General features: G+C 39.2%; 1 protein-coding gene across 6 annotated transcripts; it reads right to left on the reverse strand.

Moving 5' to 3' along the window:
- Window positions 1–13048: 13048 nt before the first annotated feature.
- On the reverse strand, window positions 13049–48014 carry pisd (phosphatidylserine decarboxylase). 6 transcript variants are annotated; one of them, XM_052093107.1, is made up of 8 exons: window positions 47929–48014; window positions 47132–47190; window positions 43695–43849; window positions 22033–22269; window positions 21356–21494; window positions 18104–18253; window positions 17706–17866; window positions 13049–14425 (listed from the first exon to the last, which is right to left on the reverse strand). In XM_052093107.1, the coding sequence occupies exons 1-8, from the start codon at window positions 47985–47987 to the stop codon at window positions 14201–14203; spliced, it is 1185 nt and encodes a 394-aa protein (XP_051949067.1). In that variant the 5' UTR covers window positions 47988–48014; the 3' UTR covers window positions 13049–14200. The 6 variants fall into 6 exon arrangements, with proteins under 6 accessions (XP_051949067.1, XP_051949083.1, XP_051949074.1 ...); XM_052093123.1 differs by lacking the exon at window positions 47132–47190 and adding an exon at window positions 28313–28478 and having other exon boundaries at window positions 47929–47994; XM_052093114.1 differs by lacking the exon at window positions 47929–48014 and adding an exon at window positions 28313–28478 and having other exon boundaries at window positions 47132–47167.
- Between the last annotated feature and the right edge of the window lie 23141 nt (window positions 48015–71155).

A 71155-nucleotide genomic window follows, 5' to 3' on the forward strand; every position in this document is an offset into this window, starting at 1 on the left:
AATGGGGCTGATATGATCGTCCTTCTTGGTTCTAGTCAGCACTCTAGCTGCTGCATTTTGAACCAAATGAAGTTTATTTATGTAACCTGTAGGACATCCTCCCAGTAATGCATTAACAATAATCTAGTCTTGAGGTCATGAACAAATAAACTAGTTTTTCAGCATTAAAAACAGAGAGCATGTGTCATAACAAAACAGGCTGAATGGGCTGAGATAAGCTAAAATACGCCACTGCATTATGAAGAACGGACCACAAAACGGCAGAAGAAGCATATATAAGGAGAAAATAGGCTATAAAACTGATCCCTGTGGCACTCCATCCTTAACTTTGGCTTGAACTGACAACTCCTTATTAACACAGACAAGGTGGTAGCGGTCGGATAAATGCAACCTAAACCATGCTAATGCCTATCCACAAATTATTGCATAATTCTCAAGTCTATCTTTGTTTTATCTCTCTTTTATTTCTCTTTTTCTTTGGTCAGTTTAGAATTTCTAATGGTTCCACAAAGTTGCTAATATCCTCATCAGAAGATGAAGATGTAGAACTATAGAGATCAAGATATAATTCTTTAAAATCATAAAATATCAATGGGTGAGGTAAATATTTCACCACCAGCAGATTTCACTGAGGGAATGGTAGAAAAAGACTCTCTCTGTTTTATATATCTAGCCAGAGGTTTTCCTGCTTTGTACCCCAACTGAAAGTATGACTGTCTTGCCCTGAATAGCCAAAACTCCACCTTCTACGACAAAATAGTATTATATCTGTATTTCAATCGGGTCAATTCTTTGAGGCCATCAGATGACATTCGGTGCTTCAGCTCTGCATCGGCACATTTAATATTCCCTTCCAACTCCCAGAGTTCTTGTGCTTTGGATTTTTTTGGTGAATGAGGCATACTGTATGATCCTGTATGATCCAAACCCCAAACCAACCAAAAAGAAAAAAGAGAAACGTGTGCGACAGCGCCAGCTGCCATCTATCCCTCTAAACTAACAGTCCATGCACGCCTACGAGAGCCCCCGCAACAATTTTGCCATCAGATTGCTCAAGTCTGGTGTTTCTATACAAATGTTGTGAGACAGAATTACACAACAAAAGATAATCACTAAAACAAACTCCAGCCAGTAGGCGGAACCAGCACACAAACACAAAAAAAGACACTCAGTTCCTTCAGACAGTCAAGTGAATGTACAGTGAGTCAGTCAGTCCACTTAGCTGCAAAGTGAGCACCACAAAATAACTTACTCAAATGACTTTATGAAGGACATCACTTGCTGAGGACATGTGAATGTTTTACAGCCATCCTTAGCATCTATTCTCAATTTGGCCGGGAACATTAGTGCAAAAGTGTCCTTTTGTTGATTTAAGAGTTTCTTGCATTCCTTGAATTGATCACGTGTCTCTCTTGTCAAATTCGCAAAGTCTGGGAACAAGAAAATGCTGTGGTTCTTCCAAGAAAGCCATCCTTTATTCCTCGCCTCGCGTAACACGAGATCTTTATCGGATGATCTCAGAAATTTGACCAGAATTGATCGGGGCCTGTCTCCCTCAGCGGATTGCTGAGCCGGAACCCTGTGAGATTGCTCAATTTCCAACTTATGGCCTGTTATGTCGAGCAGACTCATAAAGAGCCCATCCAGGAACTTCACCAAATCCTGACCCTGTAGATCTGCTGACCGACTGAAGGAGATGGAGGCGTGTCTTTCATTCAGTTTGGCATGCGAGTCGATCGCGTTCAATGGTTGAGATGGGGTGAAAGGTATTCTCAAAACATGATCCCCAAATTATGAATGTGTACAAATGACTAAAGACAAACAGTAAAAATGACATGCAAGCCCAGCATTGGCAAAATTTAGGGAAACATGACCTGCCATTTGTGGTGAAAATGGCTATAGTGTTTAAATTCTATTTTTAAAGTGTCTTCTTACATTTGTACACATGAAAATTCCATTTGTCTTCTTTTGTTGTGCTTGTAATAACTAACTTCAGCATGAGCCAATAATATTAGAGAGCAGGCTGTGAAGGAGCATATCATTGGTTGGACCCACTGAACGAGTACACCCTTTAACTGAACTAGTCGGTCATTTCCTGTATGTCGTGAACAAACTGAATGTACTGGTAAACTTGTACGTGACTGACATGAATGAATCAGTCATCATAAAATATGGTCAGTGAACAAATTAGAATGATTCATTTTCAAGTCTATGAAATTATTCAAAATCACCACCACTAATTCTGAGTGGGGGAACCTGTTGGAAATCCTAACAGGAACAGGAGAGAGGTTTCGCTTTGCTGTGCGGGTATGCCGCTGAAACGACACCCAATTGCCCTGTTGCAGGGGTTCTACTGCTGTAACAACTTACTGCAGTTGTTTGTAGAATAGGTGTTGTGGTTCCTGAGCAGCGGGGGTTTGAGATTGATCCAGTAAGCCATGTAAAAAGCCCAGAGGTAAAAACGGATGTTGGCAGTGGCTTAAGTGTCCAAACACTTTTTGGGTCCACTGTACAAAGGAACATGTACAGTATATTTTAGGTGCTGTAACTGGTCACATTTAAAAAAATATATTTGTTAATTGACGTGGTGTGAGTTGCATGATAAATGCATTTTTAAAAGTACAAATATTCAGTTTAGTGTCCTTGTTAATATGACATGCATAAGCTGCATATCAAATAATTATACAAGATTAAAACAAATTGAGTACACTTCAATTACAACATATTCCAACTTTGTAAGAGCTTGTAATTCAATCTTATGTGATGGTTTAGAACCCTGGCATTTGATGACGTAAAGATAACATTTTTAGCAACATGTTTGTGGAACGGTTTCAATAGCAACAAAAGCAATAGATTTGAATTCTCTCTCTAGTTTACCTCCCTGTAACACCCTTTCTAAATTTGAGTACCAATGTCAGTTCTGTTAATGTTTAACAGGGAGAAACACTTTAGTTGAACCAGTGTTGTGGACATCAAGTGTACTCTGACAGGATGTAATGTTTGTATAAAGGATAACCATCTCGTTGCATAACAGTATCTATAGATTATTATTATTATTTTTTGAATACTAGCTTCAAAGGTGCTTGCTTTGGTTCTTCATTTGATGAAATAGCTATTTCTTTAAATCTTTTTGGGTAGTAGTATCATTCTATAATAATGAAGAATTCACTATAACATTTCTGAACTCATCCTCACCACCCTCCTCTCCTCTCCCCATCCAACACACACACACACACACACACACACACACACACACACACACACACACACACACACACACACACACACACACACGTTGTGGTTTCAGCTGTGCTTGAATGCCCAAGGCTGGGGTTGCACACCACCCGCCATGTTTAAACAAGACACACAGTGAGCTGATTAGCCACCTCCTCCTCTCCCCTCCAACCTGGCGCCCAGGTTTGTCTATCCTTCTTTCAGAAACAAAGAAGAACAGAATGCTCAGGAGGCAACAGTGTGCAGCTGTTTCAAGAACTTAAAGCAGATTCTCACTAAGAAATCACCATCAGGCCTCCAGCGGTAAGCATTTTGTCAATTTCAGGCTTACTGGTGCGTGACAAGTGATTTGTTTTGTTTGTCAAGGAACGATTCGGTCAAGAAACTTTTGAATTGAAGTGTGTAGAAATGTAATATAGGCAAAGGTTGGCTACTTTGAATGAGCTAAAATACATAGAATTTGTTTAACATTATTTGGTCACTCCATGTTTTACATAGTTTTGATGACTTTTATTCATTTTTTTAAAAACAGTAATAATTAAGTATGAAAAGGTTTGCTCAAACTTGGTAGTGTACGCTAAATAATTTTACTACTGAATGTTAAAGGAAAAGGAAAAAAATGAAATGTCTGTAATCGTGTACTGAGCTTCATGAGGTTCTAAACCCATTTTACTTTCTTTATTCCATTTAAAACAACAGATGAATGTTAAGCTAAATCCACACTAATATGTTTTCGTTTAAGTCATGTCAGAATGATCGTATTTATGCATTGAGCGCACATGAACGCAACAGAAATGTCGTAATTACGTGTGGGAAACTCTTTTTCTTTGAGCCTCCACGCCTCCAACTCGGAAAGTCGGGGGCGTGTCGATTTAAGAATCTTGGCGGAAGCTAATTATTATTGGTAATAATTCAGATTTACTTGGGGATTTTAACTGTGCAGTTTAGTTTGTGCATTTTTTATTTTCTTAATGATGAATAACAATAAAATATAAGACTTATAAGACTGGTTTATGCAGTGATAAGCTTTTGCAACAAAACAAAATTTCTTAGTGTGTGGCCGCACTAGACTGCTACATTTTAAAATAAATAAAGCATACATTATACACCTAATGTATGGCTTTGCTCTTCATTTTCATTTGCACTGGTGCTAAAAGAACTTCCTGCCATCACTAGTAAGTAAAAAAGAGAGGAAGAAATATGAAAAATGTAAAAATTGGAAAATGGGTCTGTTCTTTCGGACAAAAATTACTTGAACGCACATCACATCGTATTTACGGACCTAAATGCATTAATTTTGCTGCGTTGACACCTCTCATACATACTAGAACTTTGCTTTTCTCCACCGAAAACAGCATTTTAAAAACGTTCTCCATTGATGCTGGATAGAGACTGACAAGCTCAAAAAAGTGCAGCATTCATTTTTGGGTGAAATATATCTTTAAATTTGTGATTTGTGAAAAAAAATGTTTGTCTTGTCAAGCCATCTCTGTTTTGACATGCTTGAGACAGTGAAATTGTTTTTTTCTCCCCCCCTTAGGGATTTTCAAGAAATTCTTGTATTTTGGATCAGTAATGCTCTTTATTCAGTTTTAACTGACTGAAACAGGATCTGCTATCCAAAAACTAGAAGGGTGTTGATTTTTCATTCCTGATTTGCTTCTCCAGCCTAAGCTTCTTCACCATGAATATCACTCTTGAAAATCCATATGGTGACGTGACCATACCCCGTGCCAAGCTGCATGCTCAGGGTGACTCAAGCACCATTATCATGAACCCCATGGCCTTAGAGAGCACCTACAACAAAAACTCTTCCATGGACCCTTATAGCAACTTAAGAACAGCGGAGAATAACCCAGCAAATGTGCCAGTTTATGGAGAGACCACAAACGGCACCCAGTATCCTCCTCCTCACAACAGCCAGGGGGGATACAGGGTGAAGGAAGACGAAGAGCAGGTGGGACGTTGTTACGCCTGTTGCTGCCGGTGCCGAAGGAAGAAATGAGAAAAGAGTACCTTAAGGTGTAATGGATTATGGGTTTACAAAAGAGAGAGATGTGGAGTCAGAGAAGGAATCATAACTCTGTCCCCCAAAATTGCTTCTTTTGGAAGCCAAACTGCATACACTGCTAAAACGACTGGATTTCAGGGCTTTACATATGATCCAGGGATCAAACTTTGACGCTTGCCTAAGGATTGGACATGACCTCCTGTGACTACACTGAATCCTATCTTAAATATTTACATTTGGATTAGTATGTCAAACAATGCTTTTGTTACAAGTTACATTTGGCTGTAATTCTATTGTTAAATCACCAAAGCAGCCTTATCTTTGTGTGCCCGATCCAATAGCATTGATATTGTGTTCATGATTAAAAACACAATAAGGCAAAAGCATGCTTAGATACTCCCCCTTATGATCACAAATGAAAATTATGTGACTGTGGTGACATTGCAAAATGATAGTGTGTGGTTCATTACACGTAACGCGGCAGTTCCTAGATGAAATATCCTCTTTGTGGTGCTAAAAGTCAGTTAAACAGATGAGGTTTAGTAGTACCCTACCCTAAACCTAAAACCTCAACCTAATCGATAGAGTCAAAAAAGCAAAAGTGAGAGAAAAATCAATTGCTGTAGCAACCACATCATTTTGAGGTACTTCAATGACACGTTCGGCTCACTTGTTGACTACCCATGTCTTTTGCATCACAAATGCAATGCTCTATCAATTGAGCTACCACACAATTTGATGACATTCGAACAAGCTTTTATATGAAGTTTGGTAATGCAAATGTAAAATGTATCGCCTTAAATCAAGCGTACACTACACTAATTTCTGTATCCCTATTGTACGTTCATGCATTAGCTTTTTAAAATTTCTTATCGTACACTTATTTCCCAATGAATACACACGGAACCGGCGGAAAAACAGCCGTTACAGCTGCCATTAGTGTTTCCAAAACAGATCGCAAAAAGTAAACTTAAGATAACAAAATATATTCACAAACTCGCAGTTTATTCTCGATACATGCGGAAAAAAAATATAAAAGAACAGCTCTCGCCCATTTTCGTGCTTTATTGGCACCATTTGCTAAATAAAAACATCTGATAATAAAAAAACAGCAGGTAGGTGAGGTTTTATTTTATTTTATTATTATTATTGTCTCATTCTACCCAATACCTAATTGCTCTTCTCTTTCAACAAACATGAAAGAACAGCTCGTGACCATTTTGCTATTTGCAAAAGGAAACATTTAAGAAAAACAGTTAAAAATAGTTAGATTTTATTATATTCAAATATTTTTTTGTCTTCTGCTTCCTGATGTCTTGCCCTCATCTTGTACTCTCTCTATATTTCATTGGCTGTGGCTCATTGTCATCTCTCGCTTGTCGGGACAGCGCGCACACCTGACGAAAAGACGTCAAGATATCAGACAGTTTTGAAAACGTCTGCAACTCGTCTCGGCCTGTCCCAGTAGTGCGCACAAAACAAGACCTTTCGTCGTGAGATCAGAGACTTCTCGTCGCAGACTCAAAACATCAAAGGAGACGAGCTTAAGTCGTGTAATGTCCACTAGGCATTAAAAGTCATGCGTTAAAGAAAATGTGTTTAGATGTCATGAGATTATACTGTGTGAGAAACAGGGTGAAAAGTAAGCGTTTATGAACTGATAATCCGCCTTTTTACACTTGATTTATTTGAAAGTGAATAAAAGTAATTTTGATTGTAGCGCCTCTAGTGTTCATTTCGCCAGGAAACTGCCGCGATACGTACAACAAGCCAAGTAAATATCATTTTGCAATAAATAAATAAATTGTCAATTCCACATATTTGTTTCTCAAGCTCCTCTTCTGCTGGGAGTACAAAAATTACACTGTTATTTGAACTTCTTTTAATCAATCAATCAATCAATCAATCAATCAATCGATCAATCAATATTTGACTCAATCAAATCAAAATCTTGCTTTTGGTGAACTTCAGGATGTGTTTAGTGGCTGAAGATCTCTATGGATTACAATGACACTGCACTATCTGATTTTAATGCTCCACACTTGAGGTCAGCTCTCTTTATTAAACATTTTATCTGGACGAGCTCCACCAAGTTTCTGTTGATCAAAGTGATCAAGACTGTGAGCCACACCTGAACATGCCGTCAGACCCAAGAGAGCGAAACTAGCAGAAGAACCCACATTCTTTTGCAAAGTGATAAACAAAGGAACATTGTAAACACAAGCTATTCTGGTTGCTCTAAATTTACAGCTGGTACATAGTGGCCAGGATTTTTAAAGCTGCCAATGACTCAACTGATTTGGTCAATAAAGAGATAGCTCACCCCAAAAATGATGTTGTTTCAACCCTGTATGACTTTTTCCTTACAATTAAAGTGAATAGTGATTAAGCTGAACATTCAGCTAAATGTCTCCTTTTTAGTTCCTCAAAAGAAATAAAGTCATATGGGGTTGGAACAACATGAGGGTGAGTAAATGATGACAGAATTTTCATTTTGGATAAACTATCGCTTTAAAATTATAGAACACCTTGATAACACTAATATTATTTTATGATAAGCAATAAAAAGGTCTGATGAAGTAGTATGAAGTAGATATATTTAATAAAATGGGGCGTGTACAGTTTTCTGGCCCTGAGACTGTGAGCCAGACTGCTGTAAATATGACAATGATATGCCAGCCAAAATGTTTTGAATGTCTGTAAATGTTATGCATGAGTGATATGTTTCAAATATATATTTTTTGATCCATAAAGTAGTTTTTGTCTCTGTAAACAACTCTTCAACTTATTATACTAAAATTTGGTCTCCACCTAGTTTCCAACAAGGTGACTCAGTCAGACAAATTCCTTCTACCTGAGTAAAGGCAGACAGTCCAGTGATATATGCAGCTCAACCGGTTTGGGATGCAGGGCTTTATTAGGGCAAGGGCACAGCGGTAGATCACCGTAGTTCCTGGAACAACACAGAACAAGACACGTGGAGAACACCAGTAGGTTAAAGAAAAACTTGTGTAAAGAAACTTGTGTCACCCAGAAATTGCACATAACTTTAAATGCATTTACATTTACTGTTTATACCATCCAATATTCCCATAAAGTGCAAAATGCTCAGACTATATTCTCCTGGTGTCACTGTTTGTTTAGAATTAATTTAACGGTCTGTCAAGCATCAGGAGAGAGAACCATTAGACTTCATGGTAAAAATAACAACAGTAATAGTTAAAAAGTTAAAAACTCAACTAAAAATTCATGTAAATTGATATTGGTATATCTGATGAATCATATGATGATTGTCTTTCGATCTTTAGACAATAACCAGATATTATTTGTTGTTTGCTGATAGCAAACAGTATTCATGCTCTGTCCATCCACATACGTAGGCTGACCTGTAATCGTGGACATATCTACAGGGAGGGCAGCTGCCCAAGGACACGGGGTGAGGGGGTGCCAACAACACTCGACCAAAAGGAACCTTAAAAATGACTGTGGCCAGACGGATGGCAATAAACATCCCAGGGTCCCAAAGGAGAGCGCCCAGGTTCTTTGCACTGGGGGCCGTATGATCTGTCGTGGAATATCGCGATGAATCTCTCTAAGTTGTAAGAAAACTCTCGGAGTCTTGAGTTCCAGATGTCAAAATTGTAGTTTATTGAACACCAACAAACATGAGACCGGCCAGCTGTCCGTTCTGACTGTCTTAGTCCAAAACCTCCTCTTCTATACAGTTTGTTATCTGGCATTACCTCATTTCTGTGCCCCTTTGTTATTTTTGTAACCAATGGATACTATTTGCCACCATTATCTCACAGAGCCTTTTGATATCTTTTTACTGGTAGAAACTTGGCTTTAGTCTATCTTCAAGGTCCTTAGTCTCATTATTTTGTTACAGCTGGGTGCTCTTTGTGGCCTCTGCAGCATCAACACTTTTAGTAACCTCATATGCTCTCTCCTGGGTCACACAAAGGCCAGGAAACTCATATAAGTATTTTGATATATAAGAAACATACTAGAATATTGAAAAATATACTATAGATCCAAGTTACGCCACTGTCTGTAAAGCTAGGACTGCTACTCAGAAAAACGATTTACCATTGTAAGTTAGCTCACTGAAAAACGTGAAAATGCAGGTTGTCCGATTTACTAAAATATATTATTTGTGATCTCAACAAATTGTGTTTTTGATGTGGAGTAAAAATTTGAAATAGCATAAATCAGTAATGTGACATAAATATTAAACTGAAGAAATGAATTATGTTAGGCACACAAATAAAATCATTGAGACTAATGAAATGGGTTATTTAAAGGTACACTCATTAAAAAAAGTTTAACTCCTAAAGACATGAATTGTAATTTTGCAATATATGTAGAAACTCATGAGCACTCACATTCAAATGAAGGCTCCAGTTATATCAGTAACATTGTAAAAGCTGTTTTATTGTACATGGAGAGGTTCCACAAATGGGGGCGGCCATGTTTGAATCACATGACCAGCCGAATACTATTCGCTTAATCTCAGTAACCATCCTGTTATTTGACACTTTCACTCATTGATTAAAGTCATCCTGGCTGACTGTGAATACTACATTTCTACAAATGACATCTGAAACTGAAAACTGTTGATTTTAAAATATTCTGCATCCAAGACGCTAGGTGTCAGTGTAACTCCAAGATGACACAAAGACAAAACATACTGAGTGCCCCAAAACGTTATTCCATCATGCTGAAATTACATGAGCAAATTATGTTTAATGACAAAGAATTAACAAGCAAAACTAAGAGGAAAAGATATGTTGATGTAACTTAATCGAATCATATGGAACCGATGTGCATGATTAAATCGTGTAAATACAAAGCATTTTTTCAGTAGGCCAATTATTACTGTAAAATCATAATAAATTAAGGGATATCCTTCGAACAGTGTAAGAAGCCTTCAGTTGTATTTTTCAGGCTAAAATACAATGGGACGAACTCTACCCAAGTAAATGATAGCCATTGTTAGCTACACTTAGGCCAGATACTCTAGAATTATAACAGATTCAAATGAGATCTCCTTCAAACAGTGTGAGATGCCTTCAAAAGTTTTGTTGTTTCCTTCTTCATTTTCAGACTTTTCTTTTTTTAATGACAGTAGTGGCTAAAACCAAGTTGTCACAGTTGACGGTGGCGCTTACCTTTTTGAACTTTTACGCCACCTTTACGCGGATAAAGGGACAGACACAGAAATAAACTTGCAAACTATACCTGACTCCATGTGGGTAGGTGAAATTCTGACCGAAATAAGACGAATGGTTAATTTCTCAATTGATAGATGAAATGGTTGTTTAGTGCAGGCTGCCATTCCACCAGCAGGGGGAGTCCGCTTATTACAGTACAACTCGCACTGCTGAGAAACAAACTTTACCTGCAGATGGCACAAGTTTAGAAGTTAGAAAATTGGACTATCTATTGTCTGTGTTAAATAATAATAATAATAATAATAATAATAAAATGCAATATATGCACTGAAACACTAACAGCAAAACGTGTGTATGTGTAGTTGACATGACGGTAACAGCGGTTTACTGCAGTGCGGCATTTAAATTATTGAAGCCACATATTGGACAATTGAATTCAAACATGTTTCAATCATGTACATGAATTATGACAGATTACTTTACAAAACCCTATTTGCCAGCCCAGAAGGCCTGGGTCGTTGTTTAAAAAATAAGAACTTTGTCTTAGAAAATGTTGACTTTATTACATCTGTAAAGTAATTACTCAAATAATTTTCTGTTCTGTTATTACATGTGTAACTGTGCGAGACTGTTTTTACTTGTTTAGGTAACTCAAACGTTAATACCATTGCAGTACAGACTTGCATCACTGAATGAGAGCTAGGCCTGCCCACGTATGTGTTCGCACACATAAGTGGAGCTCAACAAAACAAGCATACTCTGTGCGTGGAAACTGTGTTTCCTTCAGTGAGCCATAGTAGTTGTCCAGCGTACGTAGTGAACCAAGCTTTGGCATATCAAACATACCGCCTTTGAACCAACACATGTGACGAAATATTTAGATGGACATTCTTGGTTAAAAATGTGACATTCAGAGTCAACGTTTCTCTTTGTTAAACTTCATCCCAGATTCCGTCATCACAGAGTCTGAGCAAGAGGTGAGCGAGAGTCAATTTGAGGCCTTTAGTCCAATCTAATTTACACAGCGCCCTCTGTTGGAATCGACTTAAAAAGCCGTACAGACTCTTTGTAATCATTCGCATCGAGGTTCATTAACATAGTGCTGCCTTTTATTGACTCTTTGGGGGTCGTTTTGTTTTCATTTGAGGACCGGATTGAGATGGTCCACGGGCCGGTTCCGCATTTTGCCCATGTCTGGTTTGTGGATAGTTTACAAATTACTGGGAAATAAAAAAAAAATTAAAATACATTTTTTAGGTTTAGGGACCATATAATTTAAATATTTTCAACCTTTGCCAGTGTAGAAGTAAAAAATATTCCATGTTGTGTCGCAATTAATATATGAGGTCATAAAACTGCGTGTATGACAATTAAAAAAATAAATGTTGTTCAAAACCTTGCACAACGATGAAGCTCATGTCCTTATTCACAAAAGCGCCATCTTTGATTTTAGGCGGAAGTGACAACGAGGCTGTGGGGGATAGACCTACAGTCACTTCAAAATTGTTTTTAATCGTTCTGCTGATGAAACATTGAAAATATAATTAAGAAGAAATCTCAGTAGACAAAAAAACTCCAGACTAACATGAGTTTTTGAAAATTAGATATATATGGACCCTTTTCACATGTCCATGTTCGTGAAGCGGAAGTCGTCATAGTTGGGTGAACGCAACTATGGTCGCTGCATGTTTTCAGTCCTACAAAGTTGGCATTGACATTTGGAGATTTTAACAGCATTGTCCATCAATGGTTACATTTAAACTCAAAGGTCACAAGTAGTTTTTCGAAGGTTATCTGCACAAATAAGAAGTTAAGGCGGTAAAAAATAATAATTATTGAGTGTTTGTGCAGTAAATCAGCAGGCACATGTATTAAAGGAACGATCTACAAATCGCTCACCATAAATTGCAAAGAAAAAAAAAAGGGCACAATACGTTAAGTCCCTCATTTTCATTTCAACCAAAAGTCAAAGATGGCGGTACTGTGAATAAAGTCTATGCCATGTACTACATAAAAAATTCCTAGACAGCATCTAAACTTTTTCCTGTTTAGTCATTGGAATGATCCTAAACACTTAAAAAAAAAAAGAACCCAGCACAACCCACAAAGTCTATTCCTCACAGCCTTGATTTAATTTCCCTCGAAAATAAATACGGTGGTCCATGGGTTGAGGAAAGGACTTTGTTCCTGATACAATCCTTTAAAAGCATGTGGACATTTTAATCAACATTCCACTGAGATTTTGCTCATTTTTAATCAGGTTTATGTAATGATGAATCACATTTCCTTTAAAAAGATGGTCAAATCTTTTCTGTTCTAAGAAGCTTAATGTACTAATCCATCACAAACTGAAAATATAAACATTCTAAAGTTCTATATTATTACGCTTGTTTTACCGTTAACAGTAAAGCAATCTGGCCAAATACTAAAGAAAAGTTAGAGGCTGTAAAATATTTAATGAACTGTAATGGTCATGGAAAATAATTGGTCAAAGGGAATGGAAACCTTGAAAAAAACAAACAAACATGGTATTACCATAGCACATTTACAAATTCCGTGGTAATACCATGTTACTTTTCCCTAGTTATAGTCAGAACAATACACAAAATAGTGAACAACATTTTAAATAATCTTCAAAATTTATTAGACATTTTTCTTGCGCTTTGAACTAGTTTGTAGTTAACCTCTATGTTAAATGAATTGAATTAATACATTTCACAAAACTCAGTGTTTGGTTGTCAACACATTCAAAGCAAATCTAACCCAGAGGCCCAAGCTTCTGGTACAACAGTCCTTTCCCTTATCTTCATATGTGTGGTGCAGATTGGGGGAGTTAGGAGTGTCTTTATTCCAGTATAGTCTGTTGAACTTTCCACATGCTTGTTAAACAAAACAAAGAAAACACCAAGAACGTAAACCATAAAATCACAAGAGAAATTTGATTCATATCAAAAGGGCAAAAAACATGTGTTAGTAAAAATATATCTTGCATTTTTGGCACTAATCAAATTGAGACAAAAACAGAGTAGAGCTTTCTCTACTAGCATAATACTTAACACAGATCTCAAAAACTAATCGCTAGACCAACAAGCAAAGGCATAATTAAAAATCAGAGAACAATGGCAGTGATAATTGTTTGACTTTCCCAGAACTCTCTCATTAGTAAGTAACTGTGGCAATGATTTTATTGTCAAAATCGCTTGCACCTTCATTAAGTGGTGCACAAAAGTTGAACAGAGAGAACTGTATTGAAGATAGAGACGAGAGTCTGGTAAAAAGTAAAGGAAGGATTGATAAAATAAAGAGCCATAATCTCTTGTACATTCCTTATTTTTACGAGTAGGAGGTATATCCCGATGCTTGTAGAGTCAGCTGTGGATATCCTCGACCATGTAAACCCCTCTACATTGACTCCAGCCAAAGGCAATATGGGCAAAAGAGAAAAACAAAATCATTTAACAAAATAGAAAAATAATTTAGAGCAAGCTGGATGGCATTCATGGTAAACAAATCTTTACAACTTAATGGTCTAAGCTTTGACTCAAAATTATGTTACAATAAAAAGGACAAAAGTGTATAAACCCCAAGAAAATGACTGGGAGAACCCAATGGCAATAATGCAACAGTGGTGGTTTGAGTGAGTACATATGAACACACATGTATCTCGGGTTAAACAGAGTACATCTCTGCAAATGTAAGTGTATTAGTTCTTGAAACCCTGAATGCATCTGCACACAGATTAGCGTGTCCAACCTCAAATTCCATTTCCCTCTCGACGCCATTACATTGTCCCGAGAGGTTCTCCAAAACGGATCTTCTGGCCTGCTTGCAAACTAAAGGTAAAGTTCTGTGGAGCTTCAAATAACAGTACAATAGTAGAGCCCAAGTTAAACTCGCCCAGGTGCTCTCCTTTCCTCATCGTCACGCCTTCTCGGTTGTTGTTCGTTACATAGCTGAAATCATTGTAAGAGCCTTTGTTGTAGCGAGGATTGTTGGTGTGTAGTTCCTAGAAAAGAAAACCAATTTAGTTAATGCTAATGTACAAAATCTGATTGTTTATCAGGTCTCATATAATCACTTTACTATGCCTACACTTTTGCAAAGTGAGTTTTACATGGCTTGTTGTACGTGTCGCAGCAGTTTCCTGGTGGAATAAACACTATATGTGCTAAAACAATTGTGTTCCTTTTCAAACAAATCACAAGTAAAAAGGCTGATTATCAGTTCACAAATATTTACTTGTCACCCTCAACTTCACACAAAGCTATCTTATGACATGAGCACTTTTACTATAGTGCATGACTACTAAAACAATACATTTTAACGATTGCAGTACATAACCTACTACATATACAAACATGTTCAAGAGCGATCAAATAGTGTGGTAGCTCTACTGATAGAGCATTGAACTTGCAAAGCAAAGGATCTCACATTCATTTTATGGCACTACTGGTCATGTTTAGGTTTAAGGTTAAGGGTAGGTAGGTTGGTTTAGTTCATTTAAAACTCGACAGATTTTTAACATTAAAATCCTTATCTGTTTGGGAGAAAATGTAACACGCATTTGGCACCACACAGTGGATGTTTCACCTTGGAACTGCTGCGATACGTGTTAGGACCCTGTTAGGGCTGTTATTAATTATGAATAAACTCCTAAAATGTTTGTAGTGAATGTATTACATCTGATTCTTTTAAAAAGGCGCATTCAGTAATATTTATGTTCATGCTCGCTGACATCTAGCAGCATAATTGCAGCATCACACTAAAATGGTTAGCAATGCCTTTGTAGAAATGTGCTATTTACGTCAGCCATCATGAATATAATCTGCAAGTAAAAGCGTCCAAATACAGGGGATTATTGAGAAAAAGAGAGTAATATTCCACTTGCCATGTTATCTTAAAATGGCGGTGGTCATGAATGTGCGCTCAGCTCACTCATCTCATGAGTGTACATAATGTTAAACATATTTTTTCAATACTATTTTTCCATTACTATTTCTTTGTTTAAGCGTTTAGCAATTAGCAAAACAAAAACACACAAGTCGACCAGTTGACCCACTGTGTAGTACTAACCAGAAAACAGAATAAAGCAGTTATAATGCCAAATTAATAAAAAAAAAATCAAATCTGGTAATTCGACAGGGAACCTCTTAAAAAAAAAACATTTCAAATCCAGAGGATTTAGTGAAAGTATGCAATTTAAGAAATTTTGTATTATCAGATCGTGACACAATGAGGTCACATCCTTCTACGCGCTAAGAGAGTTGCAAATGAAATGCCATTCTTATTAAGTTAAGTGAAAGCAATCAGGTGACCACTTATCAATCCACTCTTATGCACTCACCCATTAACCCACATTGTTACACAACCTGCTATTGTCCAGTGGCGTGTCAACACTGTTCCCCATCTCCCATTAGGAATGAGGCCAAATCCACTCTTGGCTCAATCTTCTGTTAATATCATAAAACCTCAAATGGTTTCACAGTGCATTTTCACAAAGGAAAAAAGCATCGTACAACATTGACAGTGATCCTGTGGCTTTTAAGCACGTAAATGGTTTTCGTAAAGATGGATGTTTATGTCCAAATGTATTAGCCAACATGTTGTATCATATTAACCAAAACCTTGCAGTTATGGCATGAAGATGAACAGAGGTTTGGAAGTTTGCAGGTGCTTTAAACGCTCCGCATATGGGCAATTCCAGGTTTATGGATGTGACAGTTTCAGTGAAAATGTGAAATTATTAAACTTCATATACACAGATCAGCCACAACAGTAAAACCACCTGCCTAATATTATGTAGGTCCTCCTCGTGCCGCCAAAACAGCGCCAACCTGCAACTCAGAATAGCATTCTGTAATGATATTCTTCTCATCATAATTGTACAGAGCAGTTATCTGAGTTACTGTAGACTTTGTTAGTTCAAACCATTCTGGCCATTCTCTGTTGACCTCTCTCATCGACAAGTGTTTCCATCCACAGAACTGATGCCCACTGGATGTTTTTTGTACTATTCTGAGAAAATTCTAGAGACTGTTGTGTGTGAAAATCCCAGGAGATCAACAGTTACAGAAATACTCAACCAGCCCATCTGGCACCAACAATCATGCCATGGTCCAAATCACTGAGATCACATTTTTTTACCCCATTCTGATGCTTGATGTGAACATTAACTGAAGCTCCTGACCTGTATCTACTGCACTGCTGCCACACGATTGACTGATTTGATAATCGCATGGATGATTGTTGGTGCCAGACGGGCTATTTTGAGTATTTCTGTAACTGCTGATCTCCTGGGATTTTCACACACACAACAGTCTCTAGAATTTACTCAGAATGGTGCCAAAAACAAAAAACATCCAATGAGCAGCAGTTCTGTGGATGTAAATACCTTATGGATGAGAGAGGTCAACAGAGAATGGCCAGACTGGTTCAAACTGACAATGTCTACAGTAACTCAGATAACCGCTCTGTACAATTTAGGTGAGAAGAATATCATTACAGAATGCTATTCTGAGATGCGGGTTGGCTATGCGGGTAGGACCTACATAATATTAGGCATGTGGTTTTAATAATGTGGTTGATCGGTTTATAATAAACTCATTGCCAGTATATCAAACTATTTTTATGTATAATAAAAATAGTTTTTTTATAGAAAAATAGTTTCTATATTTTTATACATATAGTCTAGACATCAGAAAAGTTTCAGTATTGACAAGTTTTCTTCCAGTTTAGATTGGAAAATAAGCTTGCGTTACGGATGTGACCACACACCTTTTTAAAAACTCTGTGAATTGAAATGCACAATCCAGAATTAATAACAGCCACAGAATGTAGAAGGGTTGGCACTCCGAAGAACATGTAGCGGTCCATTTTTATTCATTGTCGGTTTTACATAAATGGGGAATAAATTGTGTTACGGATGTGACATTTCTTAGTTTCGGAAAGTTGTGAAAGCCTCACTTCCATCGTGAGGTAAAACCATCCAAAACGCTTTGAAAACTGCAGGCTTTGAACTCTGAGGCATTGTTATGATATCCATTAAGGCCGCATGATGAATAGAAATAAGATTAAAAATATTAGTTTTCATGTTATGGTTGACATTTCCATGGAATTGCCCACATGCATTTAGGAGTTGGTACTTCAAGCTTGAATAGTTTATAATGTAATTTACGTGCAGGTCAGGGAGATGATTAACTGCATTAAATTATGTGTTATTTTCTTTATAATTAATCACACTAAATTGATGTTGAAATTTAGATAAATTATTCAGTAAGAGTTTTAACCTTGTCAAAATAGATGCGTATAGATCCCACGTTTGTGGCTCCTACAGCTGTGAGTGAAAAAAATCCATGTGTCCACTCTCCGCTCAAGACCACACGCTCGTTATGGCAGAAAAGTTCCTTAATCCAACGTGCAACTCCTGGATTCACAGACATCAGAGCACCTATAACAAAAAGACATAAATCAGACCACATGTGCAGCATGATTTAGTTATGTAACCACACACTGATATTATCATGTAATGCTTAATCGCCATCAGATTAGAAAAGATGCTTAAACCCGAAGCATAAAAGACCATGTGATAAATTTATTTAAAAGATAGCAAATAATATTTTCAGAAAGCAAGGCAAAATAACACTTAGAGAGAGAGAGAGAAACATATGATTAAAAGGCCACTGACCTGGGAAGTGTCGTCTGTGTGCCACCCTCCAGTCTGCGGGCGAATGGAAGCAGTGGTAGTCTCCTGGAGCCAGATACACTACACAGTGAAACAATTCATTCCCCTCCTTAGTTACTAGGGAATCCTGGAACGTGCCGGGGTCATCCTCATCTGAACAGGACGAAAGTAATGAAACATTATTTTTGGGCACTTTTGATCTTGTTAAGGAAAGCAATAGGAAAAACTAAATTTGAGTTAATTGTTTCACAGTTTTACACGCATTGCGTGTTTCTTATGGAAACAGTGTATTCACAACGAAAGTTATGCAATGCAAATTATGCATATTCTGACTAGCGCGTCATTTAGTTTAAGTTCACCTGTTCATTCGCTTCACTGTGCAGATGTAAGTTGTTATATTACATATATGTTGTGTATATAGCCTACTATAGTGATTAAAATCATGTATAAATAGGATGCGTTAGAATGAGGTATTTACCCTGTTTTGAAGCGGTTCATTTAGCCTGTGTTCAGCTAGCGCAGCAATCCCCAACTATTAATGGGTAAGATGAATCTATATCTAATATCTTCTATATACAGATTATATAGAAGTTTCTTCTCTTTTTCATATCTTTCACTGTTAATATCGTGCAGTATCATTTTTATCTCTTCATATTTTCGTCAATAGTATGCTTTAATAAAATAATGTAATTATCGTCATGATGCACTTTTTAACCTCGTCATTGTTGACGAAATAAAAAAAACCTGTCAACGAACATTTTCGTCAGTGATTTCGGTGAAGAGATTAACACTGATTTGAGCTAAAACACAATTTTTTGACAAGGCAGTAAATCAAATGTGTTGAAGTTCTAGGTTTGTTTCAGTTTAAGGCTTTGGCTGTATGTAAATGTAATGCTACATCACAGGTGCCTTAAACTTTGCTGTTGTCATGACACAGTTTTTGTTGGCTGTGTATGAGAACCAACACTTAACGCCGCTTCGTTTAGCAATGAAAAGCAGCAAATATAGTTAAATAGATGCTAGAAAAAAATGACAAGCATAAAAACGAATGCAAGAAGAAGAAAAAAATACCAATCATAATCAGGTAAGCAAATTTCAAATGACGTCATTACTAGCAGGGTTTCCATCCACGCATTTTTCTGAAACTTTTGGAATGTTGCATAAACAATACTGCATGGAATTAATGTGGTCACAATACCAAAAGTTCAGTTGTCTGAATAAAAAGGTAATATGCTATTGACACTACTTCAGCCTATTTAACAAAGTTAAATGTATCAATGTAAATAATAAATAATCATGTTTCCTCGAGTTTTACAATTAAGTGAACATTGCTTCAAGTTTTTTTTAAGACATCAGTTTTAATTTTTCTAAATTTGTTTAATCAATTTCATCATCAAAATAGTGTCTAATCAAATAAATGAATAAAACATTAATCAAATGAAAATAGAACAATTCATTTTCAAAATACCCTTAAATGTTTTTTAATCAAATTAATTGCTTTCAGTAAAGATCCTCACTGCATATTCCAAAACAGAAAAATTGGCCTTATTTTTGATAAATAATACAATTTACTTTATTAATAATCATAATTATGATTATTAATACAGTAAATTGTACTGTCCTCTCGTCTTTTATGGCTTTTCCGTTCAGTGTTTTTGACAGTAGTTTCGCACCTCTGGTTAAAGGGATAGTTCACCCAAAAATGAAAATTCTCTCACCATTTACTCACCCTCATGCCATTCCAGATGTTTATGACTTTTTTCTGTGGCACATACACAAAGACTTTTAGAAGAATATTTCAGCTCTGTAAGTCCATACAATGCTTGTTAATGGGTACCAATATTTTTAAACACCAAAAAGCATATAAAAGGCAGCATTCCACATGACTCCAGTGGTTTAATCCATGTCTTCAGAAGCTATACGATAGGTGTGGATGAGAAACAGATCAATACTTGACTCCTTTTACTACAAATTCTCCTCCCTGCCCAGTAGGTGGCGATATGCAAGAAGAATGTGAATCGCCAAAAATAAAGAATGTGAAAGCTGAGATTTAAAGTAAAAACAAATACATACATATTGATCTGTTTCTGACCAACATTAATCATATTGCTTCTGAAGACATACATTTAACCACTGGAGTTGTAGGGATTACTTTTATGCTGCCTTTAAATGCTTTTTTGAGCTTCAAAATTCTGGCCACCATTCACTTACATTGTATAGACCAATTTTTTGTTCGTGTTCAGCAGAAGAAAGAAAGTCATACACATCTGGGATGGCATGAGGGTAATTTTTTTTGTAATTTGGTAATAATTTGTGGGTGAACTATCCTTTTAAGACGTTGGTTATATGGCCCAGTGTGATAATTCAAGTACAAAATGCAGTGATGTAATTATGCAAACATATAGCCTGCCTGCACAGCACGATTTGCAGTAAATTAGGCTCAAGCACAGCGGCTTCTCACATTCACGTGTACTGAAGCACTGTATATTTAAGAAAATTGGCAGTTTAATCATCACTAAGTTTAAAAAACACACTAGGATATATCACAATTTTAATTTGATTGCCATTTCTGTGTAAAAGGAGTAACGGCATGCGTCATAAGTGTGTGAGCATTTCAAGCCAGTCCGCGGGGACCGAAATGAGTCGGTGGTTGGCACTACCAGTACTGCAGAAACACTGGTATAATTACACATCTTATTAGAGTTGGGGAACATTGTCAGTGCAGAAGGAAGCAGGTTCTTCCAGGATAACCTTGTATGTAGCTTGATTCATCTGTCCTTCACAAAGACCTTACTGTGGATTACTTTTATGATGCCTAAATATGCCTTTTGGACCATCAAACAGCCAGCAGACTGGTGGCACCCATTTACTTGCATTGTATGGCCAAATAGAGCTGAAATGTGCTTATAAAAATCTTCACTTCTGTTCTGCTGAAGAAGGAAAGTCATACACATCTGGGATGGCTTAAAAGGTAAGCAAATCATGAGAGGGTTTTCAGTTTTGGGTGAACTAACCCTTTAAGCACATGATATAGAAATGCTGCTTTATTTGTCTATATAATATAGTATATCGAATATATAATTTTACGTAATAATACCAAATCTGTAACTTGAACGGAAACATGACTACTGTCTGTTTTGTATAGCGAGCATTCTAACAAATTCATATCAATGAGAGATTTTTAAGCACTGTAATGATGCAGTTTACATTCAATTCTCAATATATTGTTTAGAAAGAACTGTATAAAGGACTCACTTCTGTTATCGGTGAGACTATCGGTCCAAGTGTGTGGCCCGAGGAACGTCTCCAGGGAGTACGTCACTCCCTTCACCTGCTCCACCTGACAGTTCTTCACACGCCCAAAATGAAGGATCTTGCCATCAGCAGGGCTAATCTACAGAGCGAAAGAGGAGTCATAGATTAGATTGCCAATGTGATTAATGATTCTGCAAGGATCAGTGTTAACATCTTGTATATTCAGTGTGCTGCCTGTATATTTTATCAAATGCTAACATGGAGGATATGATGTCACTCTTCAGGGCTTTTGTTTTAAATAAACGATTAATTCTATAATACCATCTACAGAATCCTGTGACATCACAAATCATGCAGCTACTCTTTTTAACATAAGTTTGTATACTTTTAAATCTGTATTGATGCGAAACCACCAAAATTAAAGTTCCTCTATGTTTGATATTCAGCAGAAAGGCCACTCTGCAAAATGCTGTATGAATCTACAGTTCTGAATTCACCAAACATGAACTTTGATTCACAATAAAAAAGCTAAGCAGATGTTTGCACACCTATTCTTGTGCATCCAAGTGTCTTTGTATGGAAGTGAATGGAAATCTGGTGTGCCCACCCATAACAGGATAACATAGAGGTCTGTGATTTAAAGAATGTCTTTTTCTCTATTTACAAAACATACGTACCACACAGTGCGAGTCGCACACTGGTCGGGCCTGTGGTTTGAGTTTGCGCCTAAAAAACTCGCCCAGGTTTCTGTAGTGCTGTAGATCTTCCACGGCCGCTTCCTTCATGTTGACTCCAAATGTCCATATATACAGGCTATAGATAGGTTTCCGTAACCAGGTGGGCAGGTCTACCTGGTTCAGCCGACCCCATGCTCTGGAGAGCAGTCGTGTTGGTATGGACTTGTAGATCGTAACCTACACCCAGAGATAGAGAGTGAGGACAACAGCCATGCTCAAATATCTATGACCATGAAACCATTAACTCTCCACCATTAGTATTATTGTGGCCATGGATCCAGTGGTCACAGTTACAGAAATCCCTGTGAATAAAGTGTCTCTGAAAAGATACACTGCATTCAGTTTGATGCATTTTGAAGCATTAAATAAAGGACATAAGGCCACAGGTATTGTGAAAATGCTTGGTGTAGTGATGTGGTCCATTTGAGGTGGATTTCCTAATTGGACAAGTGTAACTGAATACAACGTAACTCCACCAGACTTACAACTTGGAATCTGATGTCATATGTTGTAACATGTCGAGCATGGCCAGTGGTTGCTCAGCGGTTAAGGCTCTGGATGTACTGACCGAAAGGTCAGGGGTTCAAGCCCCAGCACCGCCACGATACCACTATTGGGCCCTTGAGCAATGCCCTTGACCCTATCTGCGCCAGGGGTGTTGTTTCATGGCTGACCCTGCAATCTGACCCCAGCTTAGTTGGTATATGCGAATAAAACTGCATTTCATAGCCTCTGTACCTGTACTCTGCACATTGACAATAAAGTTGAATCTTAATCTTTGTACTCAGAATTAAGTGTTTAGATCAGTATAATTTCCAAATCAGTGCTCCAGATACTACAGAGGCTGAAATGCAGGGCAGGAGCTGTAAGTGGATTACTTAAGTCAGCTTCAATCCCAGCTGACAGAAAGAAAGGTTAAATGTGGACACTCTCCAGTTCACAGGTTCTTAGTTCATACTCACACTAGGCCTGTTGCCTTGTACCATGCCAGAGTACAATTGCCCCCACTCCCTCGCTGATCTGCACTCACATTGCACTTAATACTCCAGGCCTGAGCACGCTTATTACGATGCAACTTTTTGTTTTGAAGAAAACGTACTTTGTGGCTTATTTAAAGTCGTTTGGGGTGTGATGACAAACGACCCTCTCACATGCCTATTTGTCGACAGTATTGTACCATTGGAATGTATCCTTTTTATCCAATGAGCTGCCAGATTTACCATCAGATCCTGAACCTGCAGTTTTTTCATCTCGTCACGTCATTGCTCAATGGTTCTTTGGTATTCACAAGCACGAAGACAGTCGCAAATTTGACCAAATATCTCTAAACACTGGAGTTATTGTATGCTGTATTCAGTTGTTCCTGTATGCTCTCGTCTGCCCAAATTTCCAGTAAACACTGCACCGCTGACATAGACCAAAGTGATCCCTTTGCCCTGTCGCATCATTGACGTTATGTTTCGAGTTCCGTGCTCAGGTATGGTTAGCGATCACACTAGATGTGTACAGTGCCTAAGCCAACCTCTTCAAGCGGGCCAAGCCACTGTACGGAGTGATCATACTAGTCAAACGAACTGGACTTTGGGGGTTAAACGTGCTCGGGCATGGTACAAATTGCCTAGAGTGAGTAAACACTTATAGGGTGGTGGGTTGTAGATGGATTTAACAAGCAGGAAGTGTAGGCAGAATGTTGCCTGACCCAACAGAGACAGAGGAAAATGTAATCTTTAACGTTTTGAAATAAAATGGAACACTTCTTTGTCTTCATAAGGATAATTTCATAGCTGAAATTGTATGTATCCTAAATAAACACAATAATACTGTCACACCTTTGCATAATTTGGTAAAATGACAGCCCCAAACATATTCTGCTCACAAATTAAATTCAACTTGACTTTACTTGTCTTATATTTCATCTCAAGCATGCATTTCACCAACACATTTGTCGACTTGGTTAGCAAGTACACTAACTTTAGAAAAAAACTGTTTGGTGTAGTGTGGTGGAAATGACGCCACAACTCTGGAACACTTATAATTTTTGAAGAATTGATAGAAATTATTTCCTCATAATACATTTTTTTTGTGTTTATTTCACTCTTTGTTCAGATTATCAGTTTTAAACGTAATGATTTGTATTTTTATATTGGATATTCTTTTGAAAGTTTTATAATAAAAGTCTGGGTCTGGCACAAGGCTAAAATACATCAAGGACATTCATAAAGTAACAAAAATAAATGAAAGCCTGGTGAAAAGTTTTAGTTTTAATGTGACCTTAATTCAATTTATATATATATATATATATATATATATATATATATATATATATATATATATATATATATATATATATATATATATATATATATATATAAATATAAAGATCAAAAACATGAAGACATGCTTTTTTTTAGAAAACGGCCATAACCAAATAACTCAAATGGTGAAACATTTCAGATCCTGAAAGATTTTAAAATCTCTTATTTGGAAAAATAAATAAAATCAAATTCTGTCCATTTTGAGACAAATTGAGCTTAAGATCTTCTGAATTATTTCACTGCATACACAGCTGTTCAATCTCAAAACTGTTCCAATTTATTTGGTGATAGAGACGTTATGTCATCCTAATTTGTTGTAAAACTAAAATTTTTAAGGTAAGGTTATCTGTTTGTTTGGTCCAATTATATTCATATATCAAATGTATTGTATTAGAATTGGGGTGGGGTAGGAAAATGAGGGTTGAATGTTTCTTGTTCTTTTTGAGGGGTTGCAAAAGAAAGAGTAAAGGCATTTGCACACCAAACGCAAATTTCCGCCACATATTCTTGCCGCAATCAACTTTTTGAATCTATACAATGGATTCCCAATGAGCCATTCTTACATGAAGCGAACATTCACACAGTGAAAAAGGTAAGCTTTTTTATGGAGTGTGTAGATTTTGTTCTCGATGCCCTGACCAATACTATATAAGCTTTAGATCACCTGCCAGAAGCCGTTACCAGAACCAGAGCAACTTATGGCACGAAAGCTGTTTTGACCAACAACGTTAAATGCTGAAGTAGGGCTGGGCGATAAAACGATATCGATATATATCCCGATAAAGAAAATCCATGATAAGCTTTTGAGGAATTTTCTATATTTACTGCGTGTCGCTAAAACACAAGCAGTTCGGCTTTCTCAGGATGCGTTTCCACTGGAGTGGACGAAATCCGCTCAAAAAGGCACTCACGGCGCTAGAGGCACCGCTGCCAATCCTACGATCCACCTTGCGAGCACCTTGCGACGCTCTGCTTTCATAGGAATGAATTGAAAACGCTCTCAGCTTTGCTCACAATGCGCCTGTGGTAACGTAGGATCAGACTGGATGAACTTGCTAATGCTAGCTGCCTTGCAAATGATTAGGCTACGTCGGACACCGGATTGATCCCATCCACACCGAAAGACTTTGTGACAACGGTTGCGCCCTCTCATCGTCTCTAGTGAAGAGCACGACAAAACAACAGTGATGTGGACAACAGCTCTGATCTTTCTGCGTTGTAATCTTGAATATTGTTCTCTAGCACCAAACATGCATCATTTCTGCCCTGTCCTGCTCCGCACGCGTTGCCTCTTTTCCCTGCATGTGTGTAGACATGATGTGCCACATGAGTTAACGTGGTTTCAAAGCACCTTTTAGACCAAAACGTTTTTCCCTTCTAAATGTATCTTTATTAATCAGCATGTTACGAGCCTTTAATAATAAACAAATCGAACAAACAAATCGATTTCTGTTCTAATTTTGTGAAAATTAATTAGATGTCTGGAATGGATGAGGAAAGACTAAAATTACTAGTTGGTAGACTAGTCTCTCACTTTAATGAAAATATACAAATGTTTTATTTTTTAAAACACTTTTTCAAAATTTTCTCTCGGGACACCCCTGAACCCACATTCAGTATCATTCCACAGTCCCAAGGGCTTCTATGCCCCCATACTTGGGTATCTGAATCTAAAGAAATATAACAAATATTACATTTTAATGTAAAAATATTCCAACAAATACTGGACTGCTGTCACTATGCTTCAGAACAAAACAGATGATCTTAACATTCATTTTCAATTGATAAACGGCAAAGGACGGTAAAATTGGTAAAAGATCCCGCAGACTCCACTGATTTTGCAGTTTTGTAGAGACTATTTTGACGGTTTAGAGTTTATTTTTTCTTCCAGCAACATAAAAAAAAAAAAAAGAAAGTGCCATGTGTAAATAAATATCAACATCGAACAATATGAAAAAGATTATCGTGATAAGAATTTTGGCCATATCGCCCAGCCCTATGCTGAAGTAACTCAAAGGAATAAATCCTGATCCAGCAGCGAGCATGTGTAGTTAATTTGCATTAAATGCCTTTAAAACAGATTTTTTTTCTCATGGGTTGTAAAGACGCAAATGTGTGAACAGCGAACATTCGCTTCGCTTTCTATGGGAAAGGGCCATTCTGCAGCGGTTCGTCTTTCAGTCACGACGTGTTTGGTGTGCAAAGGCCATAACACTTTTTTTTTATTTTAACCCTTAAAAAAAGTGTAATTGAAATGACACAAAAATGAGAGCTTAATATGATAATATACCTATTAACGTTTGTATTGCATTTATCAGTGCTGCAATTACATAATATAAAAGGTATGTACAGTTCCAGCACAAGACTTCATAATTTGTAATCATGCTGCAAAGTTAAAAGTCATGTATATAAAAATCTATGAAAAATGATAAATTTCCATTAACAAACAAAACATTTTCCTCTGTTTGAACCTTCAGTCTTCCATTGGAGATACTATATCTCCTGTGAGCATCAGAATGGGTTGACTGTCAATTTTTTTGTGGGAACGGAACAATAGTGGTGTCAGAACGGCCGTGGCACGGTGCCCTCAACGGGACAAAGTATTCCTCAGTTCAGTGCAGCTTCAGGGTACAATGGCTCTTTTCATTTTAGCTCCAATGGAGCTCAGCGGGCTCATATGCAAGCAGCCATCTGCACATACCAGCAGCCCTTTTCTGCTGACCTCAAATCAGTTTGCAGCTTCCTTTCTCTGGGTTATGAATGCAGAGACCTGGTCCCTGATCAAAGATATCTAGGGTGTTATACCTTAAAGAGATAGTTAACCAAAAATTACAATTCTGTCATCATTTACATAGTTCCAAACCTGTATGACTTTCTTTAATCCAATGGCACACAAAAGGAGATGTAAAGCAGCATGTTTGTTTCAGTCACCATTCACTTGATATGGCTGAAAGTGAATATTGACTGAGACTGACATTCTGCTTAACATCTCCTTTTGTCTTCCATGGAAGAAAAATAAAAAGTCATACAAGCTTTAAACAAAATGAAGATATAGATACAGTGCTGTGAAAAAGCATTTGCCCCCATCCTGATTTCTTCTATTTTTGTGTAAATCTTGCTGTGCTCTTGGAGGAATTTTGGAAGGTTTGCCACTTCAGGGAAGGTTCACTACTGGTGTCTAGTTTTCTCCATTTTGAGATAATGGCTCTCACTGTGGTTCTTTGGAGTCCCAGAGCCTTTGAAATAGCTTTGTAACTCTTCCCAGACTGATGTATTTCAATAACATTTTCCCTCATAATTTCTGGAATTTCATAGTGTGCTACTGGGTGAAACCTTTTAGCCAACTTCATGCTGCTAAAATAATTTTTAGGCGTTGATTTGATTGAACGGGGTTGGCAGAAATCAGGCCTGGGTATGTCTAGTCCAGCTAAACCCATAATTATAACAGAATAACTGAATGCGGTTTCATAGATTTGGGGATTTAGTAACTGGGGGCAAATACTTTTTCTACACAAGCCCAGTTGGTATTGGATAACTTTTTTGTTCCAATAAATAACATTTTCATTTAAAAACTGTATTTTGTGTTTACACAGATTACCGTTGTTTTATATTAAATTTTGAAACAATTTATTATGAGAAATACACAAAAACAGAAGAAATCAGGATAGGGCAAATACTTTTTCACAGCACTGTATAAATAAATTATGACAATTTAAATTGTTAGGTGAACTAGTCCCAAAAGTTGCCATAATTACAGACATCAGTTGTGCATAACAAATGAAAAAACCCTCTGACTTACTATACACTGATGGATTTCGATGTCTCTGGATAGTGAGATATTGCACAAAAACACAGACATCATACAAGGTCTTTGGGCTCTATTTGATGTTTCCACCTGTACTTACTCTGCTTGTGGGCCTCCAGCCCACTTTGGCGAGAGGCCTGAGTGCTGCGAAGGGCAGGATGTAGTAGAGGAAGGACAGAGGCCATGATCGAAGGCGGGCAGTAGGCCGGGACATGCAGCTCAGCTGGCCTAGACGCCGCCGCAAGGCCAATTGTGGGAACTGCAACCTGCACAACACAGCTATGATGCCAAAGTGTACAAAATACCCAGCTATACATTTAAAGAATAAAAGAAATCAAAGACTCCAGATGCAATAGGGTGAATCACAAACCTGTTTAGAACATGTCCACGTCATATTGCACCCGGAAATCAAAGAAATAAGAAATTATATTTTTCTTAAAGAAAATTAAACCTGTTTTTAGGACCATTAACTCTTTCCCCGCCAAACACGGAATTTTCCGGGTTTCCGTGTTTTAGGTGTTATACGGTAAGGAAGACCCCTCCGCATGTTTTGAAAGAGTACGCAATTCTTCGATCAAAGAAACAGACTGCGATCGTCTCAAACATGAAGAAGTGGAGTATTGAGAAGCTCAAAATATCAGACATAAACATGCCTTTTTATCAGCTTTTTGTCTGAAATGTTGTTTTTTGACAAAACCGACCTCTCTTCAAGTCGCAATAAAAAAAAGAACAAATGAATCTTTTTTTTTGCCTAAAAGCAGAGGCTCAGATCTTTATTGTGATATATAGCATCTTCATATATTCATGGAAGAAAATATTCTGCAGGCCATTAAAGTTTAGCGAAAATCGTCAAAAACCCTGGCGGTGGCTGGCAACTTTTTTTTAAAAACGCTGGCGGGGAAAGAGTTAAGAATGTTTTTCTATTATGTATATGTCAATTAGGCAGTTACTTTACTGTATGAATTCTCATTACTGTAATGCAAAATAATATTTGCATTACATTGTGAAGTATGTCATGGTAATAGTTTCTGCTGTTTTAATAAAAATGGTCTAACAGCCATTTTTACTGTAACAGTAATATTGACTGTATTACTGTACTTCACATATATGCATTAGGAAGGGCTCTGGGTTAAGCTCAATTGACAGCATTTGCAATAAAGTTGATTACCACAAAAAATTATTCTGACTCGTCCCTCGTTTATTTAAAATAAGCAAAACTCACGATTACAGTAATGCAGTTACAATGGATGTGAATGAGGCCTAGGGCTGTCATAATTATGACATTTGGCTAACAATTACTTGTCAAACAAAGAATTGCGATTATGACCAGGGACTGAAAACATTCCAAGGAATGAAAATGAAAACGAACATTTTGTCCCTTTCAATTGTTCCAAAACATGAAAACGTTATTTTTTAACGCTGGTAACTGCTTAATAACCGGTTACTTTAGTTCCGATTACAGTAAAACTTCAGAATTGTACCACTTTCTGTTGCTCAGAAAAGTGAGTCTTTTCTCTTTTTAGTTGTACAGGATAAACATGTGCTTTGATTCTGAAGAAAACCACTGCATCAAACCACTGCATTTCTTTGCCTTAATGCACTTTGTGGATGAAGCCATCTGTGACATGCTGAAGACCTTTCAGACAACTACAAATAATTACTACGTATACATGCATGGTTAATCCAGATGCAAGAAAAAATATTGAAGTAAAAAAGTACATTTCTCAGAAGTCATAGAATTATTGTTATATGTTATTGTTTATGATGCATTAATAAAGATGTTATGCTGCCAGGTTCTGATTGAGAAGCAGATCTGTAATTAAAACAAAGAAGAGAGAGATTCGGGGTATGTTTACATGACAACGATGTACTAAAAATGGAAAAGTTTTTCCTTTGCATTTTAAAAAGTTTTGCGTACAGACGACAACGTTGTCAAAAAGATCCCCGTTCACACCCGGATCCGCGAAAACTACTAAAAACGCTGTAAATGCATGCCAGGCCAGTAGTTGGTGATGCCACTCTGTAAAGAAACTATGCGCACATAAGCATTCTTCCACAGAGCGGTGAATATAAACAATGAAGATGGTGAAAGCATCGAGCAATTCTGTCTGGACGGACGATGAGGTTGCTTTATTACTACAAGTGACCCTGGACTATAAAGCACGCCACCTTTTTAAGGACTCAAACTGGTGATCTCATGTTGGTCTGTTCGCCCTGGAGGTTTGAAGTTCATGCCTATAGACTGAACACATAATGCGCATGTGCGTGATGTCATCGTTTTCGCAAATTCGCATTTTTGTATGTTTAAACGGAGACGAGTCTTAGTGCTCGCACGATTATGGTGATCAATTGTCATATAAATTGTCATACTTTTTAAATGTATGAGACCTACATATATTTATTCTATTTTAAAATAAATTTGATTAGGCCTAACATTAACGAACCATATTTAATGCTTAAAAAAAACTAGAGCGCAGCTCTAAAATCTATCCTGAAGATTCACGCAGTTGTCTACTTTGTGACGTCACTGCAATTTAATCTTTAAATCGATATTAATAAGCATGATTGGCAATCAAGGGCAATAATCGACAATTAGGATTTTTGTCATTATATTACACAATGGTGCTGTCCTAAATTATTCACTTTCACACATTTTTTTTGCATGAAGACCTTTAAAAGAAAAGTTGTGTCATTCTATAATTTCCACAGAAATAGAGCACGTGGGTGTCTCCTCTGACACTGCGCGTATGAAACCGCAGTGACGAAGAACATTTGTCATTATACGATTGTTCAATTAAAGTGAAACTTTAATCCTTGCTTATATTTTTGTGGGAGTTTAGCACCTTCGGTGCATGCATCAGATCACACGCTTTTCATGAGTTGCTCGGAGTGTGGTACGCTGCGGCAGTTTAGTTAGGGAGACTCTGAAAATGAGACACATAAATGGGCTGTTCCTTGCATAATAATATATAGCATAAAATTTCCTTTAACATGGAATTGCTAGCTAATTCACTAAAAGCTTCTCATTTACAAAAGCTGTCATTTAGGAGTTTGGAATTTGGACCTGCTGCTATTTAATGTTTGGCGGATGTAACATGAACCAGAAATGTTCCTATATTATAGACGTATAGTTATTGGAATTACAAATAAATGACAATAAACTTGCATTAATTGTATGGTGCCCATTTATATGAGTGTTTACAGGAATCCTGATGACACGGAGAGAGAATAATGAACTTTAAACAACAATAATAATGCATTAAACCAAAATTAGGCAATAAACAGCATGTAACGAACATTAAACAACAAAACTGACAATACAAACCCTAATCTCTGTATACATAGTGTAATATTTATGCTAGCTGTCAGACTGCAAGTGCAGTGGTGGTTTGTGTGTGTTAAATGTGCTTATGTGCATCTCATTCACTTGTTACAGTGCTTATCTGTGACAGTTCAACTGTATAACTTGTGAAATTAACACAACAAATCACAATGGGAATGAGTAAGAAAAGTCTCAACTCACTAACCCTAACTCACAAACTATCTGGAGTCACTCTGTGACAATTATTTCAAGACCTATGAAACTTGTTAGGTTGTGTTTGGACATGCTGTTCTGTAAGTAACAGTGTGCAATTTCCCACATTTTGTTTACGTTTCATAAGCGAAAATGATTATCCCCAAGTAACATACTTTTATGTTTTTGTTGTGTAGTTTATTGCCTGACGAAACAAACAGAATTTGGTTAATGGCATGTCATTACTTACAGCAAATGACTAACACAAGCTCCAAAACAACGTAACAAGGTGCAGGGATGTTACAATAATCCTCAGAGCAGCACAAGCTTGTCTTTCACTCACACAGACACGCTGTGTGTCCTCACGCGCACTTTCGCTTGCGGCTGTTCGAGTCTCGGTCTGCAGGAAATTAGCTGCAGGCAGTCAGAGATCTCAGCCGCAAGCAAATAGACTAACAAATTACCGGCGAAAATATTGGCCATAATTCCATTATCGGCGCAATAATATTTAGATTTTCCCAGTTATCAGCCAATGATATAATGATATAATATATTGTTCTTCCCTATTTATAAAAAACATTTTTGCACTAAAATCACGTTAACATGTAAAATGTTTACATCATGTGGCTATATTTTTTAAAAGTGTGTATTTTAACTTTACGGACTGGCCCCATTCACTTCCTATTTTTTTGTATTGACTGTTTAAGGGTTAAAGGGCATTTTAACATGTTGTACTGATATTTACTCTATAACAACAGAAGCAAGCTACTCTAATAATATGGTAGAAAGTAGGAAGCAAAGAGTTCATATAACATGCAGCATCATACACAAAGCCCACTCACTCATACCAAAGTCCAAACACAAAGACATCCATACAGAATGCAATAAGACAGAATGAACAGCAGAAGATATTTGAATTAGGAAAGAGACAGAATAGAACTGTCCACTGTAAAACTTAACCTGAGGGTTATTCACACTGCCTGTTGAATACATTCTCCTTGGGCATTTATAGTGAGATCCAAAAGTTTGAGTCCACTAGTGAAAATGCTTCTATTTAGCATGTTTCTAATTTATTACAGGGTTTCTTTCACAACAAATTCCATTGAGCATAACAATTTAAGTGAAAAGTTAAAAATGAACAAATGTGAGAATTTTATTAGCCTATTTGATATTTTGCTTGAATGACAAATGCACTCAAAAGACCCCGTTTCCACCTGGTATTATGATGTGTCTCGGGTAATCCGATCACATGTAGACAGGTGAGACACACCGCTGTTTACACCTGATCACTTAAATGAGTCTCCAATGACCACTTGTGTTCGGATTTTGTGGGTCTCTGTTTCATGACGACATATATCAATCACTGCGTCAATGCAAGATAAATAAAGCGCAACTAAGTAAAGACAAAGAAAGCACGAAACAAGAAAACGTTGTGCTGTTTCTCCCAGATGAAGTCGGAATGTAATCAAGCACAACCGCAACATTTTGAGCAAAATTATCAGTTATTTTAGTGTATTACATGTATTAAAGGAGCGTCAGGTGTTCGTGCTTGTACATCTGTGCAGATATAAGACACACTAAAGAAAATCTGTGAAACTCTCCTCATTGTGTATGTTTCTACTTTTAACATTTTTCCGATCGGACGGTTATTTCCTTTTAAAGTCGCTTTAACCGGCAAAATTGAAACTCTTTGTTTTAGCGCAGTAGTTGATTTCACAGGTGAGGGGCGATGCATCCAGGATGGATTTAGATTTACACCTCAAATGCGATGTGGTCACATGCGTTTTGACCACATTCGCATGTGTTTGTTGTGATCCGATGACAAAACGGTTTAGACTCCATTTACACTTGTATTTAGGGCTGACCACATGTGATCGGATCACCAGACACACATCCTAATACCAGGTAGAATTGGGCCAAAGTGGCATAAACAAAACCTAATGATCCAATTTATGCCAGCATGATTTGAAAACATTTAAAAAAAAAGAGTTTTGTGTACTTTAGGAGGAAGCAAAGAAATCTGAACTCATTTCCTACAAAAGGCGTTCACATGGTCAGTCACAAATTTACTAAATTGATTAGTAACCTAGAAAGTGCAAAATCTTAATGATTTTGTTATACATTTTACAGTATACCATTTCTTTATTAAATGGTTAAAAAAAAAAAATCAAAATCATAAAACTTCAGTTTATTTCCAGGTTTAAATTAGATTTTGAATCCCAGATTTTCAATGTGTCTAACTTTTAAACCCCACTGTACATCCTCTCTGATATTCATGTCCCGAATCCTGATTCCTTTCAGGCCGTCTCCATTCAGCTTAGTTCTTTTTAAATTAGCTACTCTCTCCTGCTTAATACCTTTAGTCTCATTTAGGGTTTATCATCACCTTCCTGATACGCTTGCTCTAGAAATGGTAATAGGACTGGGGTGGCCTCATTAATATCCTTAATATCAGTGTGAGCAACAGATGGATTAATCAAAACCAATCATTCTGAAATCAACATAATTTAACTGATGCAAGCACGTAAGGTTTATGATCGCCCTCCATCAAGTGGGTCACATCAAGTGGGACATTTGAACAGAACTACTAAAGGCACCAGTAATCTATTATTTATGACCGTTGTGCTATTTTTAGCACCAGTGAGGGCAGATAACTGGTGCTCCGGATCAAAACAGCTGTTGGGCGACTTGAAGGGAGCACGCAAAAAATGTTGCAACTCTATCCTGGTCGTGCTAAATGGAATGGCCAATTTGCCTTGTTTAACTACATTTCCTGGCTGCTTTTTTATTGAGAATGACATTAAGAGCTAGTGCTTCTGGCTAAAGCGAGATTAGCTTTAGTGTGTCAGTGAAGTGGGTCATATTTGGCCTAAAAATTATGACTCAGCAGCAGCAGGGTTGTAACTATGAGGCTATCTATAGAATTTAATTCTGTGTCCATCTTAATCAGGATGAAACCTTGCACCTGTGGGCAGAAAAATCTTAGAACATGCCCTAACATAAACACTCAGAGTCACCATAGTTTGTCAGGTAAACTTGCACTGGTGCGCAAGACATCTTTTACCTGTACTACCTCACAGTTTTCTCTTTTCGGGAGAACAACATTGCTTGCATGGGCCATGGTGTGAGCAGACCATAATCAAAGAGTAATGGATCACACCACTGCACAGTGTATTATTAAGATAATAACTATGGCAACATGAATTCAATAGTGGGTGGCCTTATGGTGTCAAAGGCACAGGCCACATTATTATCTTCAAGTAAATAAACCATCCGTGCGTCATCATAACAGCATATGGCAAGCGTTCCTGTTCCATTGAAAGGTGTAAATTTTTACTGCTGTACTATAAATAGACAAATTGCACAGAGCATAAACTCAGACCATCCTGTCCAGATCAGTCTAGTTGCGCTCTTTTATTAGTGCTTGCTAAGGTAAGCATTACATTTGTAGCTGGGTAAAAATACAGATTACAGAAGTAATCATGATCTTCATTTGCACTATCCCAATATTGATTCTTGAAATCCTGACACATTCGATGCATGTGCCGACGATGTGCATAGACGATGGCCGTGTCCGCAGGTTGAAAATATCTGGGCCGCACGCAGTCAGGCTGCGCAGATTGTGCTGATGACGAAATTTGAATCACGCATACTATGTGTGTAGCGATCAGCATTGAAGATAACCAAAGTATACTTTGGCTTTTACTCAGACAACCTGGCCCATTTTAATTGAACACTTGGACATGGTGTGAATACACAAATAGATGAATATAAATATCAATACCAGGATCTAAAATATTGATCCAATATAGTTAGAAAAGTATCACAATATATCAATATATGATTGTAGCACAACCCTACTTGGGAGTGGGTTTCTTTGACTTGCAAACACCTACCAAACCCTACACACCTAGCAACTACCTAACATCATCCAAGCAACAGCATAGAAATGCCCTGGCAACTACACCACCAAGCAAGTACCACTCAAATTTTCTTTAGAAATGTAAAAATCTAGTTTACTTTATTGTTGTAATACTGTAATATTTTGGGTATATAGACCTAGCAATACTTACATAATCTAATATACGAACCGGAAGACCTGCAGAGAGTAACTACTATGTAAATGTTGTTTGGAACATATAGCTATTCTATAACATTTGTAAAAGAACTGTGACAATTTCAGAAGTATCCAGCACTTCCAACCGTTCACACAAAGCCATTTTGCAATGCGTATATGTTAGCTCATTCAAGAGATTGGAAAATACACTTTATATTCCAAATTGTGTGCTGCGTGCGCTCTGATGCATCTAAATGGCTCTACACAATGACTGTTGGTTTTTACAAGCGCACACAGTATCAGGTTATCATTCAATAGAAATTAGAGCATTCCTGCCCTTCCCCCAATCTGTACTGCGCAGATGAATACTCATTAAAGAACCTTGTAGTTTAACTGCAATTAATGTGTTTAACGTAAACCGTAGGGCACATTTCAGTTAAAAAGACATTAGTAAACATTCTTGGGATTCAGAATCCTAGTGTCCACCAATATTTCTTGCACATACACACTCTCTTCTCTACAGCCCCCCTTGTTTCTTCATTGCAGGCACACATTGGCCAATCACTGGCTCTCAGTTTCTTTCGCTCACTCACGGGGAACAGCATCTGCTCTGGATAGAGCCCTGCCAACTGTGCAGTTCGCTTTGGATGACGAGCGATTCAGATCAGAGAGATTTCTCTGACTGCCCCACTTGCAATGGTGTCCTAGCAAAAGCTTAATGTTACGTTGCAATTAGGCCAAACAGATTCGCAGAGCTTTGTGAGAGGGGGCTCTGAGGGGCACCAGGTCCCATCTCTACTAGGCAGAAAAGAAAACATCCACTCACATGAACCATATCTCTCCAAACCCACAGTTTGTGCAAGGTCCCCTCTCGTTTGCCCACTTTTCAGCCCTACTGATCCTTCAATTGTCCTTGCTCACTCTGAGTGCGGTGTCAACAACTGTTCTAAATCCAATTCATTCTCCGACACACTCTCTACAGCTCCGCCACAGCCAAATTCACCTGTCCATCCACATGCATATTCAATCTGAACTAAGTCCTAGCACCACACACACTCCTTTTCGGTACCTGAATCGATTTCGGTGGCTGAGCTGAGACGGGCCCCCAGGGGCTCCCGTGCCGGCATTGTTGGCGCCGGGTACGGGCTCCCCTGTCGCTCCCGATGAGGAGCCAGGCGGCCGGAGGCGCCGCACATCAACCCTGACTCTGTGGAGATTGTAGCAAGTGGGAGAGCTGTGCAAAGGCCTGCAGCATCTCACCATTTCCCCGCAACGCTCCGCAACAGCCCCTTCTGTTGCTGCTGCTGCTTCTTCAGACTCCGCTGACACATGATCACTGTGAGGGGATTAGTGCGTATCACAAGCTTTAGCCCTCTCTCGCGCTCCCTTTGTGCGTTTGGCCTGGTGCCACCCCTGCTCGTCACGTGTGGGCTGCTGAAGTCTGATTGGCTGGCTGGCGGATGGGTCCACCTTCTCCCCTAAGCCGCTGCTGAATTCAAAGTCCTGGTGTTACTGACGAGGCAGTGATATCAATAGGAGGGGGAAGGAGGAGGGGTTTGTAAACAGACAATCCTGTCAGCATGTGCTCGGTGCCCCCCCTTCCCCCCTCTCTCTTTCTGACTCTTTCTCTCATTCCTTTCTCAAATAAGGATTAGAGCAAGCTACCTACAAACTGTTCTGATGAATGCTTTCTAATCTCAGAATCATTTCCTTTACAATCCTCACCACACAAAGCCCTAAAAAAATGCAAATACAAAAATCCATCATTACAATAAGCTATGTAGCTAATTTATAGGTTACGTTCCAAATCAATTTCTGCATGCCTTACACAACACAGTACTGATGGATCTGAAAATGTTTACCTGTCATCACGTGACTGCTACCATGTAAAAATGTAGCCTATATTACTGTGGGATGTCCAGATACTGATACTGGTATAGGAATCAGGCCCTATTCCACGTTTATGTACTTGCACTTGTGCTCGTAAAAATGTTCAGATACCAAAAACTGATACCATCTGATGGATGAATATCGCTACGTAAACATTCAGTGCACAAATTAAAATCCCATCATGTCCTTGTGAGATTATTTAACAGCAAAAGCTGTGATTTAATGTGATAAATATATAGTTTGCATGTGGAGCCGATGTTATGCTGATAAAATGCTCACACCTTTTAAAGCTCCTTGACTCATACATGGAAAACACCATCATGAACATTGCACGCTTTGTTTGCAGCAGATGACAACAGGCAGATGGCTAATTCGCTTTGAGGCTCATACGGACTACATATTTACTTAATTAGATAGAAGACTTTTGCGGTTTAATAATCACTTTGTGTCACGTAGTGACCAGCTTTTTCAGAGTGGGAATCTGGCATATTATGTGAGTGCTATTTATTCATAACACACAGAAACACTTCAAAATAAAAGTTCTGCCAAAATAAAAGCTCAATTTAATTAAGGGAAAAAAGTATGACAGAAATATACAACTACTGTATAGATATTATTCACTGTAAAATAAAAAATAATAATAATTAAGAATCAATAGTAATTTTATTATATTTAAGAAATATCTCACATCTGTGATGCTCTGTTATAGAGCACTTTTATTTGATAAAAATATTACAATATCATGTAAAAATTACACTTTCATTTGATCACAGTTACGGAATTTATTCATTTAAACATAATTTTGATGATAACATTGCAATAAATTGTAATGGAATTCAAAATGGTATCTCTAGTAATAATTATTTATACTCCAGAAAAAGTGAGAGGACTGCTAGTCATTATAAGTCTATGAAAGGGAACATGTTATTAAATAAACAATACACTGTGTTCCTGATGCTGAAATTAAGCTTCTGTTCAAGTCTGCAAGTAACACAAACATACCACAAAACATGGCTTCCTATAAAACTGGGAGGAAGTAAATCTTCCTGTCTAGACTCATCTTATGATTTGTACATGTACTCCAGTAACAGTTCCACAGACCTTCTCACTAACAGTAAACTAATCATAAAAATAACCTTCAAAAATCATTTGAACATATTTCTCCAGCTAAATCTACCTATAAAAAGCATAACAATCTTCTAACAATTAAATATCATGCTTTCTATCTGGATTTTTCATGTAAATATAGATCAGATTAATAAAATCTACTTTTAAAATATGACTTACAATTAAAAGTGTCAAAAGACTGACACAATAGGAGGTCTTTTGTACTTCTTCCTCTAGTTTTCAGCAGAAGAATCTCCTTACAGCTCAATGTCTCTGTACTGGTATTAATCAGATACTGAATGCTTTTCAAGACAGCTAAGGGCGTGACATAACCACTGAAAATTAACCAGACCAATGAGTGGAGGCTTTTACTTTCAATTTAATCAGTTACAGTCATTGTGCCCATCCCACTCACTAAACATACTTTTTACTACAAAATGGGACAGTTACAGGGTGTGTATTATCAAAAAGTATCAATCACAACTACGTTAACGATGGAAATCAAGAGGTGATTAGTTAAGCTATCGGCTCATGATACAATCAAAACTACGAGTTTTGTTAGTATTCGGTTTAGTGTTGCAAAATTTGATTTATTATGACCGGCAATCACTTGATATTTGTATTTATGTTCTGGAATTGAATCAAACCAGCATCTGGAATCAAAGCCTTTAAACTGAAACCTAACTGCTGCAGTCAGTTTTTTTTTTTTTTTTTTTAAAAAAAGCTATACGATGCAGAACACAAAGAACACTTTTTAACTGGACATTGCATCTAAAAATTGTTGCACTACTGCACGAGATGCTGGAAAGAAAGCAGCAGCTGGAAGCAACGCAACGGTCTAGCACACGACAACAAGAGTTTACATGCCAGGAACATGAAACCAACCTAAAAAAACTAGGCTGAATTGTGAATTAAAAAAAATACAATTATAATTATTTCTGTCAATTATTTGCAAGTCTTTAAATGTGCACTCAGTAATTAATACCTCTTTAAAAAAGTTGACCTCTTAAAGAATAAAAATGTAGGAAATCATAAGCACTCAGATTAAATGAAGACTCATATCAGTAACCTTATGAAAGAGATCTTATTCTACATGGAGAGGGTCCGCACAAGGGGGCATAGCACAGAAAAAGTTATGTACGTAGATGCACCTTCAAAAGTTGACCACAGGGGGGCGAAGAAGGTCTCTCTGGAAAAAGCAGTTTTTCATTTGTCCAAACAGACCAGTAAAGTTTTCATCCACCAGATACTTACAATGCTAGTCATCGAAGTGTGGAAGTAAAATAGGGTTTAACCATCTGAACACTGCAAAATCACTCATTTCAGACACAACTACATTTGTGGACATTTTTACAAATGCATTTTGGAACATTTCAGCACATCATATAACTCCATCCCCAATGCAGTGGGGAAAAGACATATTTCTATTGGTTCAAGCTAAAAAACAAACAAACGTAATTTTAGGATTTTTAGAAATTTGAAATTTAAAAAGGAATATTCTGGGTTGAATAAAAGTTAAATACAATCAACAGTAGGGCTGCAACTAACAATTATTTTGATAATCGATTCATCTAATGATTATTAGAATGACATCTGTGAGCGGTTTTCTTCCTCTCCTCAGTCTCTCGTGCATCATCATTACAGTTTAATGTTATCTCATGTTACGTTAAATGAGATCAGACGACTATTCGACAACTAAAATTTGTCGACAATTTTATACTGTCGACGCTGTCGATAACATTGACTAATCGTTTCAGCCCTAATTGACAGCATTTGTGGCATACTGTTGATTACCACAAAAATTTACTTTTGCTTTTATTAAAGAAAAGGAAGGGCAAGTCAAAGCACTGGGTTCCAGTGAGGCACTTACAAAGGAAGTGAAAGGGGACAATCCATAAACTTTAAAATACTCACGGTTTCAAAAGTATAGACACAAAACATAAACAATGTGTGTGCTAACATGATTTTAGTGTGATAAAATCACTTACTAACCTTTTCTGTGTAATGTCAACAACTACTGTAGAAATTACAATTTAAACAACGTTAAACAGCTCAAATTATGCTTGAGTTTTAAAAGAAAAATACCCAACAAAAAATTGGCCCCTTTCACTTCCATAGTAAGGGCCTCACTGTAACCTCGAATCTTGCTGTTTTTAATGAAAATTTAGGATAATCAACATTATACCACAAATGCTGTCGATTGAGCTTCACTTGTATTGAACACGGAATATTCCTTTAAGCATTTGTGAAAGAAATTTTCAAACCGAGCTTTGTTTGAAACCGGTCAAGTTGCATGATAATTCTAAATACCTTGAAATAGAAATTATTTGTAAAAATGCACATTTACCACCTTTCTGATTTAAGGACTTGCACACAACTTACAGAAAGAAAAAAAACACAAATCAGACTGATTAGGTTAAGGTTGGGTTCACATTCCTGGCATGTAAAGTGTTGTTGTTATACGCATTAAATCGAATTGTAATTTCAGCGGATTTTAAGTGGCATAAGTGACGTTATTCGAGTTCACAAATCAGGACTAATGAAATGTATCAGTTTTTAGGACTGTAATTGGCTTAAACGAAATCTCTGAAATGCTAACAGCAAACTATCTTTACTGGAGTTTATCAATCAAGCCCAGAGTGTTTGTTTAATGGTCTGAATAACGCAGTCATATATATATATATATATATATATATATATATATATATATATATATGATACATACATGCAAACTGTGCATATTCTGTCTGAAAATCAAAACAACTTCAAAATTATGTGGTTAGAATGAAATGGAACCACTGGGACTTATCCCAAGCACACAAACAGGGGTTGAAATCATATTACCGTTTTTTCAGTGCTGTCCTATTTATCAAAATAAATGTCCAAAAATAAATTCTCCAACAAGAACTCTTGCCATTGTTCATGAAGTGCAAGTGTGCCATGATGCCCATGAAAATGAGTACTCGGTCAATGTCAGACTGAATCCACTGTATGGACTGAAATATATTTGTGTGCATCACTTCATCAATATAGAATGGATTGGTTTCTGTAGGTCTATTCAAAAGTTAACATTTTTAGAGGTTCTAAGAGTCAAACACACACCAACTTGGTGTGCAAATATTACTGTCTGGTGATAGGTCATCAATAGGTCAATGAGTGACCATCAGACAGTAGCTCCACGTTGGAGGCAGATGTTTATCTCTTGTATGAGGAATATAAAGTACTGCAACACAGTAGGAAAGCCCCTAACACAAAACTGTCCAATCAGATGCAAATGACACCGTAACAGAATATCGGGTGATTCTGACTCTCAAACAACCAGATGAGCTGACCAGCATTAAAGGACATATAACAGAAAACAATTACACCTCATTTATTTTGCTGGATAACTAAATTACTTTTGTTTATATTAGGGAATCCTAAAATGGCCAGACAATATTATTTATTGTTTTCAGCCATTCCTGGGTTGTAGTTGTTTAAAGTTGTACTGCTGAAAAAGCCATCACCTCTGACTTTTGGATGCTGGTTTATGGTTTAAATTCAAATTTTTTTAATGAACCTATTGCTATTAGCGTAGGTGTGTGTGGTAAATTGATAAAGTGCTCAGCACTGGATAATAAATAAATATAAGCTTTAACTTTTTAATTAAGTGTGAAAGTGTTGAATAATGTCCTCTGCGAGTGGAGTTGTCTGTTGGTTTCATTAATTAAAATTTAACCTGTAAAATTGTGGAACAACTGGTATATGACTGGGCTAGTGCTGGGTTTAAGTGTTGTCACACAAAACACAGTCGAAATCATCCTCTTCATTCCTAACACAGTGTCACATTGACACATTCAGGTTTGAAGGGACTGAAGGAAGTTTGCACACCTTGTACTTGACCAGAGTAATATCACATTCACAATCTAACCTTTGACAAAATGGTTAATGACACACCTAATCTTCTTAGCAACAAAATAGAAAAATAATTTAAAAAAATATGTGTGCTAATGTTTGATTTATTATGTTCTATACCAATATTTGGTTTTGCGGATTAATTTTATGCTGACTTAAAGCTGGTGTCTATAAAATTTTCTTTGTTAAAAAAACGTTGCATCGACAACTACAAGAAAGACACTCATTGGTTAATATTCCTGAAGACTGTAAACACTGCATCTCTGCAGCACTTTAAAAATTCCTGTATGTTTGAGCGACCCGCTTAGAGTCACCCCAACAAAGTTACCCAACCAATGGTGGGACTATTTGAACAACAGCAGATGAGGGGCGTATTCAGTAAGCTGTTTCGATAATATTTATTTTTGCAATTCCGTTTAGTGGCGCAAGTGTCGCAGAAATTACATCAGCTTTAATTAACAGAAACTCTTCCCTTCCTTTTTCAAACACATCGTGTATCATCATGAAAGTAATAAAAAAATACTGCAATATTATTTATTATCAAACCTTGCCAATTGTTATTCAAAGAAACACAGCTGAGACGCACAGTGACATGGACAAACATCATGTGGCGTAACATTGTAGGTTAGATAGGCCGCACTGCAGCTAAATACGCTTGTTACTCCTCTTCAGAGTGCTTAATCCCATTTTGTACACACAGAATGCGGTCATTTACAGGATTGACAACCACATTCTTTCCGCATTATGTCAGTTTCCAGAGACATCGAGGACATTTCAAACACTCTGATACCATCAGTGTCCCAACAAAAGTCGGAAGCTTTGCGTAAAGATCACAGAACAAAACCTTGTGGGCTTAAATAAGAATGTGAGCAAAAGGTAGACAATGCTTTGACAATGGTGATGCTTTGCAACAGCGCCTCGTCGGTGTCTATGTGTGGAAGTTCACACATAGGAGACTGAGTGCTGGGTTGCAAAGGTATGACCAGTGGAAGTGGGGATACGAGCAGGATGAGACTTTACCTGAACTCCATTTGCAATCCGTGGTGGCACTTCAATGCCAAGCTTCTCCAGCTGGCGATCTTTATATCGCTCATACTGGTCATATCCTATGTAGCCGCCGCCGATAGCTATAAGAAGTGGAAGAGGCCGTACGTGGACCTGAAGACCTGAAAAGCCTAAGATAAACAGAAATATGACATAAAATTTATTCATCAGCTGTTCGGTGACAGTCAATTTAAGGGAATATTCACGCTAGGGCTGTGTCGACACAATCAACTATCGATATATCACACAATACTTTTTCTCACGGTATTGTCTCGATACTTAGATCCATGAATCGTGATATTTTCAGGGCAGTCAGAGATGCTTCTATGAGGCACGAAAGAGACTGAAACTGATCCAGCAGGATTCGAGGTTTCTCTCATGGACATGCTGGACCTCTCTCACGTGTTTGGATCTAGGACTGGGCAAAAATATTGATTTTCTACTTAATCTTCATTTGTAAGATCCCAAGATCGTACTTTTTTTCTATCTGCAATCCCCAACAATCAGATGTGCATAAATACTTCCAATTTGCTACAAAAAAATGTCTGTTATTAACCACTGGCTGGTAATTTCTTGGATTTCACTCACCACTGTTTAAGAGGTGTAGTGGTATAGATGTTCATCGCAGAGAGAGCTTTCACTGCGGGCTGAGTGTAAAAGTTTTGACTCTTTCTGTGTAATGTGAGTCCAAAGACTAGATCCAAGCAAACCATTTTTGCTGTTTAATAACATCTCTTTTAATATCCTTTCTGATATCTGCAGTCAGTTACTTATCAAAAACAACTAAAGGAATAGTTAATTCTAATCACACATAGCATGAATACTGTAAAGAAGCCATTTGACCAAACAAACTCTACTGCCAAATTCCCTAACACAAGTCTTAAAGAGACAGTACCATTTTAGCACTTGTTCTAGAAACCTAATGAAATACCTGTAAATATACAAATTAGCCATGTAAATAACAAACATGTAACAATATACTGTATATATGCAATATAATATATGCAATTTCACTACACCATATTTATTGATGTAATACATGTACAATGTTTAAAAAAAAGCTAAAATTATGAAAAAATAGTGATAATTTATTTATAAAATGTCTGTAATTTAACAAGTTAGAAGGTCCCCTGTATAATGAATAACAGCATTAGCTGAAAGAGAATTTCTTTCATACTGTATGCAAGCCAAATGGACATTATAACTGAACTATACCCAAGCAATGTGTATTGCAGTATGTTTCGTATCATGATGTGGCTAGCGATACCTTGCCCTAATTGAAGCAATAGAGATAAATTCCAGACATAAATGTTTACTAGATACACATGAAAATCATTCTTCAAAAAGAACACCATGTTCAATGCATTGAAAAAGGATAACCGGTATAATCGGATTTTGGAATCAAACAGGGAGGTTTGAAATTGAGTGGGATTTTGCGACCCGGATGTTTAATTGGTCAGGTACCGTAGGTTTTACTAGGGTGGGCGATATAATCGGTAGACACGATAAACCATAGAAATTTGACAACAATATGCATTTTGGAGTATACATTTTGGAAAATCACCACCGCATGGCAAGAAATGTGCACAGCATTCGATTCACGCTACACATACGCGGGGTGGTACACATTCTGTCTGAGAAATGGAGGAAGGCGGAGCGACTGCTGGTTCTTCAAATCCCTGTGCTCTAGAGACAGGAGAGTGCAGAGCGGGATCACTCAAGCTACTCAATCCGGTTTCTCTCGATATTGTGACACAAAATCACAAAACTTACATGACTTATATGAATTCTATGAAATTAATAGTTTTTTTTTACCTTAAAGCACTATGGAGGAAGTCAAACATATCAAACGGCTAGACAGCTTGATATTCTATCTAACACTGATGAGGACGATGTGTCATGCAGGTTTTAAACTACACATCATCACCTTAAAATTCAGTTTGAATTATGTTCGATATTAGGAAACAAACCGGTCAGGTTTGCCTTCAGATCAACATTTATTCTCTATAGAGATTACTTAAATCACTAAGACCCTAATAAAGTGTTTATTTTTGTTGGATATTATTTAACTTATTTATAACATCCTTTGTTGCATTGCTTTGAGAAGATGATGAGTTTCATGAGGAAAGTTTATAATAATAACAATACTAGTTAACTGACAACATCAGACTGAATTGGGACATAATGTGAAATTTGGAAAATTATGGTAAGGTTGATTTAAAGCCAAATTAAGTTTTATTTTTGTTTTTTTTTGTTTGTCAAGTTATAAAAGGTATGTAATTATAGAAGAGGAAGTAATTTACATATTATTTAACTGACTGGATTATTCAAAAATAGGCATTACAATATTATATATAAAAACAATTTTATAGATGCTTTTTTATGTAACTATATTGTGATCGATATTGTTATTGCGATATAAAATATTTTGGTCACATCGCCCACCCCCAAGTTTAACATTATACAGAAATACACCCCAATTCTCCCAATTTGGAATGCCCAATTTCCACTACTTAGTAGTTCCTTGTGGCGCGGTTATCCAGGCGACTCAATCCAGGTGTTGGAGGACAAGTCTCAGTTGCCTACGCTTCTGAAACCGTCAATCCACACATCTTATCACGTGGCACCGCAGAGACTCACGACTCCACAGGTGGTAGTCAGACCCCCGGCCAATACATTTTTAACGATAACTTATAAACCTACCATGAGCTCCGAGGTTGTGAAGCGATGGTATATGCTTCTGTTAAAGCGATCAGTCAGTGTTTTTCAACTTAATTTTTTTTAAAATTTAAAAGTGGAATTCCTGTTGAAAAACTACACTACCCGTGAATCCTGAAAAGAAAGATCCACTAATCAGAGAATTGGAGTCCAACAAATCACACCAAACAAGCGCTGCAGCGACCACCGACTGGCCAATTAAATTATGTAAATATCAGAATATTTTGCAACAAAATTCAAATATACTGTTTCTATACTTCTAATCAACAACTTAAAATCAATAGTTTTATATCTTTCCATTGTTTCAAATTCAATTACGTCATTCGCAATGCTTCATGGGATTGTAGTTCATGACCTCGCGGAGGATGGTGAGTACACAGGCTTGCACCTTTGTCTGATTTTTAAATATATATATGTATATATATTGCTTCAAATCAATGTTTGTAATGTTGTGATTCTGGTTGGTTTAGTTCATGACTTACTACATTTATGAAGGATAATTTGAAACCCCAAGGAAGAAATGAAAGCACCGCCCCCTCCCCACGCGCAGGGACATTCTCGGCAGCTTGATAGCGCCATCTAACGGATACACACAACTGTCCCAAAGAACTTTCTGGTGCTACGAAGCAGTCATGTCGACGAATGGCCAGTAAAATGACTAAAGATAAAAAAATAATTTACTTTATTCCACGTACCTTTTAAGAATGACTTCTGATGACTCCATCTGATACCACAGGTTGTGTGCAGCAGCAAACTACATACAAGACAATTTCACATAGTGTTCAATTACAAATAACGCAATTGTGTAATTTTGGCCAAATAACAATGAACATTAACTTTTATTATACTTTTTTAAAGTAGTGTATTAAACAGACGTTTGATATATTAAAAGCACTGCTTGGCACTGTGCCGGAGCTTGATTCGTTTGGGGAAAAGCACGTGATCTGTGACGTACGACGCTTCATTCGGCTGTGAACCACGTGACTACTTAGGTACCTGGTTCAAAAGAACCGCAAATCCGACAAGTTTGAACGCAACACAGTGACATTAGCACATTTTACTTCCCTGTTGAGAAAATGTTACTGCCCAGCCTACACACGTATTTATTTTCCAATCTACACGTTAATAATCCGTTATTAATATACTGTCATACAATGTTTGTATTATATTTTTTAACATAACATTAACCTCTCAACTCATATATGAAGCCCTTTCGGTTTGAGCCTTAACTTGGTTATTACTTATTTATTACCACTTTACTGAACGAATCACGAAACCGACATAATAGCGTTGACGATACATGTTATTGCTTCAAAACGTTGTCATCTGCAACGGCTTACTAGGTGCGCTTCATTTTTTTTCATCACCAGATGGCAGTAATCTGAACCACGAACAGAAGCTTCGAGTAATAAACACGATTCCAGTACATTTGTAATGAAAGCTCCAACGCTTGAGAAAGCTTTATTTTCTAATCACTACATGGCACACTTACCTGCTCTTTCGTGTCCCAGCAAGGCGGGGAATAAACACTGTGCGCAAGACCGCTGCCATGATTCTTGTATGCGCTTAAAATGTCTGCGACTCTGTTGTCATCAATAAGCGCACTGGCGCCATCTGCTGGAATGGAGTGTTTGCGCTTACGCTGTAAATAACTTAAAGATTGTTTTTCTTATTCATTATTATTATATTTTTTAATATACTTGGACCTCCCAGACCCACTTTAATAATTTTCTTTAACTACTATGTAGTGAAGAATTCGATCCAATGTACTTATTATAAACATTAATGTTGTTGCATTGTACTTATATTTAAAGTACCTGCATTTTATTACATCTGTAGTTATACTGTTTGCCTTAACCCCTAATTCTAAACATAACCCTACACCAACCCACACCTGAACCTCAGTAGCAGCAAATGTGAATCTAGTGAGAATTGTGCAGAACAAAATGTACTTAGACAATAAATGCATTGTGTTGCATGTATTTTAATGTAATTTAAGACACCTAATATAAAGTGCAACTGACCTCCAAACAGTGACATCATATGATCATCAAAAATGGACAGTACATTATTGTGATCTGAATGAAAAGCCAAGCGTTTTAAGCAAGAAAGTCTTATTTAATAACATTTCATTCATAAAATATATATGTAAAATCACACTGAATTCTAGCAATTCTCAAGCAATATTTGTGTTGGTGGTCTCAAAGATAAGAACCACACCATCAGTATCTGTAACACTGTGTGTGTGTGGTAGGAACATATATAAATAATATTAAAAAAACATTAATACAAAATGGAAATCTTTCCGTCATGAAAAAAATATCAAATAGGCGGTTCCACTGCATACCTTTGTAAACATACGACGCCCTTATTTTCACAATTAGGGCCTGTGTGAACAATCCCTTACAGTTGAAAGCAATAAGCAGACTGTACATGGCTGCAGGTTGTGTTGAAATCACATTTCTAATCACAAGGCTCAGACTCTTTTGGGGTTAATTGCAGATATTTGACACTTTCAAAGCTGTAGGTTATAGGTCTATAACTACTTTCAGACCACATCAAAATAAAATGTGTCCATGCTTGCATTCTCAAACAATAAGAAAAAATACTGTATGCAGAACAACGGAATGATAAAACTAAAACCAATACATGTCCAATCTGGCAAGCTCATTAGCTTAATATTATTAACAGAACAAAAACGTGGGGGTGGGGTAAAAATGCTTTACGCACGTCAACCAGATATTACACCTGCAATACAGATCAAACCTCAAAACTGAGCTCAGCATTGGATAAATAAATGAAATCAAAAGTGGTATTGTCCATTTTTTCACCAAAGAGAAACATAAAATAACTTGCTTACCTTGTGTTAGGGGCTCTGCATGACCTTCACTATATGGCATGGGATAGTCCAAGAACAACAAATGCAAAACCACAAAGTTTAAAAGAGAAACAAAACACAAGAAACTGCTAAATACTGCAAGGTGCCTTAAAAGTTGGACTAAAATGTAGATAAAAACTTAAAAAGAAATGTTTTTTGTAGTTCTGTTTTTGGCAGCAAGTCGCTTAGCATTTCAGATACACAGGGAAAACGGTTCCAAGCTACTGATATGATGAGCACCCAACTTATTTTTGAGACCATGAAACCGTGTTCAAACACAGGCTCAAAATGACGGTAAGGAACATCTTGGTTAGTGACGGTTAGTGAACACAAGAGTAATATAGCTAGGCAAACACATTGCTCAAATGTCTTTTAGGGTTAGTGCATTTCAAAAATCCGAAGTCTCAACTGTAAATGCTACAGGAAAAACGTTCATCTATTGCTTATTGTTCTAAAGTAAACAATGATGTGTGAAGCTCCAATTCTTTGCATATGTAGACAAGTTGTTTATTACCAACATTTTTGGTAACCTAAAACGCAGATGAAATGTCAAACTGGTCAAGCAGGCTCAGTTCTTGTTCTGAGCCTCCTACTTGTCAACGCTCCTTCCACGTGGCCCCTTTACACGTAGTGGCCACAGGTTAGTTTTAGCCTTGCGTTTCCGTGGCAGTGTAAAATCGGGAAAATCAAGAACTCGCTTCCGTTTCTGATGACCAATGCACACCAGTGCACCGTTCTTCTCTTTTGGTTATTCAAATATCGTCTCCAGGCTTCTGTACAAACAAAAGTATTCCAGAAAAATTTTCAATATCCAGAAAAACACAAAAGCTTCAAACTAAAGCAAAAAGTAAATTGTGGGCACAAACCTGTTAGGGGTTGGGGAGTTGTAATTCTTGTTGTTATAAATCTCTTCCAAACTGAATTCCTTTTTCTTCCGTGACCAAAATACTAATTCAACAAGCACCAATCAAGACATTTCAGAGCAGATCCAATTAGATACCACAATAATATTAATCATGAGGGCCAGAGGAGTTGAGAGAGAATGCTCACCTCTTTGGTTTGGGAAGTCCCACTGGAGTAAGGTTGTTATCTGGTTTGGGAACAGTCTTGCGAATCCGAATTTGGGAGACATTTTTGGAACGCTGACCTGGTTGAGCTCCAGCATTAGAATCATAGAGTCCCACCTAAAAGACAAATTCCTTTCATTCTAGAGAAAACTTAACTGAACTTCAAATCGTTCGGTTCAGCAATGTCACTATATATCAAGAAATTCATTTTCCAAATATATTCTCAAGCTTGCATATTCAGATATATATACATACTCCTTTTCAAAACTCTTTGTTCAAACGCTGGAAGAGAATACCTGGTTAATTTCTCTAGATGCCCCTCAACCATGTAGACCAGGGTATTTCACATTTGCACAAACAATAGCAAAACTGTGCACAGCTTCAGTGGGTGATCCATCCGAACGCAGAGATTTAGGGCTCATACTGTGCCGTGGGGGGTGATACAGACTCCTTTCTGGTATGAGACGAATTTTGCGTAGATTACATGTTGATGAGGCTTTCCTGAAGTTGAAGAGCAGTGTCATTTAAAGAATACCCAGTGATTGGTAATATAAATATAACATCTTGATTTTATGGTCAATTTAGTAATGCTCATAACTGCAGATTGTACAATTGGCAGATGGATTGGCTTCATGCTTAAAAATGACAATGATGATGAAGGAATGAAGCTGCAGAAACTGCTGATTTTCCTATACAGATCACTTTACAGACATAATCTTTAATGGTGAAGTGTGCACCATTTCTGCACCACTAGCAGCACCAAATGGAGCAGCAAAAAAAACATTTATACAAGTATTTCTGGTAATCCCTTTATGTGAGCACTTAATGTTATCCGTGTGTGCCCATTTAGCCTACATGAGTATTTACGGTAATGCTGATAAATCGCTAACAGAGAGAGAATAATGAACTTTGAAACCAAAATGAGGAAATAAATTAACAGCATGTATGAAGATTAAACAACAAAACAAAGACATAATATAAACACCATTTACGCTAGCAGCCAGACTGTGTGTGCAGCGGTGGTTTGTGTATTGTATGTGCATTGTGCCATGCGCATCTCATGCCCAGACGCTTGTTAGCTCTCACCTGTGACAGTTTCATTTGACAACTTCTTAAATATAAATCATAATAATTATAATGGAAATAGATAAAACACTATACAGATCAGATAGTAATTCAACATTAGAAAAGTCTCAAACTCATAAAATACAACAAGCACATTAGTTTCACTCATAAACTAGTGTTTTCAGCCATCTCACGTCACTCTTTGAGGATTATTTCAAGATCTATGCACCATGTTACATTGCGCTGGGACTTGTTTTAATCGCGATCCTTTGCTGTATGTGATGATATGCTATTTTCTATATTCTGCTTATGTTTCAAGAAGTAATGCAAAATGAAGTGATTTCCCCCAAGTTACATACATACATGTTTTTGTCGTGTTTGCTCCAAAACAACGTAACAAGGTGCAGATATGTTGAAATAATCCTCACAGGGTGACATGAGTTTGGCTCGCAACACTTGGATACCTTTTAATACTGTCAGACATGCTGTGTGTGCTCACGCACTGTCGCTGATGAGAGAAGCCGCAAGCAGTCAAGGCATTCTGTGGTGCAAGAAAATAAACAGTAAAAAATTACTGGTGGTAATTCCACTATCGGCACAATAATAATATTTTGATTTCCTGGTTATCAACCAATAATATATTAGTCGCAGATACAGTGGCAAGAAAAAGTATATGAACCCTTTGGATTTAGCTGGTTTTCTGCATTAATTGGTCATAAAATGTGATCTCATCTTCATCAAAGTCACAAATATAGACTAACAACACACAAACAATTACAATGTTTCATGTCTTTATTGAACATATCCCATTAAACATTCACAGTGCTGTGGAAAATAAGTGACCACTAGGATTTGTTCTTTCCTCCAATGGCAGCAATAACCTCAAGCAAACGTTTCCGTTAGACCTGCACAATGTTCAGAAAGAATTTTGGACCATTATTCCTTACAGAACAGCTTCAGTTTAGCCATATTCTTAGGATGTCTGTGGTGAACGGCTCTCTTGAGGTCATTCGACAGCATCTCTATTGAGTTAAGTTGTGGACTCTGACTGGGACACTCCAAAAGGTGGATTTTCTTTTCTTTTTTTAAGCCATTCTGTACTGGATTTACTTTTTACACCATATGTAGTGCTACATTTTCTTCTCAAACAATTCAACCTTAGTTTCATCAGTCCACAAAAACGTTCCCAGTAGCGCTGTGCAGTGTCAAGGTGGTCTTTTGTGAACTTCAGACATGCAGCAAAGTTTTTATTGGAGAGCAGCTGCTTCCTTCTGTGTCCTGCCATGAACACCATTCCTGTTGAGTGTTTTCCGTATAGTAATATTGTTCTTGTTTTAATGAAATATCAGTTAATTACAGTATGCTCAGTTCGCGCATCTCTGTGCGCACTCAAACTCTGTTCAGCCACTCGCACAACGGCAGCTCTACTCAGTTATATAATGAGAGGTATTGGGACGTTTAACAAGAATAAGTACATGAGTAAAGTATCTAACCTGAAGTCAATCCTTTAATAAATGCATAATTCTTTCTGCGGGGTGCTTCATACTTGGAAATAAGGAGTATTCCATACTTTGCCAGTGGTTGAAGCTGGTGACGACGTGCTGTGAATAGCGGTTGCACGTGATAATGACATCCAGTGCCCAGAATATGAATTTCATATAATTTATCCATAGCGGGCCTAATTCTGTTCTATTTCTAAAGTCTCTCACTGGCCGCATTGGAGCAGTCGGAGGGCCGCAGATGGCTGGACTTTGGACACCCCTGCATTAACTGGATACCAGGGTTCACTTACTTTTTCAAAAGCAATGTGTAAGTGAATGTTTAATGGGACGTGTTCAATAAAGATTATGGATTATAATAACTATAATATAGAGTTGTTAGCTTAAGCACATTGTGTTTTGTCTATACTTAAGAGGAAGAATGAAGCTGAGATCACATTTTATGACCAATTAATGCAGAAAACCTCCAAAGTGTTCACATACTTTTTCTTGCCACTGTATTTTGTGCATCCCTAATAATAATAATAACAATTAATAATGCATGGCCTCTTTATGACTTCCGTATATTTGGAAAAAATAATAATAGCAATTTTGTTTGTTGCTGCTAGTGGCAGAGAAATAACACTTTTCACACTAAACCATAAATGGTAAGCAAAGATAATCAACATCTAAAATTTTTAATCAGCTATATGGTATGGGGCTCAAGAGATATGCATCAGACTACTGTGCTGCAGGGGGATATGGCCACCATGCTGAAGCTCTTTTCCTCAAACGAGTTGAATTTTTTTAGAGCAAGCAGCATGCATGCAATAATTTGTCAAGGAAGGGTTCCCACACATTTTGAACTATGAATTTCCATGATTTTGACTTTACCAGTCATTTGTGTTTACCAGCCCAGAATTGTTTTAAATAATCTTATAGAGATTGCACTCACAAAGACCAACTTCTAGCTCAAAATAATTTAGAGTTGAACATATCTAGAACAACATTGTCACAAAAAATGTCCATGGCTTTTTAGGATTTTGTTTGTTTCTATTACCTTCCCAGGCATGGAAATTACAATTTAAAAATTCCCTGATATTTTCAGGTTTTCCATGACAGTGGGGAACCTGTGACTTTCAGTTCACATTATATAAATCAACTTCCTTACAATTAAAACAAAATTGAACAATTTATTTAGCATGCAAAACAGAAGAGTGTTATAAGTTCAACTTACTGGTGATCGTTGTCAAAACCTGGTGGAGCTGTATAGTCAACCAGAGGTCGAAAAGGATGAGACTTGCACTGTCTCAAAATCCGACTCACAACCATATGGACACCAGAACATGACAATTGCAGGTGCAAGTTGAGTCGCTTGTGAAGAAACCACATTCTGAAGGAGGTTGGAGAAGATAAAGCCAGGACAGTACTAATACCTGCTCCAGAGAAGCTCCATTTGCTTAAAGTAGACATATGTGGAGTGGTGGGCCGAAAAAGTTGAGACAAGCTAGGACAGCACACAGAGTCTTTATCCAGCAGCTGGTTGATAGGTAAAGCATGAGATGGACAAGCTAGTGTCCGAGTCAACCGAGGTGAGATGGGAACTGAGTCCTCAAGAGTCGTCTGCCAATGATTGGATGATTTTTCCCTCTGCTCATAAAAAGACAAAGAAAGCGTTTCACCTGCTTTAACAGAAGTAAATCCAGGAAGGTGAAGTTTCCTATCATCATAGTGTTTGAGCTTGGATCGAGTTCTACTATAAACAGTCAATCTGTCTTGCAGTACCAAGTTCTTTGTGGAACAGTTGCTGGAGAACATGCGAAGGGCAGTTTCAGAGAGATAATTCAACAGTTTCTCAGTATCATGCTTAGACTTAAGTTCTAGATTAAAAGCATTTAAGGACCCACTTCCTGGAGCAATAAGTTGGCAACTTGAGGGTGTTTGATGCGGTAAAAGCAAACCCAGTGTTTTTGGGTCACCTAGACTTTTTACCAATTGGTTTTGTAAAGCAAGATCACAGTATGGCAGGATTGATGAGCCTTGAAAAGGGAGTTTTAATAGGCTATCTTTTGAGTATGAAAACTGACAACCAATTTTAATGTGCTCCCTAACTTGCTCACTTTGTCCCATACCTTTGTGCTGTCTGCAGAATCTCCATCATTTCTCCCTGGCTGTCCATCAATTTGTCTTGATGTTGGGATGCTTCCCAAGACTGAAGGACTATTACTCAATGAGGTAGTAGAGTGAAAAACACTTGCTGAGAGTGGGTTCTCATCTTTTACAACCATTTTATTTCTGTTCTTTTCCCTGCTCTCTTTCTTATAAGAAGTCTGAAAATTTACAACGAGAACTGAACAAGCCTTGGGTTTATCAGGGTTGGGTTGTGCACTGCTCTTAAGCGGTTTAGAGGGGAAAGTGAAAGTCATTTGACTATAGGACTGCTGCTGACTATTTTCACCCTTGTATTTTGTGGAATTTGTCAATGCAGCAGAGGGCTTTGATTATTTTGAAAATGAATAAATGGGATTAATTTCTGTCTTTGACCTCAAGTCATTTGGAGATGAATATGTGAGAAACTGAGTGCTAAAGGAAGGCACCTGGGATTGTGCAGAAACATGTAAAGACTGATTATTCTTAGTGGTGTCTACAACATGGTTGGATACAGCATTCTCCACACTATCAGCTTCCTTTTTAAAAGGAAGGTCCAGGCTGTCATTGTCATCTGAGCTGCTGAGAACAGAATCAGCCAATAAGCTTAATGAAACTCTGTCCTTTTTAGCTCCCAGTTCCATCTCCAGTTCTTCAAAGTCTGAAACAGTAGGAATAGTTCCCCTCCAAACAATTCGCAGTCTTTCCAGAAGGGCTAATATTCAGCATTCCAAATGATGAACTGAAACCACTGCAATTCCCACTTAGACCCAGACATCTTGGCTCCTCAGGCTTATGGGAAGGACATTGCCTGGACTGGGAAGGAGTCAATATTGTCCATGAAAACACAGGGTCCTTTTTGGCCTCTGGGGACAGTCCACTATAAAGTCGCCTAGAAGAGGAAATATTTGAAATGATTCCTTTGTTGTCTTTCTGCACTTTTGTGTCCTCTCCTAAAAGCACATAATAATTCATGTTAAGAAACATAATTTATTATTTGAAAATGATTATGTGTTTATGTTTAAATCCATACTAAAACAATATTATTTGCAACCTTTATAATTTACCAAGACTGCAAGCTGGTAGAACTCTGCTTGCACTCAGACAGCTAGAGGACATGTCTCTGCCCAGTTGGCCAACTTTACTGTGAAGCTGGGATAAACTGCGGGTACAGGCATTTCTTTGTGAACACATCTGGTCCATCCTCCTCTCCACTGCCTCAAGACGCTGGGTCAAAAAGCAGAGAGTATCGGTCAGTAGACGTTTCATCTCAGTTTGGTGGGACACCAGAAATCAATCTAGAACTCCAAGTTGATCTCTTGATGGCCATCTGAAGGAGCTGAATTGAAGTTGGTAGACGTCCATGGTCCTGGACCCCTTACCCTGCCCTCTGCAAAGTAAGAGATGTTGATTCTTAGCGTTTTTAGGTTCAATACAAGTTAATCAACAGCATCTGTGGCTATTATCACAGAAAGTAACTTCTGCTCATCCCTTGGAATGATCACGGAGACAGTAATGCACTTGCAATGGAGTTAAAAACCAGAAATGTGAAGTTCATATTTTTGTTAAAATACTTGAATTTTTTTCTTAAAATGTGTATTATTTAAACTGAGTAAATCGTAATTTTGTGGTGGGAATACTGTTTTAGGTGAACAAAAATCTAGTTATGTCTCATATAATTCCTGTGTATGGATATTTCTATCTATCTAATATATATATATATATATATATATATATATATATATATATATATATAAAAACTTGCACAGACAAGATTAAAAAGCAATTCTACTCATGTTATCATATAATGTTCTGGTCTTATGGCAATAATTATATATTTTTTTATTTAGAAGCAGTGTATTTTAATGTTTATAATCTCGTCATGTGTACTTCAGTGCAGTGCATTGATGTAACCTCTAATTGTAATTTTTGGTTATAAAAATTGAGGGACGTGTTATTTTCTGAGTAGTAGACATTATGCCATAAATGCTGTCAATAGAGCGGAGCTCATATCAGAATATTCCTTAAATATGGTGTTTGATAATGTATTGACTCACATAAGATCAAGATATTGGGAGCAATGACTTGAAAATCTATGAAACCGTGATGTTAGGTGTGAACTGCTATTTAGATTATGACTGCTATAGGGATGTGCCAGGGTGGTCGACAAATCGACTAGTCGTTCAACAAGTCAATTAGAGGGATCGAACATGAATATTTTTATGTTATGTTTATGTTATTTATATTTTAGTGAGATTCTCAATTTAATTGAGAGATGCCACTTCTCGGAGAGCGTTTTTGCATGATGATAGCTTGCAGTGTTTAACAGTGTATTAAAGTCGGCACGGTAAAACCATCTGCAAGAAGTTGTCTCTTTAATGCTTTTAGTCCTTTTATGAATCAATGCTGATACAGCCATCAATGTGCAGCATCAACAACACATTACAAGACAAACACTGTCAGACGTTAAATATGTTCCCATATCTGAGGTGCTTTGGAGAGATTAAAGTAATTTGCAGTTTTTTTCTGCCACTGCTTTAATAAATAGCTGCAGTAAAAAAGGATTAAACTGCTTGATGTTGTTGTAACAAAGTTCACAGTTAGGGGAAAGCAGAAAGCAGGAGATGGCGAATCCAACTGAAATGGAGTGTTTTCTTGAAAGTTAAAATCACGCTTTTCAGCGGCAACACTCAAAATCACGCTTTTCCCCTCCACACATCGGTGTTTTCAAAAAAAGCGAGCCCTTCGTTAAATCCAATGTCGAATAAAAGCGAGCCGACCTGATCGAGCAGTTCGTCAATACAACACATTGGATACGCACAAAATTGACACCACATAGAACTTTATATAATCCATGCAGAACCGGGACGAGCCGTCGCTCTTCGGAACCAGCACCACCAGGCTGGCCCAGTCACTATGGGATTCTTCTATTACCCCCATATCAAGCATGAACTTTGAAAATTCTTCTCAAGACACTTTTTTTTGTGCTTGGATAATCAGTAGGGACGACTGTATACCACTATCCCTGGGATTGTTTCGATATGGTGTTTTATGAGATTAGTACGACCTGGAAGGGGCGAGAACACATCCGAGAAGTCTCTTTGCAACTGGCCCACGACCATAATTTGCAACGGTGAGAGGTGGTCTCCGCAAGTGACCGGGGTGCCGCGATTGGCTTTTAAGCTCCCATGTTATACAGCCGGGTCTGACGTACTTGAGCCTATAGCAAATTCTACTGTGATAGTAGAATAGGAGTTCAAGCCACTTATCCCAATTCCAAGCATCTTAGTGCACAAACTTACGAATCATGTTTTTCAGGGTTTTTATTAAACCGTTTGACCAAGCCGCCGGTTTGCGCTTGTTCGAATCGATTTAATACCAATAATTCATACAGATAATTCTGAAGTGTGCCTCCACAATACTATGTGCCGAGTTATTGCGCAAAGGCACTACTTCCGGATATCGCTTTGCGTAGTCCACCAGAACCAACACAAAGTGATGCCCATGTGCCGTCCACTCTAATGGCCAAACAAGGTCCTTACCAATTCTTTCTAAGGGGAACTCGATCAAAGTAAGTGGGTGCAAATGCGCTTATAGGGTGGCCGGCGGATTCAACAGCTGACATTCACGGCAGGCCGCACATCATCTGCGAACAACTGGCCATTAGACGGTTCAATGTCTTTTTCTGCCCTAAGTGACCCCTCAACGGATTATAATCAGCCGTCTGAAATAACACTTCCTGACGGTTCTTCAATATCAATAACTAGGTTGTATCTTCCTTTGTCTGAGCGTCCTGTGTCACTGGATACAACCGGTCATTTATAATAAAAAAGTACGGATAGGCGAGAGCAATGTCGGGCTGAAGATGGTGACCATCAATCACTCTCACTTGGTCGAAGGCGTGCCTAAGAGTCTCGTCTCGCATCTGTTCCAGAGGGGAATACCCAGCGGGAAATCCTCCAAGTGCTGGGGAAGCCGAGACTTCCCCCTCCCTTACATCATCCTGATGCAGAGCTGACATAGACGGCCCCGGCTCCAACTACCCAGCCAGCGCATCACATTTCCCACACCGAGACACTCTCTTACAGGACCCATCCGCACAAATCTCCCTTAATAAAGTGGAAAAGGCAGGCCAATTCATGACCAAAATTAGCGTATGTGTGAGGCGTGAACTAACCGCAGCCTCGACACTAGGCTTTTGTCCCCGAAATTGAATCGTCAGTCACTACAGGATAATCGTGGATATCCCCATGCACACACCTTACCTTCACCTTATGACTACTTATGACCGTATGAGCCTTGTCTTGAACCAGGCATAGATGGATGGAAGTTTGGCTGCAACCTGAATCCACCAAGGCCTAGTATATACCCCCATTAATACTCACAGGTATGTGGTACGTCCCAGCTCAATCAGGGGCAGCCTGCAGCACGTCGGGGACCAGAACCAATGTCCCCACCTCCATCACTGGGCATTGGTCCCGGAAATGCCCGGGCTCCCCGCTGCTCCAACAGACCGGCCCAGGCTCCACTCCTGCACCTGTGACAGCGGGTCCACCACCCTGGGAGTGAGAAAAGTGAGGGGCAGGGGAAACCGGTGGTTGGGGAGGAGAAAAAGTATTGAAAAAAGAGGGAGGAGGGGAGACAAGAGAGTGAGAGAGAGATAGAAGGATCTCAGGGCTCGTCGGCTTCTGAAAAACGCCGCCATGTGGTCCTCTGCCAGCAGGATGGCAATTTGGAGCGACGCCAGGCGGTAGCAATGGACCCACTCCTCCATCCCTCTCGGAAGTCAAGCAATAAACTGCTCCAGTATCACCAGATCTATGTCAGCTCCGACGTCACGTTGCTCAGCCAGCAACCACCTCCGGCAGGCGTCCTGGACCTGTTGGGCAAAGGCAAACAGGCAGCCGTGCTCGCCAATGGTCATCGAGTGAAAGCATTGGTGCTGCTGTTCGGGTGTCTGGCCGACACGTTGCAGGATGGCTTTCCTCAAGTCGGTGTAAACCAGGAGTTTCTCCACTGGTAACTGCTGCATCGCGAGTTGGGATTCCCCGGACAACAGTGGGATTAACCGGACCACCCACTGAGTGCTCGGCCATCTGCATGCCCCCGTGTCTGCACAAAGAGCTTTGGAACATCTGCCGGTCCTCCGCTTATGCCTGAAGGAGTGCAATGAACCACTGCTCCTGTTCGGTGCACAGCTCGAGGAGGGCTTGATGTTGTGTCTGGTGGATGCTGGCGAGGTCCCTTTCTGGTCAGCCGGAGGATTGGACAACATCATTTAAGGGACTGATGGGACAGGGGAAATGAGATGGATAACAGTGAGCATGAATTAAATGAGGTAAAATTCAGCATTTTACCATAACTCCTAATTACATCGTTATATAAAAATGAAGTAGTATTAATAGTGTCTGTTCCTAGATCACAGAGTCTTTCTTTTGACAAACTACAAGGTAACAGATGCTAATACCATGATACTCAGATTTATTACATTGTATGAATAACGACTATATTCATACCAAAGTATTAAAATGGTGCTCCAAGGTACACTGTAAGCCTTGGTGTTGTCATTACATGAAAACCCAAGTTGTCTTCATTAAACATTACTTGAAATGTCAAGTTTTGGGCTCATAAATCAATTATATTTGTTTCTTGAAATTATTTTTCTTAAAAATACATAGACTTATTTAAGTGTTTAATAACTACTGAGTACGAAAGTGGGGCTATGGGGAATACCCACAATGCCTTGCGCTTGAATTGTTTAATTATGTTTCCTTGGTCAAAGTGAACATGTGAGGGCATTTAAATAGCTGTTATTTATAGAGGTATTATAGTTGTTTCGTTGGACCCTGTTAACTCCATTTCAGTTCTCCTTGTACATGTGCAACTGAAGTACAGGTTTCTATGCATTTCAGTGGAGAAATAAGTTTAATGATTGATTGATCTAGAATCAGTTATAATCTTTATTGTTTCAGTTGTTTTATTGCATTACCTAAATTTGAATCCATTCTATTATAATTATTAAGTACAATCAACAACATTGAAATAGCAAATCTGAGTTTTGTCTACTTGCATCTAGTTAGTTACCTTAATTTAAACAGTTACGTTTATTCTATATGAACTACAAGTTACGTGTCCATACACTTTTAAGTTTGGAGACATCATAACACAATTTCATTGATTAAATGAGTTATAGCAATGCACCATGTGACGCTCTTTCTGTCAAACAATCGAATAACCGCATAATTCACATTTTAACATTTCAAGAATACTACATTCATCAGACAACTGTCTTTAAACAGAGACAAATTATTTTCACTTCATAAACTGAACAGGATTCATTCAAGCACAGCCGCAGATATTCTTACACTAAGCAAATAATAATAATATATTACTACACCACGCTTCGTAGTTTCATATTTCTCATTATTCTTCAGAAATATTCTTAATTGTTTCGGTTGAATTCGTGGCTTCATGCTTCCCACATGTATATTAGGCCCCCGTAACGAATATAAATAAACCAAAAGCAATTCAGAAACATTTATGAAAGCAGTACCTCTGTTTGCAGTTGTGCAAGTGTGCAGTTCTTATATCAGTGCTCGCGGATTCATCCTCCTGATTCACAGGTCAGATGTGATTTCTCTAAGCCAGTCAAAGTCATTTCCGGCCACACTACAGACCCATATTCAGAGTGATGGACAGATTTCCGCAGCACCACTGAACCGCAACACACTATATCGTAAAGGTATCCATGGTTAATTAAGTATGTCATACAGTTAAAACATATACAGAATTCCCAATCATTGCAATATTTGCGACTGACGAGCACCAATGATGACTTCCCCTCTGTGTGTGGGTGCCGCTGTGAAGCGTGCTGTCATTGGCTGCTGCAGGAAATCAGGCAGCATTTCTACTGGATGGATGGATGCATGTAATTTAATTTGGTCATGAATGGTTCCATGGACAGATGCCCTCCTAGAGCAAACAGTGAATCTAGTTATCTTTATCGTTTAAGTTACAGTCTTGACCTGATGGATATTTGGAGGTACCAGCACCCCTATTTTTGAGAATTTTCTGAAAATGACATACCCAAATACAAATGTCTGTAGCTCCTAAACCATATGGTCCACATTCATAACTCTGATATTTTTTTAAACTAGACACTTGAAACTTTGTTACCCAAGAGTCATATTAATTCAAAAGTAGCATAGGAACAGAGTAAAACAAGGTCAAATTTACATGAAAGTGACTCACGATTTCTATGAATGAACTTCATTTAGGGAAAAATGTATCAGACTTTTATGTTAAAGGCCTGAAAACACCATAAAGATAAAACTGAATGTCTGACCATGTTCTGATTCAAATTTGAAGATGATACTCCCAAAAATGTAGTTTCTGTAAGCTTTTATTCAGGTAAAGTCTAGGCGTCCTTTCCAAAAGGCCATTTGGAGACTCCAAATGGACATCTGGTAACCAAATGACATAAGGAGTAAACACTACATACTACATACATGTATATCAATTCAGAAATGTTCTGCTCATCAAACCACACAAGAAAAAATGATTTCAGCACAACATTTTAACATTTTAACAAAATACTCTAATAATAATACTAATAATTTATTTTGAACAATTCTGATAGCAAAAACAGTGAAACAAAAAAAACTCACTTCATGTATGCATTTCAAAAGTGATCGTTTTACAACTAATTAATAAATTATATAAAAAGAAAACAACATTTGTAATTGCAACAGTGTTTTTTACACAAATAAATTACAATAAACTGATAATTATAATAAATATCCAATTACTAAAGAAAAAAAAAGCAATTACAGTATTTACAGTATTTATGTTGATTAAGGCAGTCACTAACAAGGTTTGTTACCAACTGGAAACCAAAGCCACTGAAAGACAGGAAAGATAAAGATAAAGATATTTTTGTTATATTATATGCATCATAAATATAATGTGTGTGTGTGATATAAATATTATGTCTTTATGTATAATATACAGCTATCACCTAGCTACTCGTGTTGCCTCGTGTCTTTGCTAGTCATTTTATAATCAAAAACATGATATGAACAGAAAAACTGCCAATACTTCATAACCATAAAAACTCAAGATGATGTGTTTCAACTTACCGATCTAATACGGGATCGAGGCCATGGAGAAACATCTCCTCTTCAGCCGAATCGACACTCGACACCGTGCTCTCTCTGTCTAAGATGTCTGTTTCTGCGTCTTTCTGCTGTTCTTCATCGCTACTCCTCATTACCTCCTCCAAAACACTCTCAACACCACAAAAACTCCTCTTCAGTCGACGATCCATGATGTAGATTGTTAGATATAATGTTAGAATAAATCCGCGCGTTGAAACGTGCTCCGTGTAGCAAAACAATGGTAAAAACTGTGCGCGCTGTGCGTAAAATGACGCAGAGCGCACGAGTGGACGCACTTGTATTAGACCTATGTATTAGACAGATCTTCTGAGGTAAACTAAGCAAACTGTCAATCACTGCAATCGTGTTTTAGTTGGTTAATACTCCCATCCATCAAAATTTTGCTGACCAGACATTGGGTGGCTTTTATCCAGTCAAAAACCGAGGTGCGAGAGTGACAGGTCCCGCAGCCTGTTGTTGCGCTCCCTTCATATTTTGGTCATTACAGAGCCTGTGATTGAAGGAGAGAAACAGGGAATGGCTCATTTTATCGGAAACAGTCCAAACTACGGGGGAGAGATGGGTTTTGAACATTGGAATACAAATTAGAATCGATATTTCATTGAAAGTGAACATGATGGATTACTCTAACTGGAAGCGCTCATGAAAACTGAGGAGAATATTTCGTTTTTTTCCCTATTTTTTTGTTGTTTTGGATTAAAAAGTGGGATGCATTTTGAAGAGTAGACCCTTACATTGAAATGTATGCTGGTGTTTCTTGGATTCGTCCGAACTGATCTGAACCATAGGAGATGAAAGATAAGTATTGCCGTTCATTTTGTTCATATTTACAGGGTTGGTCTGTCAGCATTTAATTTAACCCTTTCCTCTCTGGTGTATTGATGCAAAAACAAGTTCAGAACGTGATTCTTGAGTGTTTTAGCTTTCAAATGATGCATAGTTTATGATAGTTGATTGAATATTTGTTATAAAACAAAGGTAATAAAATTATAAATACGCCCCCACGGCCCGCCCACGCCCCCCTGCTGGTATAAGGCGATAAACAACCCCTTAACTAAGCAGTTTACTTGGAGCAACAACATTTTCTCTTTACAGTCACGGATTGACCTTTGGTTGATATCTTCAGGCTTAGAATCTTTTATTTTAGAGACATCTATATTGCCTGCTGCTTTAACTGACCATAAGGTAGCCATAAGTTGTATTATCTGGGAGTGAAGATCGTAGAATTAATGGAGGATATTTGAAGCTGAATAATTCCTTGCTGAAATATGGACTTATCCATTATCATTGGATCTCTGCAATTAATAATAGTGAATTTGGTAAACAATGGGAACATTTAAAATGTGAAATCAGATGTGCTGTTAAGACCTATAGGGTAAAAAATTAGCTATTTAAAGAAGGGCAGTCTTAATTGAAATTTCAGGGGAAATTAATAATTTAATAGAGAGAGGAAATTTCACTATTGAGGATCAGGCCTTTCTGAATAAACTCCAAAATAAACTTATGGGGCTTTTCCACTGCACGGTACAACTCGACTCAACTCAAGTCTGGATTCGACTTTTGGAGTGGCCGTTGGATTCACCAGCTGACATTCATGGCATTCTGCACACCACTGGCGAACATCCGTGTGAATGCCTGGCCAATAGAAACAGGCCATGAGATGTTTTATGGAGCTTTTCCACAGCATGGTACAACTCGACTCAACTCGACTCTGCTCGCTTTTTGGGGTTTTCCAATGTGGATAGTACCTGGTACCTGATACTTTTTTTTAGTACCACCTCGGTCGAGGTTCCAAGCGAGCCGAGCCGATACTACATGTGACATCAAAATCCTGCAGATCACTGATTGTCATAGAGAATCGTCACTCTCAGTGTCACTGGATTTCCGACACACGACATCAATCCGCTAGTTTTAAAGTTAGCAAAAGCGATAACGGTATCATTTGTTCACGCAACTTTCGGATTGGGAAAAAAGAAATGGCTGTGCGCAAAACCACGCCGTGGTCAATAAATGAGGTTCAGAGGTCCACTCGTTAGTGATGAGCGAAAATTAAGTCTCTCAGGAAGTTTCTCAGCTGTTGGCCGCACACAGCTACCACCGGACCTACCAACTGTGTAGGGAAAAGTACAAAAAAAACTTAAAAGTGACTACAGAACCATCAAGGAAAAGTGGAAGTTGTTCAACCAAATGGACACTAGCTAAACTAGCGACAATAGGAGGGAGCGTGCCCTGGCCACGATGGAGGATGGTACGTTCTCTTACGAGAGGTTCTCTCGTATTGCGTAAGCTAGCTTATGCTACGGGAAAGATTTATCTTTTCTGAGATATTGAAGCCAAAAAATTATCCTTAATTTTGTATCATTTGTCAACGCAGTGCAGCAACTGCAGACCTTGAGCGGGCTAGCTAGCGAGCTCATTGGTTGCTCTGCGGCAACTGCTGCAGCCTATAGACGAACTTGCGTGAACTCGCGCCCAATGAGAGGCGCCAGCGCTCACTGTCCCAAAGCCCGCCAGAATGGGCGTGGCTAGGGTGCATATAAGCGCAGGTCGTAGGCTGGAACCCTGATTTTCATCTCTTCAGCGAAGCTCTTCGCATCTCTGAAACTGCAAGAAGCCGCGTCGCCGTTCAAGGGGCATCAAGCAAGCTTGGACAGCGCTCGAAGAAGCCGGCCGCCGCCACCTTCAGCCATCCTGCGAGCTACGCCATCCGGCGACGTATCCTTTTTAAAGCAAACTAGTTCCTCAGTGAACTTCACAAAAGAGCACAAGCGTCTTTTTAAAGATGCCTCGCACCTGCGGTTCATGCCGCACCCCTCTCAGCGCCAGAGACCGCCACATCATCTGCGCTCTCTGCCTGGGAATGGGGCATGCAGAGCTCACCTTCGCTGACGGCGGATGCGACCTCTGCGAGGAGCTTCCGATGTCGACCCTGCAGGCTCGACTCGAAGCGCTCAGGACCGAAGCCGCCGCGCCGCCTTCTGTTTCGCCACGCCGGAAGAAGCGCCGCTCCCAAAGGCTACCGGAACTGCGTTTAGAAGCGACTGTCTCGCCGGAGCCTCTCCCTCGAGCATCGCGTTCACCCTCCCCGCCCCCCCGGGACGCGCAGTTGTCACCGAGCGGCCGCACTGCTGCCACCTCGGAGAGCGAGGCGGAGGACAAGGGCTGCTGTTCCATCATGGCTTCGGACAGCGAGCAGTGGTCACAAGCCTCCTCATCGGCCCAGGAATCCAGCAGGACCCGCGCCGGAGTCGAAGGGGAACTGATACGCCTCCTCACACAGGCCGTCGACCGCCTCGGGCTCGAGTGGTCACCGCCCCCTGAGCAGGCTCCCAACAGACTCGACGGCTGCTTTCTTCAAAGCCGTCACCGTGCGGCCCGGGCCGCTCCCTTCCTGCCGGAACTCCACGCCGAGCTCTCTAAATCGTGGAATGCGCCTCTCTACCGGCCAGGATTCGATCCCACGTCTCCACCTCTCTCGCTTCAGTGGACGGCGCCGCCGAGAAGGGCTACTCTTCCATCCCCCCGGTCGAGGATTCGGTAGCAGCACACCTTTGCCCGCCCTCCGCGAGATGGCGGTCTAAGCCAGTGCTCCCCTCTAAGGCCTGCAGAACTACTTCCGCCTGTGTTGGCCGTGCCTATTCCGCCGCCGGCCAAGCCGCATCTGCTCTGCATTCCATGGCCGTCTTGCAGATCCTCCAAGCGGACCTTCTTCGGGAATGGGATGAGAAAGGCAGGCACCCAGAGGCTGTTACAGATCTAAGGAGCGCGACGGACCTCGCCCTTCGCGCCACCAAAGCTGCAGCTCAAGCCCTAGGGAAGTGCATGTCCTCGCTGACTGTAACCGAGAGACACCTGTGGCTAACGCTAGCCGACATGGGAGAAGCTGAGCGTTCCACGTTCCTCAACGCGCCGCTCTCTCCGTCTCTTCGGTTCCGCGGTAAGTGGCATTGTTGACCGTTTTTTGGGAAGTCCAGAAAGCCACCCAAGCCATGAATCTCTTCCTGCCTCGCCACGCTAGCTCCTCTGCAGGCCGCCCACGTAACAGCCTCCTGCACGAGCATCTTTACAGCGCCCAGCTCAACAAAGCCAGACTTCCCAGCGTCGACAGGGCGGCCGCCCCAGATCACGCTCAGACAGCCACCGCAGACCGCCGCCCCCCCACGGGCCTCGGCCTAAGATTGCGCTGAAACCTGAACAACCGAAGTCCTCCTAGCTTTGTTGAAAAAACGACGGCTCAGTCCCGCTGCGGCCGGACCACCGTCAAAGCTTCGCCCCCTGTCAGTCCCCTTCTCTCAGGCTACTACAGTGGTGAATTCAGCAGCCAACAAGCCGGTGTTACTACCCGCTTGCCTGCACTCAAACGACGTTTTCACGGCGACACAAAAAGATCTTGTAAAGAGCAAACATGTCTTATGTGTAGAAAATGTGCCCACAATCCAGTGTTCACCCCTACACACAAGCATTACACTTCCCGTGTCCCTATCAGAGAGCAAACATGTCTTATGTGTAGAAAATGTGCCCACAATCCAGTGTTCACCCCTACACACAAGCATTACACTTCCCGTGTTCCTGTCAGAGCACACTCACATAAAGCGGGCACAGCCCGCTCGAGTGTTAGAGTCAATAAACGCACCCACGAGCCCGTGCGAGCGTCCCCTCTCTGCCCGCTCTGTCACACGGCCAGCAAACACCTCTCTATGTGTAAGTCCCGTGCCCGTGACTATGCTCGCGCATCACTTAACAGATGTGACCCTTTCCCCATTCATCTCAATCGGGAAGTCACTCACAGAACAGCATGTCCCTGCTGTCTGCGAGCAGTCATGCATAAGCACAATAAGCGCGCTCACACATTCTGTTCAGCCCGCTGTGTACGGCAATCAGGGCGACTCGGCCATTCACCCTCTAGCGTTACGCTTCAAAGTGTGGGAAGCTATCCCAGGGATATGCAAATGGGTGTTAAGCACAATAAAACAGGGCTATTTGCTACAGTTCGATCGCCGCCCTCCCGCTTCAGGGCGTGCTCGAAACTACTGTGAACACGGAAGCAGCCTGCATGCTTCGTTCAGAAATAGCAAACCTTCTGTGCAAAAGGGCCATAGAGAGAGTGCCGCCTTCACTGAGCGAGTCGGGTTTTACAGCCGTTATTTTCTTGTCCCCAAGAAAGACGGCGGCCTCAGACCAATATTAGATCTCAGGGTTTTGAACAAGGTGCTTGCAAAAAGACCGTTCAAAATGCTTACAATCAGGAAACTCCTCGCGCATGTGCGCCAGGGGACTGGTTTATTTCTCTCGATCTGAAAGATGCCTATTTTCAGATTCAGATAAATCCCGTCACAGGCCATTCTTGAGATTCGCCTCGACGGTCAGGTTTATCAATACACCGTCCTTCCGTTTGGCCTGTCCTTAGCACCCCGTACTTTCACGAAGTGCATGGATGCGGTGCTCGCACCCCTGCGGAGTCAGGGCTTGCGAATTCTGAACTATTTGGACGATTGGCTGATTTTGGCACAGTCACATACGGAGCTTCTGTCTCACAGGACAGTTCTCCTCAGTCATCTGAACAGTCTGGGTCTTGCAGTCAATTGGACCAAGAGCTCACTACAGCCCAGTCAGGCAATTTCCTTCCTTGGAATAGAACTAGACTCTGTGGCAATGACGGCTCGCTTATCTACACGGCGCGCGCGTGAACAGCCTCTTTTCAGATGAACAGCCTCACGCCTCTGAAAAAATTTCAGAGAGTGTTAGGTTACATGGCCTCAGCCGCAGCAATACTTCAGCTGGGTTTACTGTGCATGCGCCCGCTTCAGCATTGGCTAAACACCCGCGCGTCTCGCCGGGCGTGGGCCACAGGCCGCCAGCCGATCAGAGTGACTCAGACCTGTATATCAGCTCTGCAGCCTTGGACGGTGGCCGAATGGTATCAGCGGGGAGTGACGATGGGAGCTGTATCTCGCCGAAAAGTCATCTCGACAGACGCGTCCAACACGGGTTGGGGCCGTTCGGACAACAGATCTGTGGTATCCTATCTAAACCGTCAGGGCGGTGTCAGATCCAGGAACCTCTTCCATCTGACAAAACGCATACTAAGTTGGTCCCAGGGCCACCTGCGCTCGCTGAGGGCGACGCACGTGCCAGGCCACCTGAACGACGGCCCAGACAGACTGTCCAGAGACAATGTTCCATCAGGAGAATGGTCCCTGCACGCTCAAACAGTCCAGAAATTATGACAAATATTCGGCAGAGCAGAGATAGACCTCTTCGCGTCAGAAGAGAACTCTCACTGCCCAGTATTTTTCTCGAAAAGCGAGGACGCGCTGGCCCAGGACTGGCCCAACCGCCCGCTTTACGCCCTCCCTCCCGTCTCGCTATTGCCACAGGTAATGCAGAGGATCAGGGAAACGCATCACTCTGTGCTCCTCATAGCCCCGCGCTGGGAGAATCACATGACAGCCCCGTGGCCCATCCCAGTGAGAGCAGATCTCCTCTCTCAAGCTCGCGGCACGATCTGGCATCCCCACCCAGAGCGCTGGGCGCTGCACGCGTGGGTGATCAACGACTACCCGTCGCTTTGCCAGAAGGAGTAATGAACACTATCATACACGCTAGAACCCCTTCCACGAGAAGACTCTATGCATCCAAATGGTCTGTGTTTTCAAAATGGTGCACCGACAGAGACCTGCACCCACGGACATGTGGGGTGTCGTCACTGCTCGTGTTTTTACAAGAGCTGTTGGATAAGGGCAGATCCCCATCCACGCTCAAAGTGTACGTGGCAGCCGTCGCGGCGTTCGCCGAACCCCTGCACGGCCAGTCACGGGGAAAAAACGAGCTGGTCATCCGCTTCCTCAGGGGAGCTAGAAGGATGAACCCCCCGCGCCCCCCATCGGTTCCTATCTGGGATCTTTCTGTAGTTCTCGAAGCTATGAAAGCCCCCCCTTTCGAACCACTTGAATCCGTGGATTTGAAATACCTTTCACTCAAAACCGTTTTTCTGACTGCCCTGTCATCAGTTAAACATGTGGGAGACCTTCACGCACTGTCTGTCAGCGCTGCGTGTATGGAGTTTGGACCAAGTGACTCCAAGGTCATTTTAAAGCCTAGACACGGCTATGTCCCCAAGGTGATCGGTACTCCTTTCAGAGCACAGATTATTTCCCTATCGGCTCTGCCAGCATCCGATAGCGAACGCGACACAAATCTCCTTTGCCCAGTCAGAGCACTGAGATTGTATACTGCGCGCTCCGCCTCTTTCAGACGCGCTGAGCAGCTTTTCGTTTCGTTCGGAGGGTGCACCAAGGGTCTCGCCACCTCGAAACAGACACTGTCTAGATGGATAGTGGACGCTATTGCTGCCGCGTCGCGCGTCGAAAGACCTGCCATGCCCGTTAGGCATTAGGGCTCACTCCACCAGAGGCATGGCCTCCTCGTGGGCATGGTCCAGCGGGATTTCCATTCAGGACATATGTGTGGTAGCGGGCTGGGCTTCCCCCTCCACCTTTGTCAGATTTTACAATCTGGAAGTGCCCGCCCTGCAGGCAAAACTACTAGCGGTTTAATACGCTACAGCTCCCCTGGTGAGCTGCACTAATGGGACACATTCCACACAGACCGGCACCGCCGCTCTGTTTTCCCTTCCCACTATGTGCTTATGTATCACACACACACTGACCCGCACTCTTGCCGGCCAAATATTATTTCCCCACTCACAAGGGCTCCCCGGGTCCCCCACCCCCTGGGGCTCATGCAGTGGATGTTTGAGCGCGACGGCGTTGACAATGGGTTCCCGTAGCGTAAGCTAGCTTATGCAATACGAGAGAACCTCTCGTAAGAGAACATCTCGGTTACCTACGTAACCTCGGTTCTCTCTAGATGAGGGAACGAGTATTGCGTAGCTGGCCGTGCTTGC

The sequence above is a fragment of the Xyrauchen texanus genome, chromosome 3 (assembly GCF_025860055.1).
Source record: "Xyrauchen texanus isolate HMW12.3.18 chromosome 3, RBS_HiC_50CHRs, whole genome shotgun sequence".
Lineage (NCBI taxonomy): Eukaryota > Metazoa > Chordata > Actinopteri > Cypriniformes > Catostomidae > Xyrauchen > Xyrauchen texanus.

Coding starts and splice junctions, on each gene's coding strand:
- pisd (XM_052093099.1), bottom strand. CDS start 37,046: ATGGTGAGATGCTGCAGGCCTTTGCACAGCTCTCCCACTTGCTACAAT. Junction 28,479..36,852: donor AGCCACCGAAATCGATTCAG/GTACCGAAAAGG, acceptor TGTGTTGTGCAG/GTTGCAGTTCCCACAATTGG. Junction 21,495..22,032: donor TGTGCGACTCGCACTGTGTG/GTACGTATGTTT, acceptor TTCGCTCTGTAG/ATTAGCCCTGCTGATGGCAA.